Source organism: Helicoverpa armigera, chromosome 2 (assembly GCF_030705265.1).
Source record: "Helicoverpa armigera isolate CAAS_96S chromosome 2, ASM3070526v1, whole genome shotgun sequence".
Taxonomy (NCBI): Eukaryota; Metazoa; Arthropoda; class Insecta; order Lepidoptera; family Noctuidae; genus Helicoverpa; species Helicoverpa armigera.
The window spans coordinates 326,547-383,863 of NC_087121.1; the positions used below are offsets into that span (position 1 = coordinate 326,547).

A 57,317-nucleotide genomic window follows, 5' to 3' on the forward strand; every position below is an offset into this window, starting at 1 on the left:
GATAGTGAAAAAAACTTCAGTATCATGTTAACATTAAGATTTTATAGCAATAGCGATCTGACCAGAAGATAAGCTTTATCCTTTATTGTTATTGTCATCTCCGGTCGAGGTTTGCCTTGACGACAAGCACTGTTTACATGTAAACAAACATTACATTATGCAAAGCAGCATGGCCTAATAAATCGCAAAAAAAGCGTCCCGAGAGCGCGGCGTTGATTAGCGCGCGGCGGCTGGCCACTGCCCACTCAGCGAACGCAGCATGTAAACAAATAGTGCGCCAGTAGCGTGGATATCATAAGCGCGCTCGCCGCCTACATTACCATTCCGCCGCGAACTGCCGGCCGAGCCGCACGTACGTCGCGACAATGATCGATTACGCGCGCCCCCTCTACGACCAAAACATGCCTTGCGATCTCTACTACCCGTCGTCGTCGCCCGCGTCCGCGCGCCTCGATGACTTCCAAGTTTTCAAGAAGGGAACCGCTTCTCACATCTATGGAAACTACTACTCCAACACTTCCTACGATGGGTACGTAGAACCCGAGATCGACAGCGCCATGAATGTGTACCACAACCTGGTCAGCTGTTGCCCGCGGGACAACCGGGACGACTGGAAGTACAAGGTGGTGGACGCCTGGAACGAGGATGACACCGTGTCCTGGATGATAGACACTGCACAATGCATGGGATTTTGTGAAAATGAAATACCGTTCTACAACTTCAGAGTGAAAGGCTTCGAGTTGAGGAGCATGAAGAGAGATGACGTGCTCAACAGGATGCTACACCCCAGCATCGACCAGGGCACCTCGAGACGGATTGCGGACGCTATCTTTGAAAAGTTACACAATCGCCTCAACGAGGAACTCCGTCAGTCTTCAATTATCAGATACGCAGAATGCGATCCCTACCACAGCCAGGAGTCGGCCAACACAATGCTCGACTTGGACTCTCTGGATCATAAAAACAGACTGTACACCTCCGACTACACTCCCAACGACAGCACCCTGCTGCACCAGACGGACTCGAGCGATGATGCCGAGGATGTGTTCCGCTCCTCGGAGACCGCCTCCCCGGAGTGCTCGTATGGAAGTGACGGAAGCAAGTCTGGAGACGAGGACGACAAAAGGAAAATCTTCAAAAGACCGCCAGGCAGGCCGAAGGGCAGCGGCCGCAAGACATTCAAGCGCCCGAGGAGCGTCTCCGTGCCCGAGTTCTTGAGGAATTTACTGTTGGACTCCAAATACTGCCCATCCATCATCAAGTGGGAGGATCACTCGCAGGGGAAGTTTAGGTGAGTTTTGTAACCATTTGTATATTTTTTGCGCATGATAAGTTATGAGGGAGTTGCAAAAAGTAAGTTGTCGTGACTTGGAGATTTGTTTACTGTGGTCACATCTCGCCGTTTCGCTCATACATTATGTATCACGTCCGAGGCACGTGGAGGCGCACTGGTCAACAATAAGCTATTTTACAGCTAAACTATTGAAGTTGCAATGTGTTCCGTTGATGCTTATTGATCATTAGTTTCAGTTTGTCACTGTACGTCTTAGAATTCTCTTAAGAAGTTAATGTTTGGATCGGTGTCAAGTATAATTGTGAACTAGGTGTAACATTTATCTTGTAGATGTAATGTTATCATCCTTTAATTACCATAATGGTCAGTAAACTGCCACCAGAACTCCTTGATTCTAAAGAAGTAAGCTAACATGCAATTATTCATCGGTGTAACTAGCGATTAGTCTTTATTTGTAAGCGAGTGATGAAGGCGCGCGTGAAAACTAGCGGGGTCAGGCTGAGCATATGCAGATAACCTGCAGCTCATACATATGTCACAGAAAATCTTATATATTTTCTATCTATTGTCTCACGTTTCTATATAATGTATCATAATTAATGTCATATCATACATTAATCTAAAAATATTAAAAAGTACGTTACGAATAAAACTATTCTTGGGTCGTGAAAAGGAATAAACTTTTTACAAGAGCGTCCAAAAGAAATGCAATAGCTATTACTTTCAAGATTAATATAGAACTTGTTGTGACTTTATAGCCCCTGGTACTTTATTTAGTTAAACAGTTAGTAACGTAAGACTATATCCTGTAAAAGGACTTCATAAACAAAGATGATTGCTGCCTGTAAGGCCATGTTGTTATTATTTTTACAGTTTTCTATAACACTTACAAAAGACAACAAGCCAGCGGCCTTGCTTATCTTAGCAGAGGTCATTATTAAGGACCATTTGACACGCGATCGCTGTCAATTAATTTGTAATTAATTGTTACCATCTAATTGGTCTATAAAACGACGCTGATAAATATTTGTTTTTCTAACTCAAGTTATAGATTTTGTTGCACTTTTTGATTGTTGGTAAAATTCATATTGCAAGGAGGAGGAAAGTTCGCGATTGTAATGTCAAGATCAGCCTTAATAGCCATTTTACGAGTGTTTTATAGGGCCAGTCACCTCCAACTCACTTACCGCGCAGTTAAGGTATTCGACAATTAAACAGGTGTGAACAGCAATTAGTAGTAGATTGCCGGTAGATTTATTAAATTAGAGACTCTTCAATCTTTGTTTCTCTTTGGACGTACTTGACCAGTGTTTTGTGTTTGGAGTTCGTTGGCTTTCACACTGAGTACCCATCGCCTTTTAAGGGATCATCCTTATAAATCATCGGTTTAGCAAATATTCTCGAGTCCTTACAATAACTTACTCTGTGGTTTTGTTTGTTGTTTTTATCTGTCGCCTCAACCTTGCCGCGCCGGTTCCACGCTGGCCTCGCTCAATGGTTCACATGTTGCTGATGCAGCTCATTAAAATTCGATCTTATTTGTATAGAGTTTGAGTCTAATTTATCTTATCGCATCTTGTCAAACATTTTACAACTTCATTTATCAATGTATGGATTATGTTTTGTTTCATTTTGACACTTATTGTTAGCAGTGTTAGTCTTATTTTCCTTTGTATTCAAGTCGGAGTGCAATTCGCGTTACAGTGGGAATGTTTCGCTTTACTGCTCAGTTATAATAAATATTCTGAACTAAGGCGTCATAAAATTTAGTACAAATTACTTTGTTGCAAATGATTAACAAATAAAGAACCATTATTTCGAGATGTCCATAATCGTTAAGGTTCACAAACCATTCTCATATTCAGCAAAACACATCTATACATATAATAAATCTGTAGAAAAGTAATTTTTGTACATTGAAGAAATTGACAAAAAAATAGCCAGCATGTTAAAGGATAACTAACAGAACCCATTTCCATCATTTTTGTCATTTTTGTCTGTTTGTCTGTTTGTCTGTTTGTCTGTTTATCTGTTTATCTGTTTGTTCGTTCGGGATTCACGTAAAATCTGCGAATTCAATGCAGACAATGCTTATATACAAAAATTCTACGTAACTTGGGGTATTACTTAGTTTTTGTTTCATCGAAATCGATTCACTCTATCAAAAGATATGATTAATTTTGTGAATTCAAGATGTAAAATATTACGACACGCAATCTGTTTGTCAAAACTGTACATTTGAATGTTGTACTTATATTAGTTGATTGGCCTATTATTAATCTTTACACAGAAAATCACACCGTTATAAGTAACTTCGGAAGAAAAAAAAATGAAAATTTTGTTTAGCCAAGGTTAAAGTAGCTCCATCTGTGGTAATCTGTGTTAAATAAAATACATAAAATTTGTCAAAGGAGCGAGGTGGTAAATGACAATAAATTACCATACATTCTTTATAGAGGATTATTATTTCAACAGATGGAGTTGTGTATTTTCCGTAATTCACCATATTTTAACACGTAGTGTAATTTTTTGATAGACATTTCAATAGTGTTTGTCAGTTTGCCGTGCCACATCAAAATCCAATTATAATTATTACCTTGATGAAAGGAAAATTAATAGTTCTCAGCCAAATTTAAAACGGTGCCATCTAAATTATTTTTTGAACATTATGTCAAAATTACGACTTTAGTATAACAATTAATTATCATTTAAAGTTACAGATGGAGTTCATATCAGGATTTTTTCATAAACATAGTTTAGCTTATCTTCCACTAATGTATGTAGTATGTAGTATTAAGTAGACCTTAATTATTTTTTCTGATAAAAAATATGTAAACTTAATCCTAGAAGAAAGGAGGATCTGTCTCTCGCAAGCGCTGCTAAGCGTGAGGTAGGTAGGTAATGTAGGATTCTGTAGCTTTAAGAACAAGCCCAGATACAAAGTGCAGATAAGAAATGGGAGCTTTCTCGATTTAATACCATACACACGTAAAATGCTTTATGCCAGAGACATGCTTACTTTCAACTTCTGATCGCAAATACACTGGTCACGATTACGAACAGTCTCAGTAAGACCCGAGCCAAGTTTAAAAAAACACCTTTTATATAAAACTACGTTTGATGTCATTCAATCACAAAGACAGAATTGTTTTCTGTTGCAAATCCTATCCACCTGTATCCTATCCTAATCCAGCATGCATTGCAGGTGTGCATTGCACAAAAACCAATGGTATCCTATTCGAGAAGTCAAAAGAGTCGACCTGCCAACGTCAGCTTCTGCGCTAAGCAAGTGTTCTTAATAGTACCATCAGAATTACATTCATCGTTGAATGAGGTGAATAAATTTTCAGAAACCACAATAACAGTAGGAGCCAAAGCATATGATCGCTTCATAGAGCTCTGATTGGCCCCAGGTGACCAAGTCAGGTCTGATTTGTTCGTTCATCAGATCTTTGAAAGTGTTTCGGTGGATACTTACTGTCGTCCTGTGTGACACAAAATATGGTAGGTATATAAACGTCCTCCGCAAGAGCGAAATTTTCCCGGTGTGCGGTAGTGACGCACAGTATACAACACTTATGTTTCTTTCGATTTGCTGGCTCCACCAAGAAATTACAAATTGCAAGCGTACATTTTGAAAATCTTGGCAAAACTGCAGGTTTCAAGTACGAACACATGAAGTGGACTCTCACAGATACGTACATTTTGCCTATTCGTGAACTAATGCAAACATTTCGGTGGAGTCCCGGCTTAGGCCTCCCCCACATTAGGCGTGCGCGAACCTCGGGCGTGTGAGTAGCGCGGGCGCCGCGCGTGCGTCGCGAGCGCGCTGCGTGAGCGTCGCGTTTTGCTGCCCTGCGGCATTTACCTACAGCGTTTAACTGCTAAGGCGTTTAGCGGGCGGCGGGGATAGCGGGCGAAGGGGTAAGAACGCAACTCGAGCGCCGCGTGCTCGCCGCGAGCGCGTCGCTTGCACTCTTCACACATGCCGCAGGGCAGCAAAACGCGACGTTCATGCAGCGTGCTCGCGACGCCCGCGCTACTCACACGCCCGAGGATCGCGCACGCCTAATGTGGGGTCAGCCTTACCATAGTGAGTAAGTGCACAGAAAATTCCCGTCATACAAGTGTTTCTCCGCAGTAGTGAAACTATCCTACCCTATGCGCCTGCTGATGATGATGACTCATTTTATCATCCATCCAGCTATTCCCCAACTATGTTGGTGTTGCCTTCCAGTCACCGAATCTGTTTGAGTACCAATATTTTGCTTGGAGCGACTACCTAACTACCTAACTTCAATCCAGTCTCACTACACAAGACGATATCCATGGTGAAACTGACAGACTTTCTGGCTTCTGATTAGTCGCAGCAGCTGCAGAAAATGTACAAATGACAGCTTTGTCAGACTCAAAGCATATAGACATAGATTATAACTGTTTCCTGTGAAAATTACTTACGCACCATACGTAATAATTTTCCAATTTGGCTGACTAGATCCAGAGATATTCACAACGTCACAAACTTTACTTCTTTTGTTTAGATAAATGGTCACATCCACAACACAACCTTGATCAATGAATCTATGCGACTGCTAAGTGCTAATCCTAATTATACTGTCACGTGAAAGAATGCACCTACGGGATAAGTAGTATTTTGACTATTCTATATTGCCTACGCAGACGAAGTTGCGGGCAACAGCTAGTAGACAAATAGATATAATCTTATCCATTCTTTTCAAAAAAATAACGAACTTTCTTCTCTAACAGACATGTTCAGGTGAAAAATTACGAAAAAATGAAAATTCCCGCCTTCCCATGTCAACTACGTAGCAAATGCATAGTTTTGATCTAGCGTCTACTGCATTATGCACTCAAAGGTCGCGGCAATATACAGCGCTATTATCATCAAGTATGACTGACTGCAGTTTTTATTGCTCTCCGAGTAGAACATCCAACCGGTTTCTATGTAAACTTTAGACTAGGTTTAGGATAACATTTCCAGTGGAAGATAGGCTATTTAGGTGCTATAAATTATAGCTATATTTTAGAGATATAAGATGCTCGTATCGCAAAAAAATACGGAAAACTAACAATTTCATTTGTATATTTAGACAACTCTGTTACAACTCTGTTACAATCTGTATTTTGTTATGTAGGTCAGATAGGCTATTATTAGATAGGATATTATGACAACTGCATCCTTGTAGACTGAAAGCCTTAAAGGCTAGGCTGATGAAATAATAACTTAGGATTGCTGTTTTATGTTACTAGGTGTATAATTGACAAGAATGTCTTAGTACATTGAATGCCAGCTACAACACAAAATACAAATCTACTATAAATAGAACGATCTGATATTTTTATTGCTCTGTTCGTTAAATGAGCATCGCTGTCGCCGACAGTGCATTCCCAGCCTTAGTACACGAGTTAATTTTACGTTAATTAATGCTGACTTCATGTTTAATGATCAAATATGTTATTTAATGAAGGACTCAAATCAAAACATAAAAACTTAGTATTGATTTTCAAAGTAGGTACTTACATAAATTCCTATCTGCAACTATCTTAAAGAATGCAAGAGAATCATTGGGTTTAAAAACTTGGGATGCAAAGTACCTAAGCCTAATCACAAACCAACTTTGTACCTAAACTTCAGTCATCTTAGAGCAAAACAAACACACAAAATTACCCAATTACAAAATTAATAAGATTACCTTAATGGCCCTTAAATCTGGCATCCGTTTGAAATCTTAACATCTCACAGTGCAACCGTTGATAATGTGTGTCAAAGATCAAGCAATGTCTGTCTTGAATGCAGATAAGACATGAAGTACATGTGCTGGGGAATTCCTAGGCACAATATGTTAACGTGATGTTCATTCACTTGAATGAAATGCTAAGTGCCGTCCAAATTGGCAAGCGAGTATAGTTTACAATTGACGATGTGACTCATGTTGCATTTTATTTGGGGAGTTAGAAACCAATGGACATTTTAATATAGTGCCTATTTCATTTATGAAGACTTGAAAAACTAATCTTCTTAATTTCTGAGTCACATTCTATTCATTTATCTAAATTATTGAGATAAATGTAGATGATCCTTTAATTCGACGGTACTTATATCTATTACGATTCGTAATTTAAATCTACTTTGTTCGGCACAATGATCAATGAACCCAATGAAATAATCGAAATAAGCGCGATCGGTTACAATTTATTTTTATCACAAACATAATGAGCTAACTGTGACGTTAATTAAAATGCGCCCCACGTTAACAATTAAGTATGAATTCAATAATTATTGGTTGTTATGAACAAAAAGTGATATGTACAAAGTCAAGAGTTAGAAATAAAAGAGTTTAAAAGATTAGATTGAAGGTTAGAGTAGCAAAGTTTAAGTAATAACATGAATAGGCGGCCGGTGTTAATGTTTATTGGTTCTCGGAGCTTTAGTTTTTGTTAGTGTTATTGTATTATTTCACGACTGTACGTTTTTGCCATCTCGTCGCGACCTCGCAGTTTTTACGGCTCAACAACAGCTTAGTGTTAGGAAGTGAATTCTCGTTAACGTGTTAACTCTAAACTTTGCATTCAATGCACTAATTTCATAACAAATCTTGTCAATCCTTATATTCCTGTAAACAATAAACCCACGTCAAAGTATTGTATACTCTATTTTATTGCCACAAAAAGCGATATTCCCGTAAAAGTACAAAATTCTTACGCCTTTCCGTTACTCGTGCCAAATTTTTTACTCGTGCCGCGTCGGTAGGTATCACAAAAATGTACCCACTTATAATGGAACGAATTCCGGGAACAGTGCTTTCCCACGCATTTTCCTCGGCGTTTCCCAGAATTTGCCTTCAATAATCAGGAGTACTGCCGAGGTACAGCAAATACGTTGACCCTCCGAGGAGGCGGGATCGGCGGAACGTGTAACGATTTCCTACATGTGGATGCTATTAGTGTTGTTAGAAAATTTTGGAAACTTGGAATTAGTCTAAGATAATATACTGGATACGTAGGTATTGGACAGTCGTGTCCAAAATGTTTAGATAAAAAACCGCAGTCGCATCTCTAACAAGTTTTTCGGTGTCCTTAAACGCTGGATTTTTTTGATCAGAAGTTTGGTGTTATTAAGTAAATCCTGGTTGGTACAATGAGGCACACGCGAGGGGTGGCCGGGCCGCAACTAGGGCGCCCCCCGCCTGCACCGGAGTACTATTATAGATTTTTTCTTTTTCTTCCGGGGTTGCTACGCACCGCCAAGGCCGGTGCGAGCTTCCGGTTACTTCGGGATACACGTGGACGGTTCGCCTATTTTTATCGATAAAATACCAGAAGAAAAATGTTTTGCTTATTTTTCCCGAGGTACTTATTAATTTAGAGGTCTGAGGGATGCTGTAATTGGATAGGGGGATTTATTCAATTGATAGCGCATTTTTTTGAGTTAATTTACAAAATATAACTTAATCTTACTTTGTTGAAGTTTCAGTGAAGTTTAAAGAAGTTGGGATTACTTTTTAGATAATTAGATTTCAGCTCTTAGCTGTAAGTTAAAACTACGCAAAGTTTGTCAAGTGTCGATCTTAGCTTCAATCACTTAAATACTTTTACGCAAAAGTTATAGGTAGAGCATTCACAATAAGAGAAATATTGTAACTTTGAAACTTTTATTTGTTTCGTTATACAATGAGATTACGCTTTTTATGGTTGTCAACTTGAAGATGGTTCAGTTTCATCACACACTATAGAGTAAAACAAAACCTTTTAGCAGAAACAGCAAAGTGCTCAGAAACACAACATAACACAGATACTACAAAAAACCCAATTGCAGTACCATTCGACAAAGAGTGGCGTATTTACGCAGCAGCCCTGACCGTTGTCATGGTAACGTTCCCGGGAAGCCTACAGTCACGTGTCGCGGGAACTTGTTTCCGCTTTTCGCGTTTTTCTTTTTCTCTCGTTCCACGCGCATTTTTTCTCCCACCCCCCACTCTCGGGGGAGGTTTACTCGTGCAGCCTCCCTCGGCCCCGACAGCTCGTGTACGCGACTTAATTGCGTCTGTGAGTGTGGTCCAGAGAAATTAGAGCGCGTGTAACTTCGCTACAGAGAATTCTTTTTTCGCATTATTTGTAGGATTTTTTTGTTTTTCTTTTATTTTTTTTTGTTTTTGGTGGTGTTTAAATTAGTGGTGGTATAGATTAGGACGGTTGATACAATTTTTTTTTAATAAGTTTTTTTACTTTTGTCACTTTGATTAATAGTTATTCACTTGTATTCTGACATCATAGTTATATTAAATACATACAAATATATAACGGTATATCACTTTATATGGTATTCAATATTTCCTTAAAGAGTTGGTTAGAGGTAACAATAGTTGATAAATATTTTTTGTATTCAATAAATTAGTTATCGGGTCAGCTAATGAGCAGAAGAAAAAATATAACAACTTAGTTACGTGTAAAATAAACGAAGTTTTTTCTACCTAATTAAATCATCAGTACCAAATTTGGCGTTTACTGATAAACCCTTTTAATGACCAACTTTAAAGTAAAATTATATTTCTTATCGAGGAGTACAATTAAATTAGTTTTTTAACAATAAAAAAACCATAACGAGAGGTCGTAAAGGCTGTGACCCATATGTGTTAAGATAAGCTCTAATCTTTTGACCTTGTTACAAAACTAAGCGCTGTTTACACGTCGGAGTTCCAGGCCAATTAGTGAACAATATTATTGTGTTTACACCACTAATTAATATTATATAGGTATCTGCACCTAAGTAATATTCCAACATATAAATATAGAGACACGTAAACGAGCATAAATATTATTATTTCAATTAAATAATGTGGGCAATTAGCAACAACGTGGATACATAAATACAATATCGGTTTAAACCAAAATCGTTACAAATACTAATAATACTCTAAATAACAATGACATAATAGGATAAAATGTCTAAATATATGCAGATAAATGATCCGTAAAACTGATTACAACATATTTATCATTGATTTTTTCCCCCACGCTCAGTAGATATAAAATACCAAATCATTATTATATAACTAAATATAACTTAGGAATAGGACACAGTGCATTGTTCTTATTTTAGATTGTATTGAATTTTAGATTTTTTTTTAATATCCCACAAATGCTAACATGCGATATTATTAGGAAAAAGATACAATAAATAAAAAAAATATGCAAAAAGAAAAAACCATTCAAAACAATGTTGCACCAAGCGGCGTCTAGTCATTCATTACTCTGTGCCCGGTTTGCACCAAATTCCCTGTAACATTTCTTTTTCGTGAAAATCTATTTATAACTAGGGCAGCTTCGTGCCACCTACTCCTTCTATTATGTACCTTAAGAGCATATACATAAGGCGCCATTTCGCATGTACCGGGGTCCATGGTGCGTATATATGTATTTTTTCTCATAGTGGCTCTATTATATTGATTAGTAAGTCTCCCTTCTTCCGGGGAGGCCAGTGTCTTTTGCAAGATTTTTTTTCTTTCGCTATGTCTTTGTTTTTACGCTACTGTTTTGGTAGTAAATGAGTATTTACTTGAGCTCAAGTAGAAAGGGTTGTGTTGTTCCTTTTAACATAATTACTGGGTGGGCTTCGAGAGTCCTGCATAGTCTTAAGGAATGGAAAAATCTTGGGAAATTAGGAGCTTTTGTTGACCTACTCTGATCGCTATGTCATGTAGTTTCATTAGAAAAGTCAAAACTTTTCTTTTGAAGACTAGTCATTGTTTCAATCGCTGAAAATAAGTACATTTAACTAAAAAGCCGTACTTTTTGACAGCACCTAGACGTTAACAAAACTACACAAAAGCTTCAATAAATGTTCTATAATAAATAAATAAATTCGCATGATCCTTAGATAAGTACGGTGTTATGAGTGAAAGTTAGAGAATCGCAGAGCTTCCACGTGTAACTTACTTACGTGCCACCCACCTTACAGTGAAAGGCAAAATCATATAAAATGCGGTTGAAAAAACTGTGTTAAAAACACCGATAAAAAACTATGTTTGTTTCTGATTATGCTATGCTTTTTAAGCTTTGTTAATTGATTTAGTTGCTAAGTGTGTGTGTATATTTCGTCAGTTAATAAATCAACGCAATTGGTTTTTACCAGATAAAAAAAAACTATTTTATTACTTAAGCATAATGCAATCAGTGCTTAATGATAACCTCATTGACAAAACATTAAACTATATTATGATACAATTTTGCACTCTCACCCACGATTTCTTAAAACCGACTCGTAGATACAAGCATTTTGCACGATGGGAATCCCCCGCGGCCGATTCACGCACACACACGTAGCCCACCCACACATACACACCTGTCGAGTGTACGTGCACGCGCGGTGACGTGTGCCGCAGGCAGTTATGCAAATCAACTTCATTAAGAATGACTAGCTTTTTATAACTGTTTAATAAATTACGTAACACCAAATATGTGTTGATTTAATTTAATGAGGAAAATGGCCTGAGAAAATTTAGATCGTAAAAATTGTGAGTCATATCTATTGAATGTGGAGTAGCTAGCAAGGAATTAATGCAATTAAATAGTCGTGTGCAAATACTTGCAATGTATGAAGTTAAGTTATGTAATTATTTATTATGTTTGTTTACTGTGTACAAGGACTTCCAAGAAATATCACTACCATGTATAAAAAATCCACACGTTGCTCTTGATAAGTATGCTTATTAACAATCGCGATAAAGTCATCACGGATTAACGAAGCAAGATTATAATTGAATTTATCAAAATGTCACCTGTAAAGGTATTTTATCTACGTCTTATGCTACATTTTTCGTTACGTTTTCTTATGAAATTCGGTGCAACCAAGCGGAACAGTCTGTAGGCATGTTGAGTTGTGCTCCATTGCTTTTTACGATTCGAAACTGTGAGGTAAGGTGGGGGACATCCTATCTTTGCCAAAATTCATGTTTATCCGCTACCTACGAAGCCGCGGCGGCGCGTGCGCACTTCTCCCACACAAAGTGACGTCTACACTGGAGTATATTTGTAGATATATTTCGCGGGTCAATGTGACCGCTCACTAGTAGTTAATTAATTTTCAGAAAAAACCGCGTGTTTACACTGATTACACATTAAATCGTTGTTTTTTAAACATATAGATACCACCTTATCTACCTACCTATGTCAATAATGAATCATGCGCAACTAAATGATTAGCGCTTCTATTTTTTGTTAATTTGACAAGGTTCTCATGGCCTGACGAGATTAACAAGTAGTTTTTGAACGAAAAACCTGTTTGAAGTCTTGTGACTTTTAAAACCTGTACAGATTAGTGTTAAAACGTGTTCTTAGAATTGAAATCAAAACAATAAGTTGTAAATTAAACGGCGATAAGTGTTATAGTAAACATTGATGCAGGTACACTAATGTCATGCCCGTTCATTGAAGCGTTGCACTTTATGTCAAGTACGTAAGTACGATGTTGACAACACCTACTCAACGAGATTTTTTCCGATTAATTCCGCAAGTCAACACAACTTACATTAACAAAATGTCATTTATCTAAAAAAATGCGAGTTAACCACGGTTATGACGCGACTTTACTGCAAAAATACGGGTCACGATATAAATACCGTTCACTATAGCAATTAAAGTGGCGATGTCTGTCCGACGGCGCGCCAGAGCGAGACAGCTTGAGGAAAACGTGAAATAAAATAGTAAACACAACGATATCGGTATCATCGCTATCAGAATACTTTGGAATCGAACGATCAGAGATTATGCGGCAACGTCACTCGCGACCTGTTTTCACGGTGACAAATTACGAACCAAATCTCGGTTTATCAGCTCATGTAATAGATGTAATCTTTAGACCTTTAGCTTAGGTCAGGGCGCACTTTATCCTCCATTGAAAAATTATAAAAAATGCTACAAACAGTGTTGTATGTGATAAAACAATGACGCAAGCGCATTCAAGGTGGATATGTAAAAAAATAGAAGCACGTGAGCGCTGAGCGAATTTTAAAACAGTTGCCGAGCGTTCCATTACTGAAGCTATATGTTACTACGTGGTGATAGCACGACATACAAGTACCATGGATATTTGTACACAATATTATATTTTACACTTGTATGTGCCCGTATCTATGTGTGCGTGGCACATGTGTTGATCAATCTAATTTGCATTTTCTCGGAAGTTATCTGAATGGCCAGTTTAAAGCATCCGTTTCGTTCAGTTATTGTATTTCATTATGCTAATTAGTACCTATGTTAATAACAAATTCACATCACGATTGATATTACCTAAACGTTTGAATTTTCAATATTTGTCCAGTTTTTTTTGTAAGTTTCTGAGAAGTAGTTCTAGTTTTTTAGTTTTTTTGATGCTGGTGTGACGTCAATGAGCTTGAAAGACGTTTCTTTTAATTTGCAGATGTATTCTGTTATTTTCCATTGCATCTATTCAAGATTTTGAATATCGATAACCTTATCAATTTTAATCAGGAAAATGAATTAGTAATGAATTAATTTTCTTGAATATTTTTTCTGTTAATAAGACATTTGTGAGCGACTGTAGCTGAACCAACAGACATATTATCACGACATGTTTTCAGTTACCACGCGGTTTTAAATTGATTGAATGAGGCACAGCAAATATACTATTGTTAACATAATTGACACACTGAGGGCTTTCTTTTCATAACTTTTTTTCAAGCTTTTAATATGCCTTTTTTGAAGAGCATTTGCTAAGATTGTCTTTCGATTAGTGTAGGGATAGGAATCAAGACGAAGGCCATTCAAAAAAGAAAATAACCACAAAAAAGAAATCGCACAGTTCTTGAAGATCTCTTGTTTACGAACGCAGCTACACACAATACCTGGAACGCATTAATTCAGACACGTTGAGAATTTAAAACAATCGTACGGTACTCCGCAGCAAAGAAAATCGATCTTTAAACACTACGGAATAGGGCCTAAAATAGTTTGTTTATCTCAAACGCAATGTGTAGAGCTCCTTGCCAAAAATTTCCACCACAACTTTTAACTAATGTGTTCAGAATGTTGCAATGAAACGGCTTTTACTACGTTTTAGTAAATAAATAACAGTATTCTGGAAATTCTATCTATGGCATTAGTTGAATTTAAAGGTGAAATTAAACATTAAAATAAAGCAACAGTTAATAGAGCTAGGAATACATATGTAACACACTAATTAGAAAGACCAAAAACCAACATGGCCGTCCTAGATACACCTAATTATGATTACGCAAATACTTCTAAAAAAAACAAAACATTACTCAATACAGACAACTAACAAGGAAATCAAAACCGCAAGGCATGAGGTGACTTCACAATTAATCGTTTATAACCAAAAACTTTGAATTTGATACACATGGTGTTAAAGAAAATATTGGTAAACTTAATTCTTCAATAGGATTTGAAGTTGTAAGGCTATTGAGTCATAACTCGCAAAAGGTAAAGATTGCAACAATTCTATGAAATGATAAGATAAAGCTTTGCGATAGATAAATCGAATCAAAGAGGTTTATCCTGCTATTTTCAAACGATAACCATTTCATTCACAAAAAAATGAGGAAAGAAAACAACAAAATTGTAACTGCAAAAGTAAAATATAGCTCACATGACAATGTAAAATATTTACTAGAAACTAATTTCAATAATGAAACAGCCCATTACGATCATGCAAATAAACTAAACAAACAACCGAATATATTAGAGCAGTCACTCTGATTTAAACTGCAAATATGTATACAAAAGAATTTTACGTCCAACAGAGATTGTTCGATAACCCTAATGAATCAAGTCGTTAAGCACACTGATAAAGCTGCTATCAGTTATCTACAAGTTAGTGGCCCTATGATAAACGTTGGTTCTATTAATGAACCAGTTGTGCTTAAACTTTCGTCAATATTGCTAATCATAGCTGACTATGTAGAACACGAAACTAAGGCATGAGAAAAAAAATTGCTTATTAAATTCTAGGATTAATTTTCACCTTTTTTATTTGTTTTAATATACTGTGTGCAATAAAAAACTTGTCAATAAATTGTCTCGACTTTGTAGGACATCACTATGCGTCAGCTTAGTCAAAGCCACAAGAGCATTGACGCGTTGTGTTTCAAGAACACTACAGTAATAACAGTTTTATTGCTAATCAATTGCAATAGCTTACCTATACCACGTACCAGAACATAAGTTATAACCTTCTCTTTAGATTTTATAATTTCTTCTGCATGATTACAAAAAACTTTTGAATCTCAGACACAGCAAATAATCATATTTCATCGCCACACCACAATAACTCATTTTGAGATACTTAACTTTTTCTAAAATATTTTTATTAACCTTCAATAAACTTTAAATGGATTAACAAACCCATAAACATTAATAGCGAAATATTAATCCAACTTGCCAAAGTTGCTTGTAAGCTTTTTATTTCACAGTTCAAAAACCAAAATGAAAACCGGTCGACACAACTGGATTCTTATTCAATGTGATTTTGGAAAACAACTTTTCATATACATTGTTGTTATGTTGCTAAGACTCTACTTACCCAGTATCACGCCAGATTTTTTTCACGGTTCAAAAAGGGTTCTTTTTTGAAACCACAATATAATTGTTTTCACGAATTCTCTTAACACTACACAAATAAGGTATCAAGAATCGTGTACACTTATTAATCTTAACATCGAGATCGGTTCGTCCCCGCGGGTATGTCCCTCTAGTCACAGATGTGAGACAGTAAAACAAATTCACAGGTAAGCACTATGTGCACGCATATATTTGCATACTAAACGCACCATTTGTCACTGTGACAAACTCTGTCAAGGCTGCCTTCAGTCGCTGCACCAATAAGTAATGATCAAAACGTAATCTGTAACACTATGACGTAGGTAACAAATTCAGTGGCTTATATTACAATTTCAGCGTAAGTTCCTTTTTGTTCGGCGGAACGTTTTAGCAATTTCTAGAAAAGGGTCGTTGGTATATAAAGTTAAGGAGGATAGAGAGAAAGCTCGCGTGTGATGGCATGTTGTCAAAACATCAGATGACATGTAATGATTGCAAGAGGCTGAGCTTCTGAGTTCCGCTGCAGCGATAAGACATTTGATAGGACTTGGTAGTTTATATTATAAATAGAATAAGAAAGATTACATTATATCTTTTAATCTTGTTTTTGGTGTCATCTTATAGGATAACAAATCAAATGTAACGTACGTAAATCATATTTTAGAGTTAAACTTCTCGTTTCTATTTTCATCTTTTTTCGCTAGGTTGGGATGATATTTGAGTTGTACAAAACATTGGCTAATACGCAGCAAAACAGTACACAATTTGTAACAACACATCATGTACAAACCCCTAATTTGCATACAGAGCAACAAAGGACGAGCCATCAGATAACTTTTGGTATAAAAAATAATAAAAAAACCAAAGGAGGTCTCACCGAAACTTGTTTACGAAAGTCAGAGTCACGTTTTGCAAGTTTACTTGTGCGGGGGGGATCCTTCAGAGAGGGTCAAACAGGTTAGTGTTTACATATAAACATACACCATGCATGTACCTATGTATTACTGTGCGTTATTCAAGTCCAAATGACTCTTAAATTGACCAAATTGTCGGTCCCTGTTTCGGCACAGCATGATTCTGCGAAATCATTTTGCAGTGGGCACTACTTCGAAATGCATTTTCGACACTTAAAATCGGCATTTTTATATGCTTCATTACAATGTGAGGCTGTTTTTTATAACTTCGTCAGGACGTTTATTGTCGTGTACAAAAGCTGCAGTGTACAAAAGAAGGACAGGGTGACTAACGAAGCTGTCCTAAGCAAGACCAACTGCAACAGCATCCTAGCAACTCTGAAACAGAGAAGACTGCGCTGGCTGGGACACGTTCATCGTATGGACACCGAAAGATTGCCACGTGAAGTCATGCTCGGGCAGATTGCTGATGCAAAAAGACGAGTGGGTCGCCCAAACTTACGTTTCAAGGATTGCTGCAAACGTGACATGGACAGCTTCAACATCAACGCTAATTCTTGGGAAGCACGCGCCAATGAGAGGCTCTTATGGAGACGCGACTTGCGCACCGGAACTGCAATATTTGACGAAGCCTGGCTCGACAACATTAAGCAGAAAAGGCTTCGCATTAAGAACGCTGCACCCGTGGTCGACCCGCGCTTCACCTGCGACAAATGCGGCAAGAAGTGTCGTGCAGCTATTGGCTTATTTAGTCATAAAAGAAAGTGCTTGCGGCACTAATAACCGCATAGACAAGCACTGCCACAATCATCTGTCCAAGATGCTCTGTGGCCAATGATGATGATGACAAAAGCTGCAGTCAGACTCGTGTAGCGTGATGTCTCAATATCATTGCCAGTAACATCTCGGATGATGTTGAGTATTTTCACCGTAGGTTTGGTATCCATGCGTGTCACGTAGGGTCACACTCGATCCTTGGCCCAACTGATGCAGCGATACAACACAAGGCCGCCCGCCGGCCTCGTTCGTACGCAACGAGCATCCAAATTCGTATGAATCACATTTTTTATAGTTCATACCACGCTTATACAAGGTTAATGATATAATACACTTGTTGGTTTTTCGAAATGACATCCCATTGTTTAAAAAAAAACAAGAAAATGTCTTGAAGAAGCACTAAATCTTTCTACGTTGTTCGCATCATTCCAGTTCGTGATGATGATGAATATTCCGAGTAGCAACGACTTTAAACTAATGATTGTTATTCAACACGGCAACATGTCTGACAAATTGATACGATTAAGTGTTCACGATAAATATGCACCTGCATTTCCTGTTTTGTCTAGGCAGATAATTGCAGCAACAAAATTAACAATATTTCATCAAGAAAATGTGAAGATGTTTGATGCTGTAAAACGTGGCGCTTTACATAATCTGTTGGTAACAAATAGTTAGGTACATCCACTATCTTCTCAGATAAACAATAAGTACTAAAGAGGAGGAGCGATGATTAGATTACAAAAAACACAAAAGTAAATTGGCCAATAAACTTCAAACAGCAATGTCGGAAGCGAAACAAATGATCAGTTATTATCAGCTATGGTTCGGTGTGGCAATCGATCAGGATGTGGCATTGTGACCCAATGACAGTCCGCCGTTGGAGAGAAAAAACGCAATTATAGCAGATGAGTCGAACAAAAAACGGCTTCGGACACGCCATGCCAATGCCACGGCTGTCTACCAACAGTTTTATGGCGAACTATAAAATAGACGCTAACACGTAATTCCCTTTGCGATATCGAATGGTTCAATCATTTGCATTCGACCTAGACTCTCAATGTTAAACGCTGTTAAACGCTAAAGGAAAGTTATAAATAGAACTTTTTTTGCAGTATACCCATGATTGGAGTCGATGAACTGCTAGAACAGTTGGCTAGCGATACCATTCTAATGAATATCTTGGGAAAACACATTCTTGAAAAAATATTCTTATCTTATGCAAAGAATTAAATATCAATTTGTCATTTTAACAATAAACTGTTAAGGTAAACACTAATGTTAATATCAGTAGTCAATACTAATGAACGTAATGATTAGAAGCCATCACACAGATGCTCATTTGTCAGCACGTATAGTTGGGCGAGCGCATCGCTGCGATGCAGTGCCTCAGCTCCGTCGTGTGGTGTATTTATATTAGATCTGCGTGGCGTCTGCTTTGTCCGGCCGGCCGGCGGCTCCTCGTCACGTTCGCTAACTATGCCGATAATGACTGCAACAAGATATCCTTGACTCTGCACACAATTATCTGGACACTTTGCATCAGAACTTGACACGGTTGCTTATACACATACTTTTATGCTACAGCAACTATACAAGTCTAACCAATAAAGGCTGAGAATCCATTTAATGAGCATTAAATTATATGACGAGCTGTGTTATTATCGTTTCCAGTTGAACTTGACTTGATTATAATTGTTTATTCATCGATGTTATATAAGTACCTACTTGTTGATCTTCTAATAAAAATAGTTAGAATTCAATAAAATAACGTAAACATGCATTTGATTTCACAACTGTGGGCTGAATGAAATTAAGGTTGCAGTTAGGACCTTGGGCTGAGTGTCAAAGGTTTATGATGATTTAGTTTCTCGAATGGGGCTCACGTACATACAAAGGCTGGTCTGCGACCCTCAGCGACACACTTCCGAGGAGTGCAGTCAGTCAGGGTGTCGTGCGCCGGCTGATAATTAAAAACACAGTAACTCCTTCCAAGTTCAGCCATGAATCACAGTAGCCGACACTGAAGATAATATTGTATTTAATAATTGCATTTCCAAGGAATTAACTGACGTGGCCTACGATTAACCGACCTTATAGATGAAAATGAAACGATGCAAACCATAAAAGCACAATAAACCTTCAGAACAAGATTTAGAACATAAAAATGTCCGCGTTATACCGTTTTACTGTTGTTATATGAACCTATTCAACTATAAGAGCTCACACAATAACACAGAGCACGTGTCTCATGACAACGTTGCAGATGCATTATTCAAAGCGCATTTGGTTAACATAAATCGAATTAGACTAACAAAGCGTTTTTCTTTACAGGTTCGTGAAGCCAGACGAGGTGGCGAAACTGTGGGGACACATGAAGCAGAACGAGAACATGACCTTCGAGAAGTTCAGCCGCGCCATGAGGTACCACTACCGGCAGATGGTGCTGGTCTCCGTGCCCACCGCGCGCCTCGTCTACCAGTTCGGTCACAAGGGACCCGACTTCAAGACCGACAACCCCAACTTCGTCAAAGTCAAATCAGAAAACCTCAGCGATTTGTCATATTCTTAGTTTAACTTAAGTAAAACCTAGGCTTAATTTGTTGAAAGTCGATGCTCAGAGTAAGATAAACAGTGATATGTCGATGGTTACGTATAGTAGAATCTTGTCCTTGGAAGTTGTCGTTTAAGGAGGATTTCGAAAATACAGTAAATAGTATGTAAGTTTAAGAAAAGTCGTTGATATTTGATCAGAATTTGAAGATCAGTAGATAATTGTGAAAAATGTTTGTTAATATTTTGAGAAGATAAGTCTACCCAGTGGTAAATGTCAATTGATTTTTCCAAAAAATCGTCGATTCATCCAAGGGCAGAATTGAATGAAATGAATAGTTATAATCAGATAATTGAAGAGAAATGGGAACACCTCCAACGTTAAACTGATGCTCAAATGATGGTCCTGTTGGAATGGTGTCATGGCTGTCGGTTTCATGCTCATCTTTATTTATGCTTTTTTATTGGGTCGGCTCTTTCAAAACGAATTTTTGATGTTTCTAGAACTATGATAATAAGATTTGCTCCCCTTTGAAAATATTTTTTATTCCTGACATTTTGGAAAATTATTAGGTACTTAAAACCAATTATTAAATTAACGAATGTTACGCTTCCTCTCAGCTGTAAATTGATATAAAAAAAAATCTAGTTGTGTCAAATTGGAGGTGGTCTCAAAGTTAAGTGTTTTTGAAAAGTTATATGAATGTAATTAGCTAAGATAGGCTCAATGTTCGAATGGGAATAGTTTCAATGGTTGTACTCGTGGATGTTGGATCAATTATAGTTGGATATTGGTTGGATACCGATTGGTTGGATTGTCCCGTCAATTAACTCGTACCGACACCTTGGTACGTCCATATTATTTTTTTAAGTAATTTTATTAGTATTTTATTCTCGATGTACGTTTGTACTGTCGAACAAAAATTTTGATGGTTGTTTACGTAGTAACATTACGAATTTTTGATAAAGTATTTTTAATTGTTGTTACCGTATGATACGTGTGTGTAATACTTAGTGTGTTATGATAATGCGAACATTCCAATTAATTTATATAACTAGTGTTAAGTTGTTTAGTGTCCAGTTACTTTAATTAATATTAAGCATGTTTCGAGTTGCCATATGTATTGTATACGTAAAACGATAATGTACTTAATTTCATAGTTTCTTTAAATGTATGTCATTTCGCGAACTCTAACGTTTTATGATAGTATTTCATCTCTAATTGTAATTAAAATAAATTTTATACTGTTATTTAAAATTCCTGTCTCTGTGTTAGTAAAAGTTAAAAAAAAACTTAATCGTAAAAAAATTGTGCGTTCGTGCAAAGAAAAATAAAATGACAAAAAGATCTGCAGGCCAAAGATTAGTTTTGATGGAAAAGAGTTTTGTTTTATTATAAGAATTTAAAGTAAATTACATATTTTTGACAATTTAATTTTAATATTTAGTAGTATTTAAGTTTGCGACTCTCAGGCACACGCTGTGATGTAAGATAAAATTAATCATTTGTTTCTGTAAATAGTTCCTTTCAGCAATCATCACTAACACTCCAGTCTCACGTTGTTATGTAGATAGCCACATATTTTTATTATCTATACAAAAAATATTATATACGTAATATATACATTTTCCTTCTTCCTCAAAAACTAATATATTTATTAAAGTACAGATTACAGATAAATATTGATAAGATTGATTTGATGATACTTTACTTATGTATTATAATATGAAGCGACAGTACAAAGCCGTGTCTTAGTAGAACAACGATTTTAACTCTCTTACAATAATATTACATAGTTTGTTCTTTTTGAATTTATTAAGATCTAAGTTATGGCTAGTCTATTGAAGTAAAGTTTGATGTTCTATGTGACTTGACTTTGGGAAGTATTTTGCATACGCTATTTTTTATTACTTTACATTATTTTGACGCATTTCTTTTCATTAATTGTGTGTAGAAATAATTTCATTGTCTGATATAGTTTTCATGGGCCATTTATGAAATTAATTACATTGTTAGTACAAAGATCACGGATTTTTAAACACTTGGCTATTGAATCTATATCGGCCTTTATTATTTGAATTTCTCAAAGTTGGGTCACGTTGATAGTTTTTGAGCTACAAAGGTGCATAATTCCAGTTTTTAAGTATTTATAGGTGTTAATCATTTTGTTTCGTATTATGTTCATAATTATATTTTAAGATATATTTTCTTTAATTTTTAAATTGCTCTAGACGTATAATTATCGTGCAATTGATAAAAGACAGATTTTATGTATTATTTCGTAATAATTATATGAAAATAAGAAGAGAAATATACGATTTATGAATGTGAATTATATTATTGTTTTACTAACCCTTTAACACAAAATACGCATCCGTGATTTTGTAAAAATTAATTTCAGATAAACTTTACACAATTTTAAGGCAATCATTATTTAAGAAATTTTTTTTTGGCAATCCGTTCCCATATACCTAAACCAAGTTTCTTAGAATCGGGTGTCAATTAAGTTACCATTAAAAATACTTTGTTAAACAAAGTTAGTAACAAGCACATACATTTCTCACCAAATAATTATTTATAAACCTTATATATTGCAACCCTTGCGAGATTCAACCCTCGTGCACCGGGGGTAAAACATCAAAATTTTAACTAAGCAACTGATAAAAACTGAACAGAATTTTTCCCCAAATACATTATAAACTAAACCAAAACTTCCTTGAATTCACTGAGGAATATGTATAACAGAAACTACATAATATTTAATAATAGGTATGAACTCGTTATCCTACTCTGAAACAATTTTAATTGGCTCAATAATTATTATTTATGAAACGTAAAACCCGTATTAATTAATATGTGGTATACAACACATAGCATTTGCATGTTTTCGGGAATTTCTGAAACCACAGATACGTTACAGACGTCATCACTTCAGTAGCTAGTTATTGTTCATTCTTCCTTATATATTGAAATTTTATAGTTACACAGAATTCAAATGTTAGTAACTATATTATATGCTTGTGTAAGTATACTAAATTAATCCTGCGGTATCGTCCGAGTCGTCGTGAATTAAAATTGTAATCCATCTCTGCACATTTTTTTTTAATCTGTGAGGCTTTATCTGGCAAACGGCATTGCTACCCAAAAACTTTAATAAGGTAGGTATGTTACCTATCAAATATTTGCTTGTATGATTTATATGTTTTTCCTCCCATAACCTGAAGGATAGACTCCTGCAAAAGTAGCACTACATCTTAAATCACACTAATCATTAAATATGCCAAACGTTTTCTAAAATTCTATACAGTCGTTAACTTAAAATTCTCACCAACATCATCAAAAAAATCACATTCGTCATAAATATTAGTGAGGAAAGTAACAAGGGTTAGTAGTAACACGTTACAGTAACGTGTAAATCATCAAATATGGCTGCCACGATGACAGTTTAACTAATGTGGACGATTTGATTCATATAAGGAACAAAAAAGAAATTTTGCACTCAGGTTTTTACGCAAATATAGATATTGATAATTCCTATAGATACGTATCTATATATAGCTACTTAATTATTGGGGTTCTGTACCCAGAGGGGTAAATGGATGCTCTTACTAAGTCTTCACTGTCCGCCTGTCCGTCCGCCTGTCCACCAGGCTGTATCTCATGAATCGTGATAGTTTGACTGATCTATTCACAGATGATGTATTATGGTTGCCGCTGCAAGCACAAATAAAAACAATTGGATATTATTATTTAAAACTAGAATAAAATAAATATTTTAGGGAGCTCCCGTACAACAAACTTAATTTTTTATAGTATATGAAATATGTTTTTTTATGTTGACGTTTTATAGATAATAACACGGAACCCTTCGCGCACGAGTCCGACGCTTGGCCGATTTTTAAGCTTAGTAAGATATGATAGCAAAAACATGAAAATCGTTAGATAAAAAGTTAATTATCTTAAACAAAGGTTAAAGCCGTTGTTTTACATAATGCTAAGTCAATATTTTTATGCAATAAACTGATAACCCCACACGTGTGGGTTATTCCAGCCCAGATCGAGATACTTTTTAGTTTTTCTTTTAAGATTTTAGCGTATTTTCCAACACCTGACACCTATGATCTGTATTTTTAAAATCGTGATACAAGACCTTTGGGATGGCGAACACTATAAATATTACTTAATAGTAACCTATCTAGCCTTTTTGGGTATTTTGGGTTCAAATTCCAGTATAACAAGATTGACAATATACATGTAGGTAATATCCAAAACAAATGCACATCTGTCTTTGAAATACACCAGGCAGTTTACAGGGCGAACCTTAGGTAGCGCTGGTTGTATTCAAAAATTCTTAATATCGTGAGCTGAAGTAATAGCCTGTGCTATTGAAGTTCTAATAATATCTAAGTCTGGGCCATAGTTCCGTAGAAAAATCTATAGAAAGTAAGTAGCCATGGTTGGCTGTGTTTGGTGGCCCGTCTGTCTTAGGTTAGAGATCTTATTTTATGCTAGGTGCTTAGTTTTTATTGAAGACTTTTAACATTAATTTTAGTCTGACAATGCCATCGGCTGGGGAGTAGCAAAAGTTTGTTAAAATTTTGCTACTCGGCAATAGATGGCGCTTTTGCTAATTTAATTTAGTTCCACAACACTTTTATAGATGGCGCTTATGTAGAAAGGGCCATCGGTTTTTTACGTAGCTGGTGTATTTCCTAGCTTTGGATGTATGTGATTATCTAGGCTTACTTATGTCAACGTAATGGGAGAGCAGTCCTTGATTACAACTTAAACGGCAAGATGCATCACAGAGTATAAACCTCTCTGTATCTATAATATAAAAATGAATCGCAAAATGTGTTGGTAAGCGCATAACTCAACAACGCCTGGACCAATCTGGCAAATTCTTTTTTTGTTGTGTTTGTTATTGTCAGGAGAAGGTTCTTATGAAAAAAAAATAGAGTAAAGTAGAGAAGTCAGTTGACGGGAGCGAAGCCGCGTGTAAAAGCTAGTCTATTATATAAAAATGAATCGCAAAATGTGTTGGTAAGCGCATAACTCAACAACGCTTGGACCAATTTGGCTAATTCTTTTTTTGTTGTGTTTGTTATTGTCAGGAGAAGGTTCTTATGAAAAATAGGGTAAAGTAGAGAAGTCAGTTGACGGGAGCGAAGCCGCGGGCAAAAGCTAGTTTATAATAAAATAAAATCGCAAAGTTATTATAATGAAGATTTATCTGGACGAACTCGAAGTCTGAGCCAGGTGCCTCCCTGTAGCTGCATGTTGAAGCCATCTTTAGACAGCTGTGGAGGATAACATGTCTTCTCGAAGGGATACACTTCCATCTCCCGAATAAGCACGTACAGCATCACTTTAATTTCACAGAGCGCGAAGCGAGAACCTGGGAACAACGCCATCTATTGAATGTTAATTGTACTACAGCGACCTCTATGTAGTGTGACGAAAGTGTATTAGGTATTCAATTAATTTAAATATAATATTTAGACACAACTTTTATATCAGTCAGGTTTTTTTATGGACATTAAACCTGTAGCAAGCGGCAACTAGAAGTATTTTCATGAAAGATTTCTCTGTTTTGGATTATACTTAATCCATTTATATTAAACAACTTTAATGTTCATATGACAAGAGGTTTAAGTAAGAAATACAAAATATAATCTAGAACTCTAAATCAATAACTGCTAAGACAGTGTTTTGTTTACCCTAACACTGAATATTGATCCAATTCTTACCAAAAGCCAAGACTTACCGATACAATTCCTTGGCCCCAATCCAAAGGGGAAGTACGTGAACGGTAAGATTTTGTGTCTGTTTTCAGGTGAGAACCTCTCGGGGTCAAACTTGGTTGGTTCGGGGAAATACTTGGGGTTACGGTGGAACACCCAGGGAGCCACTCCTACACCCTGACCTTCACGAATCTGGAATTGGAATTTACCAGATGAGGAATTGGTTAATTTTCACAAAGCAGTGTACCTATTCTGAGGAGCATGTGGTACTTGAATTTTTAACACATCCAGATAGAATAACTTTTTCAGGTGTACCTGATCAAAAAATGCCTCTTGTCATCTCAAGTAAGTAATTAGTATGAAATACAGTAATGTTTAGGGATATTTACACTGTTACATATTTATCGCGTATATCAGTAAAGATTTACCGTCAACGCACAAAACATTGTGATAGGCAAAAGCAGTGAAACTACAAGGAAATTATAAGCAGTTTCCTAGTACTGATAATTTGTTAAATAGGTATGTCGTAACATAGTGTAATTACTTACAATCAAATCTTTTGTGGCGTTTGGGCTAGGCCTACCAAAATTGTAGTCTTTCACACACATTCTGTCTACAATAGCCGCTGGAGGCCATAATCGCAGTCCCTCTAAAACATAATGTTAATATTATTTTCCAACAATTGTCACTATAGTAATTTTAATTTGCAGTAATAAACTTTCAACATTTTTTCCTGTTCAAATTTCTTTCGCTTTCTAGCTGTCATCCCCATCTTACCAGAAACCACCATATCCAAATACGTCATGCTCTGAATGACGTTATAGTCGATCTTCCCTCGGTTCCTCTCGTCATACTCCCTGATCTCCTGCAGCAGCCTGTCCTGCACGTCAGGGTTGACTGCCAGCTCGTACAGCAAAAACGACATGGAGGTGGAAGCTGTCTCGAAGCCGGCGAATAGGAATAACGCTGCTTGCGCTACGAGGTCTGAGTCTGTCCATTCTGGAAACATTATTATTTGAGACACCTTAACAAGAGGGTAATACTGATATTCCTGTCTATATTGCACATGTTGATTATACAGGGTTATTGGTAAATCACTAACAACCTTGCAGGACTGTATTACTAACGTCATAAACTACAACTTTTGTTCTATGACTTTTTATAAAACATAATATATTTGCCAAAAACAAACCTACAAGATTTCATTGGTCTATCTAACACATTTCTAAGCACGCCCCTACCATTTCTTCACCAACAAAAGGCCCGATCGAGACCAGTCGAGCGATTAGTCGACCTTAGAGTGTGCGGACGAGTCGAGATTATCACACATTACAATAAATTCGTTTGGTGAAGGGTTTGCATTTTTAGAATGAATGCAAGATCTTTGTCTACCCTAAGCCTCCCGAGCACATTCTCGTACCTAGTCATACTTTTGAATTGGTAACTCGCTACGCTACGATTTCCCGCCTTTTTACGAAAAGGTCAAATAAAAAAAAAAACAAAATATCGTCTTCTTCACGTACTGTGTGCCTCGGTGGACGATCACTATCCCTGATGGCATGCAGGAATTGCCCGTAATCTCGTAACCGCTGTGTGGCGGCTAGCTTTGTTACTCAGCTAGGTGTAGGGATGTTTGGGAATCGTATGGCGTATTGGCGACAAGCTTCCGAAACATTGTCATCACACCTAGCCACACACCATTTCCGTGTACTCGACATTTGAATATCGATACGCCATACTGTAAAGATAATTACGTTCACACCACCGAATTTCCCTACAAGGACACGTATGATGCGACGCGGGCGCATAAAAACGACTGACGGCCGCTCGTAAATAGGTCAAACGTCCCCGCCCGAGCCCCGCTCCCTGCTCCCCTCCGCTGTCTTTTGTACTACTGTTTACTGTGCTTCGCATAGACTTCGTAACTTTTAGAGCGTACACTTGAAATATTTTAATTTATGTGTGAAAATTTTGATGAACTAAAATCTGAGAATTATTAAAAGTTATAGAACAAAAGTTTTAGTTTATGATATTAGTAATATGGTCCTGAGAGGTTATTAGTGTGTTACCTATAACCCCGTATAAGTTACATGGGGTAAGATGGTACAATTATCGGCACGGATATCGAGCCATGACCTTCACCTGCGCAGAAGCGATTTATTGGTTTATTGCCTTATGTGTAAAGTGCGCAAAGCGATCCCCACTCTTCCGCCGAGAGCTTAATATCCGTTCCGGTAACTATATGTAAGCTTTTCGTTAAGAGCGTTTAATATAAATTTATTAACAGATTACATTTGAATTTATTAATTAAACTGTGGATATAATGATGAATCATTATACACTTTAATTTATAGGCAAAACTGTACTTAATTATCTAGTATCTAGAAGTAGTATTCATTTATCAAAGTTCAAATATTTTACCATAATTATGTTGCTTTTTGCCAATGTGTGACTCCTCAACTGTAGCAAACCCAGCATCAGTATCGGCGTCATCCTTTTCATGAGTTAGTTGACCTGCATAGAAAGTTATAGCTGTAAATTATCCAGTAGTTTGCAATTTCTCATAGGAAGCGACAATTTTCTTCTGACATCAAATCAATATTTCTAGGTATTAAGAAAAACGTCCGTGGTGTTCACAGCATTAGCCAAAAATATACCTGCAGGCACAGTTAAATAATTATGAAAATAATAACTAATGTAGCTAAAGAAGAAAAAATAAGGCCGTAGTGTCACCTCTCTTGACTTCCATCAGGATGTTGATAAGGTCATTCCGTACGATGTTATTCTTCTCTCTGTCCTGCATTGTGGTCAGCACCACACTTGAGAAGTAGTCCGAAGACTCACGCGGCACCAATGACATCTTCAGCTTCTGCAATTTTTAAAATGGTTTCCTCTTTTATGGTATATTTATATTTATATCCTATATTTTCTTGTATCAAAGCAGGCTGTACGATAATTTGAAATCCTGGTGAGTCAGTAAGTAGATTCAAAATGGGAACGTCGAAAAAATATTGGCAACTAAAAATATTTTAGGATTTGATTTCGGTGGACTCCACTTTCAAGAACTTCACTAACGGTGGGCAAAACTTCAGATTTGATACAGAATTTCGTCAGTTTTGTTTAGTAAAAACCTTCTAACCTGAACAAGATTCGGCAGGCATCTAAAGAAGATGATCTTCAAAATCCTCAGAAAGGTAAACTTGGTGATGGTTTGACTGTGTACGAAGAACTCGTGGTCTGACTCCTGAGAGTTCACCTTCAGCCCGAAGGCGCAGGACGCTATGACGTCATTCGCGTACCTGGTCATCATATCCTTGGCTTCTACGTCGATGTAAGGCTCTGTGGGACAGATGGAGACATTTTAGACTGTTACTGCAGTCTAGTTTCTTGAAAACCGGCTTGGCTGTACTTGTGACAATTCGGTTTTTTGAAGAGCGCTGACCTTTAATATAATTTAATTCTATAGTTCTGTGATCTGTGTAATGCTATGGGCAACAATTTTGCGTCCAAAAGCAGCGTATAAGAGACTAATGATGATGCAACCGGGACAATTTTTTTTTCCTTTTTTCCTTGTAATAAAATACTTGACCCCAATTTCCATGTTGTCTCTTATACTTACTCCCAGAAGCCCTCATCTTCTCTTGGAGTACTCTGATCATCTCCAAAGCGATCTCCTCCATGAAGGGCACCATCAGGCGCATCTTGGAGCTGGTGAACGCTGGACTCATTGTAGACCGCATTGCTTTCCATTCGTCACCTTCAAAAAATAATAATTATACAAATTAGAACAGGGGTTTCGGAGCCTTTAGGGTGCAACTAAAAGAAAATTAGCTTTATAATCCTAATCCTACTAATATTATAATTATAATGTGTAAGTTTGTGAAAATGCATGTTTTCTATTATTTTACGCAAAAACGGCTGGATCGATTTAATTGATATTTTGATAAGCACATCGGCTAATTTTTATCAACACACAACGCGGGCGAGGCCACGAGCGAAAGCTAGTATAAGAATAAATTGGTTTGAAATAAAGATGTGAATGATTGGCGTATCTGTATTGAGTATCTATCAATTGAAACTGTTTCTATGTTTCAGTTTAATAAAGTTGCTTTTCCATTGCACCATAGTTCTCATTCAATTCCTAGTAAATTACACAAAAAATATCTAAAATAAACACCTTTAATCAGCAATCGTGCATTGTTTGTGCTGTTATCTACAAGTTAAATATAGAATGCTTGTACCGTATATATCAGTATATATGTGTAGTACTCGAGATAATGTATAATCGACGTTTATCGACGAGTCATACTCATAAATATTGCAGCGGACAGTCTGCTTGTTGACTGATTTTATTTATTTAACAATTCTGTATTTAGCACGTGATTGTTTTTGTTATTATAAATTGGTTGTTGATGTCTCTCGCTTGTTATTTTTTATTTACATCTTTTAATGTTTTCAAATTTCTGTAAAACAGATTATGTTCTAACTATTCATTACCTAAAAGAAACAGTTAAATTGATTCATCCTTGAATTGCTTAATTGACATAATTGACGTCCCCTCGAATCATTGTATCTATCAAATACTACGTATTATCTAACACTCCATAAGGAAGCCGTTGCTTAACATCTTTGTCAATTGCTTTGTCTTAATCTGCCTAAAACAATCCACCTAGATTTGGGTTGGCTTCCAGTCTAACCAGATGTAGCTGACTACCAGTTTTACGTGGAGCGGCTGTCTATCTAACCTCACCCTTGGTTATGCTGACTATCAGACTTTACAACCCATAATACTTGATACCACATACCTGGGCTGCGGGATTGTTCGAAAGAGTTACCGCGGCCCCGGTACATAAAAGGCCTACGAAGGAACACGACGGTTTATAGTCAGTAAGAGGCTGACACTTCCTCACCGCTGCTAACCCACAGCGTGAGGGGTCATTTGATGATTTTTGGCGTCGTTAAAAAAATACCACGTACCTCGTAGCATCAGCAGTCCTCTCCCGAAGAAAGGATCAAAACTGCTGGTGAAGCTGCGCCTGTCCACGAAGTACTCAAAGTCTTTAACAGTAATCCTCTTGATGGCATCCACGTCGCAGATTATAAATACAGGAGTCACCATGTCGTAATGTCCTACTATCCTGGAAGATTACACAATTGGGTTAAGGGAAAGGACTGCGCTAAAAATGCCGAACTTATACCTACATGAAGGTGCAGGTTTCTTTCAAAAATTAAATTTAAACATACACTGTGCCTGATTAATCGCTTAGTCCAACTCAGGGCGTTATCTGTTCCTGTAGCCTTTTCCTAAATGTGTTTGCGTCGGCTTCCAGTTTAACCGTTCTATTATAACTCACAAATCAACAGCTTCGACAGCCATTGAAATTGGGATAACACAATGGAAACAGCAAACTAACCTGAGCTTCAATATTTCATAATTTTGTTCTCATCCAAGATCAACTTACTTATCATCAGGAAATGTGTTGACAGCTCGCATCAGGGTGTCAATGAAATGCTCCTTCCTCAGGAACGGCCACAAAATATTCCCGAAGATTGGAACTGTGGGGAGATGGTTCACTCCCTGCTTGGACAGCTGGGAGTATATACTTCGAAAGTACAGCAGAACCGCTGACACGATCACTACTACCCATGTTAGCAGCAGGATCATGGCTGGAAGGTATGACACCAGAAATGATATAAGGAAAATGATAGGTATTGATGTAGATCGGTAATCTTGTAATTAGTGAAATTCAAATTATATGATAGCCAATCTAAATCTACAATAATAAATTAATCTAACCGCTGAGCTAACAGCTATTAATGTAAATTTTGTAAGGATTTATGTTATTGTGCAATTACAGAACGAATGTTGATAAAAAATGACAGTATGTATAGCTTATAACAGTAAACCACAATCGCAATATTTTGATGATGATATCTGAGGATTTTGGTGAAACTATTCTTAAGGAAACTTTTTGGGTTGGATTGGACACTATTGGATTGTTTAGTATTTATTTCAAAAACATGTTTTTTTTTTTGTGAAAATTGTTAGTATTATCGTATAAAACAAAATTCACACACTTTCTTCTAAAAGTACAAAATACGAACTTCAGTAAATGACTTCCGACAACAATGTTTACAGATTGATAGACTGGTTTACAAAATAGATGAGTGAACCAACTCGAAACACTAGATAGACAAGTTCCTCAACTACATAACCATGTACACTTTATCTATCCATTTATAACATTATAAATAATATTACTAACCTGCGAGAAAAAACTGCAACTAAATATCTGTGAGACAGGCGGCGCGCGCGTAGTATCGTGACTGAGTGGCCTCTTGACGAAGGGTTCTCGATCATAAACATATGTTTTATTACTGTCGAACTGACTACTGATTAAAGGAGTTTAAAGTACTTTATGTTATCTATTTCTCTTTGTGATTAACTGTATGTCTAGGTTTGAGAAACACAGATGATACATATGAAATAAATAAATGATTATTATTGAAGTAGAATATAAATACAACATAAGTTTAATTTTATTAAAGCGTTCACAGGCATTTCAGAGGGAGAAACTTAAATCTATTATATTATTGAAAAAATATATTAGGTATTGTTGTTAAGTATATAATATTGCCTACTAGACATTTTTTAATAATTTGATCATTTGTCATGCAGAACATGAAATTGGTAACCGAATATTTTTGCTAATAAATTAAAACGCAATAGGTATTTGTGTTTAGGTATTTAATTCGTTAGGTATCTACTCGAGTGTATTGTCAACATCTTAATAACCTGATTTTAATGACTTTGTATTTTTAATTGTCACAATGATACATCATTTTTATATTTATCTCAAAATGTATTGTTGTAAATATTTAAAGTACATATTATATTTTCGTCTATTGCTTGTTATATTTTTTACTATTTTAAATAGGCATTTAAAAGGCTTTATGTAAAAATAATAAGCATAATTATGTTGTAAATTAAACGTAGGGTTTCCGTGGTTTTACTTACTTTCTTATATTACTTTCTAATACTACGCAGTAAGCTTTCAGGTGTAAATCGTATTACTTCTCTGGGTAAATTTTGAATTTGTATTGAAGTTTTATAAACATTGTTCCAGCAGTTTAGCTGTAACAGCGTAACAAACCTACAGACAGAGTTGTCTCCAAGGATAGAAACAACGCGATAGACAGACAATACTCTTCATCATGACTAGTGAAAAATGGATAGGTTATCTTTACCGATACTCAAAATAAAAAATAAAAGTCATTTTTGTAAATATCAAAAACTCGTGACCCAAGAAAATGGAAAACTAATGGTAGCTGGAAGCATTTAGGTAGCAACTCTCTATAAAGGAATGAATTTTAAGCAGTGCACAAAAAAAAACAGGTGGTCCAGAATCAATAACAGAACATATCTGCATCATCAAAATAATTCAGCTGCATGACAGAAAAAAAGTTGTACTAAGTGCTAAGTACCTACCGCCTTTACCAATAAATCAATTTTCATAAGCTTTTCTCAACTATGTTGAGGTCGGCTTCCAGTTTCACCGAGGTGGCTGAGTACCAGCTAATGTTGTGTGCTCGAGTCACCCGGCAAATGTGTTGAGGTGAGGGTACTGCAACTGATTTGAAGTTTCGAAAGAGCTTTCACAGGCCTATTTGAAATAAAAAAAAATCTTTGACTTGACTCAGTTGCTCTCTACAAAACACTGGTAAACTCAGCGGCATTCGATGAGACTGGAAGCAGACCCCAACATAGTTTGGAAAAGGCTATTCAAGTTACATTATTATAATACCTACATACTTCTTATATACGAACTTACCTACTATCTAATATCAATGAGAATTGGTGTATTGGTAAAGGTATAGGGAATTTTTAACTTTTCTGGCTTCTGATTACCCGTAACGACTGCCAAAGTTGGCAACTGACAGTCCTGACCAACCAATTCTACGTGCTTTCGAGAAAGTTATCATGATAGGATGGTCATTCATCGCACGTAGTCCAACTCCTCACTAGAAAACCAATTTAAGGGTACATAATAGTGTACCCATAAATTGGTTAATAACATCGAAATCCTATACAGGTCATTGACTTGCCCTTTATCATTGTTGACCGCTAAAATTGCATTCATTAAAATACCAATGCAATATAAACTTTGTACCACAACTTTAAGATTCATATTCGAATGCGAGTGAACCATGAATCATCTGTCCTTATTTGGAAACAGGTTTGCAGGCAGTGAAGAACTGACGTAAGCATTGCAATAAAGATGTAAAACCTGAAATAACTGGATATAGGTACTTAAGGAAAAGCAAAATATATTGAAAAAAACCGGCCAAGTGCGAGTCGGACTCGTGCACGAAGGGTTCCGTAAATTACAGTTAAATCAACCTATCTCAAAAACTATAAGAGATTCTTTGATCAAACCAAAAATCGTTGAAAGAGTTAATTAGCATGCATCACCTCTATTTTTTTTAGAATTTTATACCCCGTAGTTATAAAAATAGAGGGGGGGGGACATACTTTTTACGACTTTGAGAGCTGATATCTCAAAAACCGTTCACTTTAAGAAAAATGTTTTTTAGAAAACTTTATATCATTTTAAAAGACCTTTCCATTGATACCCCACACGGGTATGTACATCGAAAAAAAAAATTTCATCCCTCAGTTACATGTATGGGGGGCCCCACCCCCAATTCTTTTTTTTACTATTTAGTGTCATATTTTTGTAGCGGTTCATACAACACATATTCCCATCAAATTTCATCACTGTACTACTTATAGTTTCCGAGTAAATCGGCTGTGACAGACGGACAGACGGACAGACGGACAGACGGACATGACGAAACTATAAGGGTTCCGTTTTTGCCATTTTGGCTACGGAACCCTAAAAAGGTATAATGTTTGTCCTAATTATGTAGTTTTTTTTCATACAAAGTGACTTGAAATGCACTGCAGTATCAATAAGGTATGAGACAATCGTTTACATATAAGTGATGCAATATGCAAATCGCCTATGATTGCTATGACAAATTGATTACCATCTTTTACATAATAGGGTCTTGTCTTAGTTTTAATTTGAATATAAGATAGTTATAGTTAATATGGTAGGTATGTGGTGCAATACGGCGCCAATATAAGTAACTGTGTGAAGATTGAGGAAAACGATAACTTGAGCAACTCGGAGTAATTCTGATTTCTTATTCACGTGTAAGGAAGAACATTGTGTTGCAATCTGATTCTAATAATATTATAATTATTTCTTATCAATGTATTTGGGTGAAATACTAGTTGACGATCATCAATGATGGGTTGCACCAGTTAACCAAACGATTTTCAGTTGTAAAATTGCTGATTTGATCAATGGGCGGCAAGTATACGGCTGGTCATGGTTTGGAAATCGTTATATTAAGATGGTGTAACTTGCCCTAATTTATGACAAATGGTTAGACCATCAAAAACTTTTCTCTGCAAAAGACAACTGATTACCGTTTTATTATGAGTTTGGCATTCTAAGAATAAAACTGGCATCATAGTGAACCCACTATTTTATTTTTACGGGTTTCATTTAAGCATTTACATTCATACACATCGCGATGTAAGTCTGACACCAGTCTTACGAAAGGGTACCGGGTTGCCCGGGTAACTGGGTTGAGGAGGTCAGATATACAGGCAGTCGCTCCTTGTAAAACACTGGTACTTTTATTTTTTTTAACGACGTCAAAAATCATCAAATGAACCCCTCCCGCTGTGGGTTAGCAGCGGTGAAAGCGTGTCAGACTCTTACTGACTAAAAACCGTCGTGTTCCGTCGTAGGCCTTTTATGTACCAGGGCCACGGTAACTCTTTCGAACAAGCCCGCAGCCTCGGCAGGCCTTGGCCCTGTTGGGCCCCGCTTGGGTTGCTGACATCTCTTTGAGGAGTGCGTGGAACAACGCGCGCAGCCGACAGCCGCCACGGGTCTGTTGTTTAAAAATAGACATGAGCGATGAGCCACCCGAACTCACCGCCCACAGACCCACGGCTACGGTGGCCGGGAGTCGTCTCGCGACACCCGGCGCTCGTGGTGTCTACCTGGTCCAGCGCAGCGGCCGGGATGAGAGGTGCGAACTCTCTAACGTTCCGCCGCCTCCTTCTCGAGTATGACTGCTACGCAGAAGGAGGCGACGGCATCCCATTCCCTCTCGCCCCGGACCATGGCCTGAACCAGAGACGGACGCGTGAGGTCGCCGTCGCCTAAAGCCTCGACGAGGACCCAGCGGTGCCCTTCCCACGCAGGGCATTCCTGGACTGTGTGGTCAACCGTGTCCTCGGGGCTGTCCGCACAGTGGTGACACCCGGACGCCTCCTGACGACCGATTCGATGCAAGTACCTCCCGAAACAACCGTGTCCGGTGAGGTACGTGAGGGCGCCGTGACTCCTCAAGAGCCACTCCTCAAAGAGGGGACTTACCGCCACTATGGAGGCGTGCCTTAAAACACTGGTACTTGGCTGCATCCAGTGAGACTGAAAGCCGACCCCAATATAGTTGAGAAAAGGCTCGGGAGATGATGACGATGATGACATATCGTGATGTGTAAATGATACAACACTTAGACCGAAGCATCTGTTGATGTTCTATAAACTTGAAAGTAGGCAAGTGTGACTAGAATTATTTTAGGCAAGCGTGCTCCATCTTCGACCACATCAGGGGAGATAGTGGCCAAAAGCGAGCCTATCAACAATAATAACTATATATATTACCAGATTATGATTATATACATACTTAGGATCAATTAATCGATAAATCATAAAGATTAGGTTCTTACCTACGCTATTATAATTAGAGATTATTAGGTAGGTATCGCAATTATTTATTCTTGACAGTCACAATGACTTGTATATTCAAAGATTATGTGTAAATTACTGGTAGGTAGATATAAGTTACTATCTATTTCTTTAACAAAGGGTTGTTGATATAATTAGTCGTTATGCACTTATCTCCCGGATCTATCGCTACTATTGACGTCAAAATGTTAAGAGGCAGCTCTAAGTGCTCCAGAAACGTGTAGAATTTTGGAATTAATGGACACTTAATGAAAAGACTTATATTGTTTCATATGTATATAGACTTATTATTCATTAAATATACTTTCGATGATCCGCTTCTAACTCGTTACATTTGATACGACACATTTGGTACCTATCCCTGTTTTGTAAACAAAAGGCTATCGTGGCTTTTCTACTTGATCACTTGCTTTTACGCTTAGATCCGAAGGCTGTCAAAGAAACAAGCAAAACAAAAAACTGTCAATTAAACGTCAAAGGGGCCACGCCATGGAGAACAAAATGACTAGAGGAGATGTCGTAACGCAAAATCTCCGAAGAAAACTGCGGGTGTTCAGGGGACGTTCCGCGCTACGCGACGGGGCACGGTGCAGTGGGTGGAGCGCCTTAGAACCCGCCTACTTATCAAAATAAAATCACCAATCAGTCAAGACCAATCTATGTCAAAATGGTAATGATTTGACAAGAAACCCGAATGCCTTGCTAGTTCTGGCAATTCACCGTCGTGATCACGCCTACCGTAGGTTACCGTGATTTACAGAAAGGCGCCTGACCTACATCCACTATGGCATATCCGCTATCTTTCCTTCCTCCGTGGTCTTCCCTTAAGTCCTAAAGTTCTTTTAAAATAAAGTAGATATCTACCTTAAGATTTCACCAATTAATAAATCAATGGGCCGAGGCTAGAGAGCAGTTTTATTTTTTAAGAGCAAATAAAAATCGACGACATTTTTCAAGCGGCAACGCAAAAATGCTGACGGCAATTCTTTTGGAACATAATCTTGTAACCCGTTTCAAAGGGCCACATAGAATCATGACTGATTTTATTGAAGGAATATGGCCAAGTCCTTTGTAGAGTTAAATAGGCAACTTAAAAGTAGGTATGTAAATACAAATCTAAATGTTTTTGTACTGCGAACGCTCAATAATATTATGTAAACATTTTTTTACTTAAATAGTAAACAAATAATGTTTTGACATACATAATTACGCGGGGTCAAAAGTAACACGAGTTTATCGGTTTCATCTGTCGTATCTATAACGGTACGAGGTGATTCTTTGACTCTTTCACCAGAATGCGAGTTACCGGTAATAGGCAATAGTTTATTTATGTAAGAGTTCGTGTAAACGGTTGATGTGAGAAGTTAAATAGTACAAAAAAGCACAAAGGTATTCCTCATTTCTTAGGAAATCTTTTGAAGCAAGCCCGTTTTGAGAGACTTTAATCGGCATTAGTAGTATTGTTAAAAGCAAACATTTTTGGAACCTTTTAGCTGTTCAATAACTTAATTGGGTTCTTTCGTAAGTACTTCAAGGGAATCATCTGCTTACTATAATAATAAATACACCTCTATCATCGTCTGCCTAGCCTTTTCGTTTTTTTTTCTTGTCCCCTTGTTTAGGTTAGCTTTCAGTTTAACTGCATGCAGCTGAGTACCAGTGTTTTACAAGGAACGACGGCCTATCTGAGCTCCTCAACCCAGTTACTCTGGCAACCTGATACCTGTTTCTGGCTTCTGGCTCCTCGTAACTATTGCCAATGATGTTCAAATGAAACACTGAAGATCTCATCATCTCTCTCCCGAGGCTGTCATAACAGGCGACTAAGGGAGCTAAGGCCTAGTGCATTCCACCAGCACTTTGGGTTACCTGCAAGGTGGTGGACAGTCCACCTCAATAGCATTCCTAAGGAGGGTTAGCGTCAGGCAGGCGGCCGGCTATATGTTGACTCGATCTAGACTTCTATGTTGCAATTTTTATTATTTTTTATTACAATATGCGCTAATTTCCACAAGGAGCATTTTAATATCGAAAAGGCTGAAAACTTTGAAAAGACGTTAACTGCACGTAAGTTTCAGCTTTGATATTGTATAGCAACAATAATTACCTACATTTTGCAATATTCTTTTGTATTTAATGTTTATAAAATAAATATATGACATAAAAATAGCTTCTTTATTTTTACTTACTGCCGCAAAATCCGTCTGCTAAATTGCGCATCGTAACGTACTATCGTATCAGATAAATACGTTCTATTTTAAATTGTAATTGGTAAATAAAAATAAGTGTTAAGCTTTTCAGCAGGGTATATACCTACTTAGCGATAACGTGAGATATACAAACGTATCTACATATATATTAGCTTAGCTCGCTCTTAGTACAATCAGAAACGGCTTAACCGCGTTTCAAGTCACACGTTCGCGCGTTCCAAACTTGAATTTGAGGTTTAAATTACGCATTTTTGTAATAAAAAATTGTGCCTGTTACAAATTCTAGTGTTGTGACAACATAAGTAGTAAGTTATTTTTTATATTTGCATTTATTATTGTTTTATTTCCGTATTTTTGTTTACGTTTTTTGTGACAGTTACTTTTATTGGTAGTCGGCAAAAACTTGTTTGTTTACAATATTTTTTTCTATAGTACACAATTGTTTTGGTAGGTACTTTTTTGTCTCCGATGAGTTAACTAATTGATTAGGTTAATCTTGGTATTGATTTATTTATTTGACTATTTAAAAACTAACGAAGAAAAATAAATGAATTGCAAATTCGTGAATGAGACCGATTATTACGAAATATTAAGATTACTAGACCGCGAATAATACTGGTTATATAAGAACGCGTAATTATGTAAAATAAAGAAAGTTAAAACTGAAACCAGTTTTAAAACAGAGTTAAAGGCTTTTAGCATTAAATCTTAAATCAACTGAGAATAACGAACCATACGTCTAGGATGTTTTAGTATACATAATTCTAGAATCAAATTATAATTTTCATTTGAAGGCTTTTTTAATTTTCATAAATTTATTGTAATTACAAAGTATTACAGTGAACCGTAAGCCGAACGTAATAGGGAGATATAATAGATAGAGGATTAAATACAGTACATAGTTACAGTAGGTACCTATGGTTTAGTTTATAATCATTAGTGCTACATACTGCGACTCGATAGATAATTATTGTTACCTACTTACGCTTCTACAAGCATTTGCATGCATTATATATTGTAAACATGATACTACGTGAGCTTTGTACAAATAAAGTTAAATAACAATCTCCAAACAATGTTAATTTACTAATACATGGAAAATGCAAGGGCTTTACTTATCGTGATCTCATAAAGAGAAGAGATAGATAAATTACAAAACTAAAGCGGTTATTGTTCGCTTGATATTAATTAGCAATTGTACGTGAAAAAAACTCGTTTTCTGAAGTATCTCATACGATTAATTAAAAAATATAATGATAAAACTTACCGATGGACTTATTATGCTAAGTACATGAGCACCTAAATATTGAATGAGTCGTATGAATAAACTGTGAATCGTCTAACACGCCCGGTACTTGTGCAAAATTACTTGGTAAACAATAATATTATGATTTGAAATCTCGTTTCAAACCGGTTTTTATTACGTTTTGGTTACCAGGTTTTAATGACATTTAAAAACTGTGTATTAAGTTTAACATTGTCGAGTCATCACTTTTGATATGTTTTAAATTCTGAGTTTAACAATTTAATTCTACTACTACATGCAAAAGGAAAAATAATTTAGGAATTTAAGTTTTGAAGTTTGTTCTATGTAGGTATAAAACATTTACCTAAATCTTTAAGTCTTCTCATCATCCTCCGAGCCTTTTTCCCAACTATGTCGGGGTCGGCTTCCTTCCAGTCTAACCGGATTCAGCTGAGTACCAGTGCTTTACAAGAAGCGACTGCCTACCTGACCTCGTCAACCCAGTTACCCGGGCAACCCGATACCCTTTGGTTAGACTGGTGTCAGACTTACTGGCTTCTGACTTACCCGTAACGACTGCCAAGGATGTTCAATGACAGCCGGGACCTACAGTTTAACGTTTAAATCTTTAAGTCTTCTCGTTAAGTACTAAATGTTATTAGAAATTTTTCTTTGCTGGTATAAACGATCGAGATCACATGTAAAAATCGGTAATGAAAATCTTTATTCCACAATTAATTAAAGAAGATTAATGAATTGACATTAACAATGCAAATTATAATCCTTATATAAATCCTGTCGAGTGGTTTACCTTGGCACTGAGACATGAAGCGTACTTATTTACTAACACTTAGAAAACACGTGGTACAAAATGTGTACAGATAGGTACAATGTTAATTATGTACTTAAACGTAATCAAGATAATTATAATTGTCTGTCTGTGTCTTTATCTAACCTTACATGAAGTTAATACTAAAGTACATGTTTTGAAGATAGCAACTGATAAAAAACCTGAAATCATTTAGGCTTTAAGGAAGCCACATCAATTACGTTATCTATAAGGATGATCCAAATAATTTAAATATAGATAAAACCGTTTTGTTGCTTGTAGAATCAACTCGAAGATATAGATATTCTATTTAATGAAGGTTATAATATAACAAAAAGTGTCATGAAAGTGCAAAATGATCCTAAAGATTGGTGTGATTTCGTACATAAAAATGAAAACGATGAATAATAATAAAAAGACATAATTGTTTTGACTTTGAAATAAAAAAAAAAACAATTGAAGATCTCAATGAAGACAAAATATCAGCAGAAATAATAACTCTAAACACAAAAGTTGTTACAGAGCATGATCCTAGCTCTGGTGTGGGTGGCGGTGCTGATCGCCGTGGCGGTGCTGTACCTCCGCCAGGTCTATTCCCGGTTCTCTCGATATGGCGTGAAGCAATTCAGGCCGGTGCCCATCTTGGGCAACATGACCAGGATCCTCCTCAAACAAGATCACTTCGTAGACGATACCATGAGATATTATAACAGCTTTCCTGAAGAGAGGTAAGGCTTTTTAGATATTTTTTATGACTAGTTGTTTATATAAACAGTGGTCTTTATCTCTGTGTCCACACTACGTTTCATCTGTCTTCTATCAATGTGAGAAAGAGAAACAGAAAAGTTTACATTTGCTTGTTTGTGTTAATAAGGTTTTGCTTCCTGTGTTGCTATAACTGTAATTATGAGATATTCAATCGTTTATTTCTTTTTGACAACTTCTGTACCTAAATTGACTTAGGAAGATTTTAAAATCATCCTGTTCACAGGTTTGTGGGCAAGTTTGAATTCATCAAGGAGTTGGTGGTGATCCGCGACATTGAGCTGGTGAAGAAGATCGCCGTCAAAGACTTTGAACACTTTCTCGATCACCGCTCTATGTTCAGTTCCAGTGACTCTTTCTTTTCTAGAAACTTATTCTCTTTGAAAGGTATGGAAACCTCAATATTGTTTTTCATTATCAAATTCTAAAGAGATTCAAAGATGAGAAACGGTTTATAAAAATATATATATTTTTTAAAGGTCAAGAATGGAAAGACATGCGTTCGACTTTAAGCCCAGCTTTCACAAGTTCCAAGATGCGTATGATGGTGCCCTTCATGGTGGAAGTTGGTGACCAAATGATGGCTGCGATTAAAAATAAGATCAAGGAATCTGGAAGTACGTGTGAAAGTTATCTGATAGTATGCAGGGACATCCAAGAGATTTAAGTTAGATAGTGACATCATTTTCCCAATATTTTGATAAATAAAATCTACTGTTCTATCGCTAAGCTATAACTTTTCAGAACGTCTATGTACTTAAGCTTAATACTTTTACAGATGGCTATATAGACATCGAGTGCAAGGACCTGACGACTCGTTATGCCAACGACGTGATAGCCTCCTGCGCCTTCGGTCTGAAGGTGGACTCTCACAACGAAACTGACAACGAGTTTTACACCATGGGCAAGCTGTCTTCCACCTTCAACTTCCGTCAGATGCTAGTGTTCTTCTTTATTGCAAATGCACCTACAGTTGCTAAGGTACCTGAATTTTCCTGTGTAAGCCATTGCTGTGGTGAAAGGCATAATGCTTTAGCTAGTTATATGCGAGTGATAGGTATGATTTGAATTTTTGAATAATTGTTAAAAGAAATTAGGGCTGTTTAATTTTTGTGTGGAACCTCATATTGTTTTGTTTAAAGAGAATGTAATTACAGTCTAAAAAGTGACTAATGAAGTTAGATTAGGCCGACTAATTAAAATCTAAATACAACATCTAAAGTCCAGAGTATAATAAAAGTCAATAAACTTTACCTAACTTACGATAACCATAAAAGATAAGAAAGTTATGATTATGATAATATTGGTTTTGACACTCTTTGTTTACCTACTTGTACTTAAAAAATGAAATGACATTCTAGAATATTGCGATACAGTCAATGTACCACAATTCATAACAAAATCACGCGGTTTCAAGGTTAGTGTAGTAACGATGGATGAACGGACGAGGCTTGCAATCAAAGCATTATCTTGAACGTTAGGATTTCATTCGTTTAGTGCAGTACCGCTTCATAGTAAACAAGTAAGATTTGTTGCTTAGGAGTATTGTTTCAAATAGGTTCACCCAAAAATATCCGAGAGCTTTGTTAAAAGTATTATACCCACATACAAGAGGAAGATTAAAAGTCAACTAATCATGAGATGGTTGCAGAATATTTTTTTATAAAGAAATATACTTATTTGCCCACAGATCCTTAAACTGGATTTCCTTTCGGAAGCGGCGAAGAAGTTTTTCAGGAATTTAGTCCTTGATACCATGAAGAATCGTGAGCTGAACCATATCATTAGACCTGATATGATTCATTTGCTTATGGAAGCTAAAAAAGGTAAACGTGTTGTTTAAAAAAAATGGATCTACTTGGTATTAAAAATTGAAAACTGACTGAAATACTATTAATTATTTTTCAGGTAAACTGACTCACGAGGAAATTAAATCTAATGATGTAACTGCTGGCTTTGCGACAGTTGAAGAATCTGCCGTGGGACATAAGGAAATTACTAGAGGTGCGTTGATTATTCGTTTTTGTCTTATCTATACTAATATTATAAAGAGGAAAACTTTGTTTGTTTGGTTGTAATGAATAGGCTCAAAAACTACTGGACAGTTTTTAAAAATTCTTTCACCATTCGAAAGCTACATTATCCACGAGTAACATAGGCTATATTTTATCCCGGTACGGGCAGTAGTTACCACGGGACGCGGGTGAAACCGCGGGAAAACGGCTAGTTAAGAATATAACAACAGTTGATTATGGTTGGTCCGAACAATGATAAGAAAAAAACTTAAATTACGTGAGTGGTGTAGAATTACATGAAGTAATTGAATATTTGTACTGATACTATGTTACGGACATGACAAGTAACCTTGTGCACTGTGGTTGTGATCTTACTCTTATATGATATTTTATGAATAGGTTCCATCATATCCAGCTTTTACCTTAACTTCTAGAAAAGTCATCTTTGCACTCTGTGTTGCAAAAAATTCTATTATTTTCCTGTTGTAGACAAATATTATCGAAATTCTATTCAAATTCCAGTGTGGACTGATGAAGACCTCATCGCTCAGGCAGTATTATTCTTCATCGCCGGTTTCGAGACCGTGTCTTCTGGCATGTCATTCCTGCTGTACGAGCTGGCTGTGAACCCTGACGTCCAGGAGCGCCTGGCGCAGGAGATCAAGGAGAACGATGCCAAGAACGGCGGCAAGTTCGACTTCAACTCCATTCAGAATTTGCAGTACATGGATATGGTTGTGTCCGGTAAGCATAAAAATATCTTTTGCTACAAGCTATCTCTGAGCAAGACAACTTATTTATAAGCATTGATATCCAAGAACTGCTTGTTAAAATGCAAACAAACAAGAAAGAATCATTTTGAATCCAAACAAGCCTCAATCTTTATAATATTGCTTACTTTACAGAACTGCTGCGCCTGTGGCCTCCTGGGGCCGCACTGGATAGGATCTGCACTAAGGACTACAATTTGGGAAAACCTAACGACAAGGCCAAACATGATTTCATTGTGAGTTAATTTTTATTCATATCTCTGTCAAAGAAAGCTGTGGTTTAGATTAGAAAAACGTAAGTGTTTAAAACATCACCTTCACTTCAAGCCACAAAAGGCTTACTTACTGACTTTGTAGGCGAATTCATATTTTGGAATCAGTAAAATTATAAAGCACCTAACATTCTTTTTGCATCCACAGGTCCGGAAAGGCACAGGCATCAGCATACCAGCGTTTGCCTTCCACCGCGACCCCCAGTTCTTCCCGAACCCTGAAAAGTTTGACCCTGAACGGTTCTCCGAGGAGAACAAGCACAACATCCAGAGTTTTGCCTACATGCCCTTCGGTATTGGACCCAGGAATTGTATAGGTGAGGACTGATGACACCTATAATTTTTTTATGTTAACATGGCTTAGAAACTAAGCGTCAAATACGACTGTATGGATCCTGTTATACGCTTAGTATTATTTACAAACGGTATGCGGTAACACTCTATGTTCATACCGTGCGCCTAAAATTAATGTATTTGTCGCTTCGTATCAACTCGTTGCTAATTTAATAAAAGAGTGGAATACTATGCATACTAAACTCATCCTACGGAATCTGCTGAATCCCCAAAATCATTTTAGGGTTATAGACTATAATGTTTTTTTCTATATACTAACTAGCGCCAAAATTCTAATGAACCCTAGAAAAGAGCTTACAAAAAAATATTATTTCATTTCTCAGGATCAAGATTTGCTCTCTGCGAGATGAAGGTGATGGCATACCAGATTCTGCAGCATATGGAGGTATCTCCCTGTGAGAGGACTTGCATACCAGCCAAGCTTGATACCGAGACCTTCAACATGCGACTGAAAGGAGGCCACTGGCTTAGATTCAGACCTAGGCAGTAGAGGACACGACTGATCGGACTATACGAATCACTCCCCACAGTGATTTGGGTTCAAAATTAAAGTGAGATTTTGTTGTTAAAAAGGATTATAGCTTTAATATTGTTGTTGAATTTGATATTATTATTTACATTTAACTTTAACGATAACCGAACTATTTTCGACAAACTATTTTCGCTGATTTAACCTATGGGCGGCACGTTTATGGTTGGTTATCGTTAAATAGTGTAACTGGGTCTTAAATTAATTATTTTTAGTAAGATATGTACAGCGTTTCTCCGCTCAAACAATAGTGGCGATATTTAATTATCCAAACCGATTGTACTGTTTCATATCCTAGCTGAGTTTTCCTCTATTTTACTCTACAGGAAATTAAGCTTGGTACATTCAATTCAGCCTAATGTGTGTATGTGATATAGAATAAATCTAAAGGTTCATTTACAATGTGGGTTTTTCTTTGTACTCTTTTCCTAGCTAATGCCCTAGATGGCGCTGCTCTTGGTATTTTATTGAAAGGAACGGAACGTATCTTGGCAACGTCATATAATTTTGTGGTCCTATAACAAAACTTCCTTGTCTTGTAAAAGAATAAACATGACATAAAAGGAGAAAACAAGTCTTTCAGATTATTATCCAAATGTTCCCAGAGATTTTGAAAACAATTTGTCCAAAAATCTGACTTTCTTGAACTAAGCCACATAAGGGCTCGGCGCCATGTTTTTTTACCTTGGCATTTTGGCAAAGGCCCAGTAAAGTGCTAGTTGTCTTGGGAACTATTTTTTGAATTCTCAAAAAGAAAACCCCCCATTGAAATATTTGTGAAAATATTTTACTTTCACGAATGTCATAATGTAGATTTGAATATAACAAGAAATAATAATGTAAGTACAGAATGTACTTGTGTAATATTAATCATTGGGTATTCAATCATCATCATCATCATCAGCCTATCGCAGTCCTCTGCTGGGTATTCAATGCAATGCGCCAAACTGAGAAAGGTACTAATTTTTGAAAGTAATTGTTTTTTATATAATTACTTGTAATTGTATTTAAAACTTTTATCTTACCGATTGGTGGATTTGTGATAGTGATAAAAGTAGTGATTGTAATATATTATAATTTATGAGATTATTTAATGTAAAGGATTAATTTATAGAAACATGATGTAATTAGGTAACACATTGCTTACCTTTATATGAACTGGTATTCAATATACGTACGTTGATGTTAAAAAATAAAATGTTAACAAATACTATGGTTTTAATTACTTTATCCCTGAATTATTTTCGAAGCCACTTCTACCCATTTATTGCGATTATGTAAAAGATAAATACCTAGGTTATTTTTGGAAGTAAACGAATATAATTTTTGAGCCTATACAACTCTACTTTTTACATCAGCCATCAGAAAAACCCATTGATAAAAGATTTGCAGACCAAATATAAATAAACACTGATATTATCAGATAAGATACAATTTAAGTCTAAGCTATATGTACTGGAAGGTTTATATCGCAGTGAGACAGCAATTATTATCGGCCTTTTTTTATCAGGGAGAAAATCCTCATGGACTACCCTCCACCTGGGGTCGGTGGAGGGGGTGTGCCGGACTCTTACCGGCTAAAATCCCACCCAAATTATGAAAGTTAGATACACCAGCAGTGGGCAACCCACTGTAACTCACGGAAAATGGTTGTACTATTTAACTGTAACGATAACCAAACTATGACTATAGTCTGTTTTTTAATCTCGTAGACTAAACTGACATTACGAGTGTTGTCAGTTTATTGCAAATTCTTAAATAGTGATGTGGCACGACCGAAACTTAGCGTAAATAAAATCAAGTATCGTTTTTTTACAATAAGTCATCCCGAAATAATGGGCTTATTCTTGATGATGACGCATGGCGTTGCGTGGTCAGATATCCTTGGCAGTTTGTAGCACGTCGTACAGCCGTGTGTACGTACGTGAATTGTAAATATAAAACTTTGAATGAATATTAAATTCGTCTATTATAGATAAAAAGTTACGATTCAACAAACCTGTATCGTAAGTACAACACTGCACAACATTACTTGTTGCTAGCATTTTGCATTTTGCAAGTGTCAATTTAGTCTACGAGATTAAAAAACAGACTATAGACGTAAACTTGCCGCCCATTGGTCAAATCGGCGGTTTGATAACTCAAAATCGTTATAGTTAAATGGTGCTCACTATAAGTACCCTTGTACTTAAAACGGATATGACTGTAAGATATATTTATAGAACTCGTGTGCAAAAAAAATATTTTTGATCAAAGTTCTATATTTATCGGCAAAACGTTTAGTTTTCTGATAAAAATAACTAGATAAAATGATAGATGACTGTGACAAACTGTGCCGTATTTTCTAAGATTCACAATGGACGACTTAAAATACTACTCTGATTGCACAATACAATACGTACAATGTCATTTTTAATATGAAAATGATTTTGTAAATAATCAGCTCTGACCATAAGCACCGGTTATGGGCTTCAAACCAGGATCTAACCAGAAACGTATTGTGTTTTGAGATAATCTCATGATAAACGATTTAGTCTAAGCTGATGAAATAGCATAAGAAGATAAGAACATAAATATTAACTAACATATTATAATCTGATAAGATTAAAGACTGTGTATTTTGGACCATGACTACAAATACGTATTATTAAAGCGCTCGCACTCAGATAGCGTCCGTCAGTGAATTAGGTACCACAAAACATTAATTAATTGTAATCGCTTTAATTGTTTTGAAAATTTTAATTGTTTTCATTTAAATTTATATTTTTATCGGCATCTTATTATAAGGTAACTTGATACAGATATTAGTCTTATTTGCGTCGTTCGGATAAAAGTTCCCGCGTTCAATCATACAAGGTCTTAACCTTTATAATATTAGTACAGTTTTAAATATATTTCAAGTGGTATTCCTACAGTTAAAGTGGCTAAAGAGACTCGCCACCTTTTCGCGGACCATACATAAATGGATAACTTTAGTTATTCCTCATTAATAATAATTCTTTGTTTAAAAAAAAAAACTTTTACAGATGACGATACTCCTGTTAATCTGGGCGTTAGTCCTGGCAGTCATAGTCTTGCGTGATCTCAAGCGACTGTACTCGACATTCAGTAAGGATGGCATCAAGCACTTCAAGCCAGTTCCACTGCTGGGCAACATGAGTTCTGTCATATTCCGAAGAAATCATTACGCTGACAATATCCTCAAGTTTTGCAAAAGTTTCCCAGATGAAAAGTGAGTTGTGTGACTAATTATCATTATATCTAACAGTGTTGTAAAGACCCTGTGTGTAATGAATTTGCAACAGTTTGTAGAATAGAGTAACGCTCGTTTGTCAATAGGAACATTAATCGAACATCTCTTTTTCCATACATAGATTATGCAAATGTTCATTTTTTTTTTAGGTTCGTTGGCAGATTTGAATTTGTTAACCAGTCCATTGTGATCCTAGATTTAGAGCTGGTGAAGAAAATTGCTATCAAAGACTTTGAATATTTTCTGGATCATCGCAACTTTGGAGCTGAATCTTTTTTTAGCAGAACTTTGTTCTTATTAGCAGGTAAACCATAAATGATTCCTTGGATTAAAGACTTATTCTAGTACCAGTCATAACTAAATTTAATATGTCCCAATTGCTTCCTATCAATAAAATGATGTAAAGAAAATATACAATTCATTTGCAGGTCAAGAATGGAAAGACATGCGTTCCACACTGACTCCAGCTTTCACCAGTTCCAAGATACGTCTGATGGTGCCTTTCATGGTAGAAGTTGGAGATCAGATGATTTTGTCTCTCAAGAAGAAGCTGGAAGAATCGAAAGGTATATTATAAGACTAACACTATAAAGGCGAAAGTTTGTGAGTGTTGTGTACAGCAGTAGGCCGAATTAATACTACCAGTAATATGGAGTCAGAATGATACTATTTTTTATCCGGGCCCAGGAAGTTCAGAAGACGAGTGAAATCGCTGGCTAAAGCTAGTTTTCTAATACAAATTCTGTGAAGACGAATGTTCAGCAGAACAACATGCCAGCATTCACAGTTACATCTTTCCGAACTATGTTTCCAGATGACTACATCGAAGTTGATTGCAAGGATCTAACAACTCGTTACGCCAATGACGTGATAGCCTCTTGTGCCTTCGGCCTGAAGGTAGACTCTCACATGGATCGTGACAACCGATTCTATGCAATGGGCAGGTCACTATTTGAGTTCGGTTTTCGCACAATGATGATGTTCTTTGTTCTTCTGAATGCACCGAAAGTTGCTAAGGTATACAAATTATTTTTAACGTAAGTTAAGTCGTGGCAATTTTGACCTAAATCTTAAATTCAATGTTTTTGGTTACTTTCAGTTTTTCAAATGGGATATTGTGCCAGCTTCAGTCAGAAAATTCTTCACAAACTTGGTGCTGGATACAATGAAGGATCGTGAGATGCGACACATTATCAGACCAGATATGATTCATTTGCTTATGGAAGCCAATAAAGGTAAGATTTTTCAATTTTCTAAATTGTCTATATAAGCAAATAAGATAAATCTTTTATATAGTGCAATATTTGAAATTCTAGGTAAACTAACCCATGAAGATATAATGCCTAATGACAATGCTGTTGGATTTGCTTCTGTTGAAGAGTCTGCAATTGGATTAAATTCTTCAAAAAGAGGTAATCGTACCGTAAAAGTTTAATTAGATGGTGTTAAATTCAAAATAACAAATATCATTTTAGAAATTATATTTGCAGTATGGACGGACGAGGATATAGTTGCTCAAGCATTTGTATTTTTCGCTGCTGGCTTTGAAACGGTATCAGCGACGATGGCTTTCTTATTGTACGAGCTGGCAGTTCACCCTGAGGTACAGGAGCGATTGGCACAGGAGATTAGGGAATATGATGATAAGAATGGTGGCAAGTTTGACTTTAACTCAATCCAGGATATGAAGTATATGGACATGGTTGTTTCTGGTAAGATTTTATTAAAAACTTATAGGAATGTTATTTAAAATCAACCCATCTTAATTAGGATCCGATAATATTGTTATTTTTTTCAGAGGTTCTGAGGAAATGGCCGGCACCTTTGGTTTTGGATAGAATATGCACTAAAGATTATAATCTTGGGAAACCAAACAATGCAGCTGAAAAAGATTTTATCGTAAGACCTTTAAAAGTTATACATTTGGTTATATAGTCACTATGTTTTTGTATTATTATATTTCTATGATTTATTCTCCGCAGATTCGCAAAGGTTCAGGAGTCCAAATTCCAGTCTACGCCTTCCACAACGACCCTCGGTACTTTCCTAATCCTGAGAAGTTCGACCCTGAACGTTTCTCTCCAGATAACAAAGACAAATTCAATGCAAATGCGTATATGCCTTTTGGTGTTGGACCAAGAAACTGTATAGGTAAGAGATATTATAGTATCAATTGAATTACCAGACTAAAAATTGAGAAAAATATATCTTGTTCTATCGATAGTTGCTTATATAAACACGTTCGCAGATACATATTTCGTAGTTACTATATTAACGATTTCTTTAATTTTCAGGATCGAGGTTTGCTCTCTGCGAGGTGAAGGTGATAACATACCAGATTCTACGTCACATGGAGGTGTCTCCCTGCAAGAGTACATGTATTCCTGCCAAACTAGCGACTAACAATTTAAACCTCAGACTGAAAGGTGGACACTCTCTTAGGTTTAAACTTAGGAAGTAGATTCAACTACATGTATCAAACGCGTCATTTTTGTATGTAGTTTAAGTTTGACGTTGTTTATTCAAGTGATATGTGAAGTGTGTATAGTTTATTGGATTATTTTTAGAATGTAAACTATTTACCATCTGAGGGCACGGCAGTGCCCCAGCCAAGACTCGAGCAAAGCGGGCACGGCCGTACCATCTTTTCTCGAAGCGTTTCGCGGCTATTTTAGCCCCCTGTATCTTCCATGTGAACAAAGCTAGGAGTTTAGGTTTTCGATGACCAAGAGTAAGTATTAGAACAAGCTCAGTCCCAAAATTACAAGAAATTTGAATAAATAGTTTACGAGTTATGAGCGATCAAAGTTACACCATTTTGTCACTGACTCACTCACTGACCGATCATCAAAAGTCTAAGGTACTTCTAGCAAACTTAGAACCTTCAAATTTGGCACCAAGATAGGTTATTGGCTACATATAAAGGGAAAATTATAAAAACCTTAAAACTTAATAAAAAAATAGGAAACAAATTTATATTTGCGGTTTTTCAAGAACATTGTGTTTGAATTTTGACTGCATTGATAACTTTGTTATTTATTTATGTACAAAATGTTACTATTTGTTTTATTGTTACGTAGTGTGGTATATTGTTATTATGTATTAAATATACATACATATGAATAAAAAAGCTAGGTTAAAATAAAATGAATAATGATAAAATGCAGTGCGATAAATACTGCATGCTCGCTCGATAGATGGCGTTGTCCTGGTCTAAATCGCGCTACGGTTTTTAGTTAAAAAAAACAAATAATTTCATGTGATAGCGCCATCTACCTCTGAAATAAATCTCTTTTATTCTAAAAGATATTCGATTAAAAAATTCGACAATTTCGAAATTGTTTAATTTATTTAAAAAAAATGTTGTTTACGTGCTAGATTAGGTCTACATATTTAGTTTGTTATATATTTAGTTAGTTGCATGTAAGTTAATTTAATCTACTATATAAAAATAAGTCCGGTTTTCCTCCCTGACGCTATAACTCCAGAACGCACGAACCGATTTCCACGGTTTTGCATTCGTTGGAAAGGTCTCGGGCTCCGTGAGGTTTATAGCAAAGAAAAATAAAAAAAAACTTTATCTTTTAATCACCAAGCAAAATGTTACATAAAACGAAGCCATCTGGTGGCGAAACGGAGTTCGCCGGGTTTGCTAGTTTGTTATATACTTAGAGAAGAAGGAGACCTACAAAAAATAAATTAGATCCCACCAAAAACATTAAATGTAAAAAAAGCCAATCCTCTACGCAATTCCTCCACCGTAAAAAGTTTTGAGATCGCATAGAAGCCAAGTCCTGTTCAACTTTATTTGTAATAATAAATCAATATTTTGTGACTATATCAATAGTTTTGTTCACATTACAATAATATTGTCTTGGCCATGAGCACAAGTTAATAGTCGCTCCCTGAAATAATGCGTAAATACCATTGAATTGATACATTCTATATGGACATGATTTTACGATTGGACTGATTGGAATTTGAGATCACCATGGACCAAACATGCGCCATAGTAAATGTGCAGTTCATGATTTTGGATGATACTGACTGTCGGTCATTTAGTAACAATTGAAAAAACTAAAAGTATTTAATTCTGTGATATTAAACTTCATGAATGACTTTCACTTCTCCAAGATATGCTGTATTATATTTGTAGTTTATTGTGCTCATGGCCAAGTCAATATTATTGTAATGTGAACAAAACTATTGATATAGTCACAAAATATTGATTTATTATTACAAATAAAGTTGAACAGTACTTGGCGATTCTATGCGATCTCAAAACTTTTTACGGTGGAGGAATTGCGTAGAGGATTGGCTTTTTTTACATTTAATGTTTTTGGTGGGATATGATATTAAAAGATGTTATGATACCAATAGTTAACTAGTATTTTAGCGTTAGAATTATTTTGTTTATAAGTCGATTTATTCATACTGATGAATCAAATAAAATGATCAACATACAAAAACAGTCCTTTTTTTTATTTTACCCGTAACTAAAGACGCTATTTCTAATTAATCTGGACAATATAAGAGCAATAACTTTATCAAAAGTCTTCAACGGTCCAAGAACCAATCCTTGGGACACTCCAAACTGATACCAGTACTTGAAGCTACAAAACGTGATAAAATAAACGTGGAAACAATTTTCTAATCTAATCTGCCACCCCTTTGTACGAGTACTGGGATACATAGCGTTGTTTGTGATGAAGTGTACACAGTTTAAGCGCAGAGTGAATCCGTCAGTGCAGTGAGTTACACGCTCAAACGCTTCTGTTTACACTGTGTACTTTGAGGTATATTGAATCCTAGTGCTGCTTGTAAGTAAATAACTAAATTAATTTTAAAGACTTTAGAAGATGTAGGGATACCCACTGGTAGTTTTTTGTCTTCAAAGATATTAAAATTCAGATTTATGTCGCAGCTAAATTGTTTTAGAGATAATGTTTGTATTTTCAATGTTTAACTATATTTCGTATTTGTGCCCCATAATACAACAATATATGTATTGATATCCAAAATATAATAAGCAAAGGGTATATAATAAATTTTCTTATTTTTACAAGATCACGAGAGACGAGTCTTATATAAAGGTAATACAAAAATTGTAAAAACATGAAGTGACTGACGTGATAAGTAATTAGTAAACAAATAACGTCCTTTAGAGCGCTCGCACACTGCAAAACTCTTAGTCACCTGTCAGTTTGATCGGGCTGATAAATCAACATGGAACGGAATGGTAGTGCGCACTAATGTGCAGTCAGTCAGATATTTGATCGTTATAATCAAAGATCAATAATATAAAGTTAGATAGGAATTACGATTGCTTAGAAAATAAACTCTCAGTGAACTCTCAAACCAACTATCGGCTCACAGTTTAGACTGCAGTGTGCGGAGGCTTACTTTGATTGACCTTCACATTGTAAGGTCAAGAGCACAATCAGTCGCAGCGACTAACAAACTTTAATGAATTAAATCACTTTATTTTTTTACGACTATATGCCGTGCCGTGCGTAAATAAAAAAGAAAAACAGGCTGAATTATGAAACCGACTGTTAATTTTCTTCTAGACCATGATAATTCTACTGATCTGGGTAGCAGTACTCATTGCTGTGGTAGTTCTATACCTGAAGCAAGTCTACTCCACATTCAGCAGACATGGCATCAAGCACTTCAAGCCAGTCCCAATACTGGGCAACATGGGCAAAGTTGTATTCAGACAACATCACTACGCCTGTGATTTTATCAATCTGTATAACAGCTTTCCAGAAGAAAGGTAAAGACAAAAACTATGACAAAAACAATTATTGTAAAAATAATAACAACATAACATAGGTATAAGAAAATGAACTAAACACTGACCTATAAAAATTTAATGCTTGTCATTATGACTAAGCACTTGGTGTTACTATTATCTTCACGTTATCGTACAATGATTCTAATAAACATCCTGATGGGCTCCATATCTTCTCATTTCCTATGACTCCTAAAGGGACAGATTAGACTCTTATCACTTACATAGTTATTTACATTTTTGTTTGTTTACAATGACGATCTTCCATTTTAATGTTGTTCAGTAGTACACCACAGGATGAACGCCGTATTCGACTCATTTATGATTCTGAAATATTTACTTCTTATTCGGTCCCGAACTCCGCATTGACGCGTTGAATCATTCATTTTCAGGTTCGTGGGCAGATTTGAATTTTTAACTGAGTCAGTAATGATCCGGGACATTGAGTTGGTGAAGAAAATCACTGTCAAAGACTTTGAACACTTTTTGGATCACCGTACCTTTGGAGAGAACACATTTTTTGCCAGAACTTTGTTCTTTTTGAAAGGTAACTTATTTTACTTTCTGAATCATTCCTACTTTAAGATGAGTAATTAAAATATATGAAAACAAAACTGATAGATGAACTATTTGCAAAGGAAAATGAATTCATTCATCATCATTATCATTCTGTAGGTCAAGAATGGAAAGACATGCGTTCGACATTGAGTCCAGCGTTCACCAGTTCAAAGATACGTTTGATGGTGCCTTTCATGGTAGAAGTTGGCGATCAGATGATTTTGTCTCTCAAGAAGAAAATAAAGGATTTAGAAGGTATATTAGCAGAAACAATAATAATTGAGATTAAATTTAAAAAGCATTAGGAATAGATTACGGCGGAATAATTGATGATCATTTACTTTTTGTTTCTCAGGTGGCTACGTAGATATAGAATGTAAGGACCTTACAACCCGCTATGCCAACGATGTGATAGCCTCCTGTGCTTTCGGTCTGAAGGTGGACTCTCATACAGATGAGGACAACCAGTTCTACGCTATGGGCAAGACAGCGACCACTTTCAACTTTCGACAAATGCTTATGTTTTTCCTTCTTATCAATGCACCTCAACTCGTTAAGGTAAATCTGAAACTCGATAACTTTGTTACATCATTTGATAAAAGGTACACGCCTGATAAAGAAATCTGGTTCATACCTGATAGAAGATTGATGTTACTTAGTGATATGAGTACGATATTGTTAATGGTTAAAATAAGTCAAGATTTTATTCGTCACCATTGTTCTTTAACATGATTGATGACGATGACTTTTGAAATGGATGGAAATCTTTTGAAATGTTATGGTAACTCTGTTACAGTTCTTTAAGTACGATATGATATCGGAACCTATCAAGAAATTCTTTAGGAGCTTGGTACTGGATACAATGAAGGATCGAGATTTGCACAATATAATTAGACCTGATATGATTCATCTACTTATGGAAGCCAAGAAAGGTACGAGTAATACCTTGACATCAATAGTTACAAATTATACCCACAACACAAACGACGTTGTTTGGTGAAAATTGTTTTATGAAATATACTTTTCAGGACAACTATCACACGAAGATGTTAAACCCAATGACGAAGCTGCAGGATTTGCAACTGTCGAGGAATCTGCAGTTGGCCAGAAGGATCTCAACCGAGGTAAAGAAGAACTTCACAACAGGTACATATAAGAAGATTGAAATGATGACTAATTGCTAATTTTGAAACTTGCAGTTTGGAAAGACGATGACTTAGTAGCCCAAGCATTCTTATTCTTTGTGGCTGGCTTTGAGTCCATCTCGTCTACAATGACTTTCCTACTGTATGAGCTGGCTGTCAATCCTGAGGTACAGGAACGCTTGGCGAAGGAGGTCAGGGAGTATGACAATAATAATGGCGGCAAGTTTGACTTCAATTCTATACAGAATATGACGTATATGGATATGGTTGTTTCTGGTAAGATTTCCAAATCTTGATGTGGTTACGAATAAAAGACTTGCTAGTAAACTAACTAATAATATTTTCAGAATTATTGAGACGTTGGCCACCGGCGGTGGCTATGGATAGAATGTGCAACAAAGACTACAATATGGGAAAACCTAACGAGAAAGCTGAAAAAGATTTCATTGTAGGTTTAACCAAAATTAAATTGTCTATCAGTACTTATATCAGCAGATTTACTTAATCATACTTTCATGTTACAGCTTCGTAAGGGATCCGGCATTCAAATACCGACATTTGCCTTTCACCATGATCCTAAATTCTTCCCGAACCCTGAGAAGTTTGACCCTGAACGTTTTTCTGAAGAAAATAAGCACAAGATCAACCCACTTGCGTACATGCCTTTCGGGTTTGGACCTAGGAATTGCATTGGTAAGGACGGGGGCACATATTACTATAGACTTTTATGAAAAAGGAATGAGTCTTTTAAAACAATTTTGTTTGCTCCCCTAAAATATCAACATTTGTTAACAATTGTATTTGTTTTCATCAGGATCAAGATTTGCTCTCTGCGAGCTGAAGGTGATGACGTACCAG

At 36.3% G+C, this 57,317-nt stretch overlaps 5 protein-coding genes across 6 annotated transcripts; 3 read left to right on the forward strand and 2 right to left on the reverse strand.

The window, feature by feature from the left end:
* The first annotated feature begins 270 nt into the window (after nucleotides 1-270).
* LOC110378468 (ETS homologous factor) lies at nucleotides 271-22,472 on the forward strand. The gene is made up of 2 exons (XM_021337739.3): nucleotides 271-1,291; nucleotides 19,918-22,472. The coding sequence occupies exons 1-2, from the start codon at nucleotides 366-368 to the stop codon at nucleotides 20,153-20,155; spliced, it is 1,164 nt and encodes a 387-aa protein (XP_021193414.1). The 5' UTR covers nucleotides 271-365; the 3' UTR covers nucleotides 20,156-22,472.
* Nucleotides 22,473-25,350: 2,878 nt separating this feature from the next.
* On the reverse strand, nucleotides 25,351-40,295 carry LOC110378474 (cytochrome P450 9e2). Of its 2 annotated transcripts, XM_064042274.1 has the most exons (12): nucleotides 40,197-40,295; nucleotides 32,148-32,233; nucleotides 31,344-31,548; nucleotides 30,859-31,019; nucleotides 29,501-29,638; nucleotides 29,021-29,220; nucleotides 28,615-28,750; nucleotides 28,303-28,395; nucleotides 26,659-26,880; nucleotides 26,430-26,530; nucleotides 25,905-26,073; nucleotides 25,351-25,535 (listed from the first exon to the last, which is right to left on the reverse strand). In XM_064042274.1, the coding sequence occupies exons 3-12, from the start codon at nucleotides 31,544-31,546 to the stop codon at nucleotides 25,354-25,356; spliced, it is 1,605 nt and encodes a 534-aa protein (XP_063898344.1). In that variant the 5' UTR covers nucleotides 31,547-31,548; nucleotides 32,148-32,233; nucleotides 40,197-40,295; the 3' UTR covers nucleotides 25,351-25,353. The 2 variants fall into 2 exon arrangements, with proteins under 2 accessions (XP_063898344.1, XP_021193424.3); XM_021337749.3 differs by lacking the exon at nucleotides 32,148-32,233 and having other exon boundaries at nucleotides 40,197-40,218.
* On the reverse strand, nucleotides 36,006-36,458 carry LOC135118666 (uncharacterized). Its single transcript, XM_064041262.1, has one exon. It carries the CDS (start codon nucleotides 36,456-36,458, stop codon nucleotides 36,006-36,008), a length of 453 nt encoding a protein of 150 aa, XP_063897332.1.
* On the forward strand, nucleotides 39,101-46,111 carry Cyp9a17v2 (cytochrome P450 CYP9A17v2). The gene is given in 11 exon segments (NM_001354794.1): nucleotides 39,101-39,234; nucleotides 41,518-41,732; nucleotides 41,996-42,156; nucleotides 42,249-42,386; nucleotides 42,548-42,750; nucleotides 43,460-43,595; nucleotides 43,678-43,773; nucleotides 44,307-44,528; nucleotides 44,690-44,790; nucleotides 44,975-45,143; nucleotides 45,504-46,111. Coding segments are annotated over 10 exon segments (1,596 nt in total). The 5' UTR covers nucleotides 39,101-39,234; nucleotides 41,518-41,529; the 3' UTR covers nucleotides 45,671-46,111.
* A 2,266-nt stretch (nucleotides 46,112-48,377) lies between these two features.
* Nucleotides 48,378-53,426, forward strand: Cyp9a15v2 (cytochrome P450 CYP9A15v2). Its single transcript, NM_001354795.1, is given in 12 exon segments — nucleotides 48,378-48,496; nucleotides 48,736-48,941; nucleotides 49,112-49,266; nucleotides 49,391-49,528; nucleotides 49,777-49,979; nucleotides 50,062-50,197; nucleotides 50,279-50,374; nucleotides 50,453-50,674; nucleotides 50,761-50,861; nucleotides 50,945-51,113; nucleotides 51,257-51,546; nucleotides 53,310-53,426. Coding segments are annotated over 10 exon segments (1,593 nt in total). The 5' UTR covers nucleotides 48,378-48,496; the 3' UTR covers nucleotides 51,424-51,546; nucleotides 53,310-53,426.
* Nucleotides 53,427-57,317: the final 3,891 nt, after the last annotated feature.

Coding starts and splice junctions, on each gene's coding strand:
- LOC110378474 (XM_064042274.1), bottom strand. CDS start 31,546: ATGATCCTGCTGCTAACATGGGTAGTAGTGATCGTGTCAGCGGTTCTG. Junction 28,396..28,614: donor CCTGATGGAAGTCAAGAGAG/GTGACACTACGG, acceptor CTTTCTATGCAG/GTCAACTAACTCATGAAAAG. Junction 26,881..28,302: donor CAAAAAGCAACATAATTATG/GTAAAATATTTG, acceptor TAATGTTTCCAG/AATGGACAGACTCAGACCTC.
- LOC135118666 (XM_064041262.1), bottom strand. CDS start 36,458: ATGTCATCATCGTCATCATCTCCCGAGCCTTTTCTCAACTATATTGGG.
- LOC110378468 (XM_021337739.3), top strand. CDS start 366: ATGATCGATTACGCGCGCCCCCTCTACGACCAAAACATGCCTTGCGAT. Junction 1,292..19,917: donor CACTCGCAGGGGAAGTTTAG/GTGAGTTTTGTA, acceptor TTTTCTTTACAG/GTTCGTGAAGCCAGACGAGG.